Consider the following 72089-nt stretch of genomic DNA (forward strand, 5'->3'; position numbering starts at 1 on the left):
GTAAACAAAATTTTATTATGTAATTTGTTTATGAATAAATGTGAGTAAAAAAATTTAATATACAAGATTATTTTAATAAAATATATTTTAATTAAAATATAATTATATAATGTATAAATATCCAAACTGTATCACAATCAATCAAAACAATAATTAATAGAATGAACTTGAAGGGGTTATATCGCAAATAAAACAATTATTTGGTTTTACAAACAGCCTGGGTACGTTTTCAGTTATCAACTGCAGCTACTGTCTATGCTATAATGCCACTTGATTCAGCACACTTGACCACAAAAAAACCAAATTGTTTGACCTTGTGTGCGCACTGGCAAACTCCGCCTAAAAGAATGTGGGTTTCACATCGCCACTAAACGTCAAACAGTTCATATCGAGTACAGACGAGTACAAAAGTTGTAAATCTTTATAATGGAATTTTTTTAAATAAAAAAGTATGCTAATCCATTCGACCAATTATTGGAAGTTAACCCTAGATTAGTCACGCGCGGAATTCTTTTCCACGTTATCACTATCTTCTTAAATATATGGATTTCCAGTAATCAAAGACGCTTCTGCTTCTGAGTAGCTGAGATTTTAAAGTAGCGGAGAATATTAAAAATTTATTCGTGGCCGCATAAACTCATTACACGGCCGGATCCGGCCTGCGGGCCGGATGTTGGCCATGCCTGTGACCTAGGGTGTGAGGATGTATACAGAGAATGTTGGATTTGGCAGGACCTCCAGGTGGCGCTGTCCAGCCAGAAGTTGAAAATGTAGGACTGAGCTTGGAGGGCTCAGATATTTTTTATCTATTCAACAACTATTTACTGATGGCCTATGATGTGTCTGCCACTGTTCTGAGTCGGTTAAACAGGCAAAAATGCCTGCTCTTGTTGAGCTGAAGCCTCAGTGGAGGGCAGTTAGATACTAACATAATAAGTAAAATATATATGTTAGATAAAGATAAGTTCGATAGAGGAATATCAAAGACAAGAAGAAGGATTTGGAGAGCCAAGGATGGGTACACATTTACTTAAGGTGCTCAAGGAAGGCCTCAGTCAGGGGGCATTTTTGTAAAACCTGGAGTTAGGTGAGACAGTAGGCCGTGCAGCTATGTGGGGGGAAGAGCATTCTGGATGGAGGCAAGAGCGCTGCAAAAGCCTTATTTGAGGGGGTGATTGACATGTCTAAGGAGCAACAGGAGGCCAGTGTGGCTGCACCAGAGTGGATGAGAACAGGCACATCAGAGACAAAGCTGACAAAAAGTGGCAGGAAGTGCCGACCAAATAGGGCCTTTTATGAGGGAGATGGGGAAGGTTCTGAGCAGACCAGTTGCATGGCCTGGTTTATATTTAAAGAGAACCACCCTGGCCACTTCATGGACAATGAAGGGGAGAAGCAGGGAGATCACTTAAGGTGCCAACTGCAGTAATTCAGATAAGACATGGTGGTGGGTGGGAACAGCGGGGTAACGACATGAGAAGAAGCGGTTAGATTCTGGATGCATTTTGAGGGTAAAGCCACTTGGGATCTGGGAGTCTTCAGAAACCTTGGAGACTGTCCTTTAAGGACTATTCCAACGTGGGCCCCAATCCTAATTTTTCTTGGAAAGCCCTCTCTTGATGTCTCCAAAATAATAGAACCCATCATCCATGAAACGAAGCCTTAGCCGAGTGTCAGGGCCCTGTGCCAGCTTTCCCTCAGTCCCCGTGCATTCTGGGCCCCTCTCCACGATGTGGAGAGCAGCAGGTAATGAGCATCACAGCTTCTCTATCTCCCCTCAACACTTCCCTCAGGATGGAGGCCAATGCCACCAGAAGCAATGCTGCAGTTCCTATTGTTTTGTTGAAAACCACCCCAAAACTGAGTGACAAAAAACAATATTATGCTCTTGCACTATGCGGGTCAGTAACTGTGACAGGGCAACAGGAGGATGGCTTGTCTCTCCCCCATTATGTCTGGGCCTTCAGCTGGGAAAACTCAACAGCAAGGGGAGCTGGAGCCATCTGGAGGTATCCTCCTCACATTCTGGCTTTGGGGGCTGGTTGTTGGCTGAGACTTCAACTGGCTGGTGGCCAGATCATCTGCACAGAGCCACTGCCTGTAGTGTGTCTGTGGGCCACATCGTGGTGGCGGCTTACAGTGGTGTGTATGTACACACACAAGACCTACACCTGCAGCAGCCGCCTTGTGAAGAAGGGAGATCTCTGAAAACAAGGTCAGCACACAAGATGGCAAAGTTGAGAGACAGAAAGGACTGGAACCGATGAATTGACCTGGAGTACTCTGCCTCCCACCTCCTGTTCGGCAAAATAAAATCAATTTTCTGTATGACTTAAACCTCTTTGGACTAGGGTTTTCTGTTATTGCTGTTAAAGGTGGTATAGCTGATGCCGGTATCCTAATCCACTTTTCCACTGGACTGTGCACTCCTGGGAAGGGGCCAAGGGCTGGAGTCACCACTGGTGACAACTGGAATTCTGCTGCCCTGAGTAGCTGCTGCCTCAGGAGTACCTCCATCTGTAAGGCAAGGGATCCATGTGTGGCCGTCATAAAGAACTCCTGCCCAGGTAACTTGATGGTGGCATACAAAAAAATAAAAAGTACCCTAGAGAGAAGAAACCCTTTCAGAGGTGGCTCTATCCCTGACTCCAACTCTAAAGGAGAAGCCTTCCTTAAGTCTGTGTGTGATGAGGTCAGACACTGTCAGCACCCCAGACACGTCCCTGGGACCTTCCAGGGCATGCTAGCCAACCTCAAACTGCAATCCATTCTCCTGTACCTGGAGCTCTTTTCCAGAACTGTGGAAAGCCCCTGAGCTCATACAAGGAAGTTCTTGAGGATTCCCAGGGCGCAGGTCTCAACACGTGCTCTGGTGGAAGCATTCTGGGGTGTGTGTCTAACACTGCTTTCCAGAGCTCCCCACAGGACCAAGCTCTGTCTGCCGGCTGTGACGGCTGGTGCAGTAGCGTATAACCTTGTTGACGGCATTCTTGACCTGTGCCTCTTTCTTACTGGTGACCTCGGCCCCTCCCAAACCAATTACCTGAGCTCAAATCTCTGGTTCTGGGGAGACCCATGCTAAGGCAGTGACCCTAGAGGGCTGGTCGGGGGACATAGGAAAAGAGGTAAACAGTGAAGTCCCTGAGGGATGCAGTGACAATCTAGCCACTACTGGGGAGTGCTGGAGGCAGGAAGCCAAGGTTTCTGATGAAGGCCAACCAAGAGATGAACCTCCCGAGTTCTCAAGGCCCACTGGTTGATCACAAGTGCCCAGCGGGTAAGGGCACGATTAATGTGGTTCTGACTAGATTCCAATCCCCGCGACACCCTTGGGTTGTGTTTCATATGGATGATCCACTCATCTACTCAACCCCCTTCTCCCCGCAGCTGAGGGAACCTCTCAGCAGTGATCAGCATGGAGAATGGGTCCTCTTTTATTCTTATCCATTCATTGTGTTTATTTTCAAGATTTGCACTTGTGGAAAGCATTTAAACAGCGCCATTTAGAAGAAAACAAAAGTCACCAGATGGAAAAATAGAATAAAAAGCATGCGCACTGCAAAAAAATCCCCCAAGCAGTCTAGGCAGGGCAGCGGGAGTTATTGCTGTCTTGCTGTTGTGGAACAATGCAGCTAGCTGTGTTGGAAAAGCAATCTGCTTTTGACAGCCTGGAATTTTCAAGACGGAGCTGAAATGCAGGTCAACAGAATTCAGTGCTGCAATTCACTTCTTGAGAAGTTCGACAAACCTTCTTCTTGTCTCTAGTAAGGACAGAGGATCAGTTACTAGGATTACCATATATAGATTGAATTATAAAGGGCACACAACTTTTTCTAGAAATAATGGCTTCTAGTTGGTCTATGTCTTATTTGGACAGGCCTTATTCTCAAGAGCCCAAGAAACAGCCGTAGCCATAGGCTGGCTGCTAAGCCAGACAGATGTGAGAGCGAGAGGTGGCAGCTGCTTCCGAGGCTGAGGCCAAGCCCACCTCCTGCCCCTTCAAGGGATCACGAGAACCAAACTGCATTCCCCATCTCCTCTAGCCCAACACAAACAACACAATTTTTGCCTACATGAGGGCTTGAAAAACTTCAGCAATACCCCAAGAGTGGCAGAAAGGCCAACTTTCTTTCTTTTTTTTTTTTTTTTTTTCCCCAGGAGATGGTGAGTTTTATTTTGTCTTGTCTGGATAGAGGTTTGATTTGCTCTCGAATGTTTCAGGATAGAGAGACTCAGAGAAAGCATAGGATGTAGAAGTCTATTCGGTGTAATCTTCTCCCTCATTTTCATCTTCACCATCAATGGAGAGAGCACCATACTTGCTTGCAGAACTGAACTTAGAGGCTGGATTTTCTTCAGGTTTCTTTGGCTCAGGTGCAGATCGAGAGTCTTGATCCTTTCTGCCATCTATCTGACTCTTTCCAGTGGTCTTTGTTCCCTCCATCTCCTGGACCACGGCTGGAGTTCCCACTTTGGCCTTTTGGAATACTCACCCCAGGAAAGCAGATGAAAGTAAAGTGGATGGGGTGAGGCCAACTTTCATTCACAAGTGAGCCCTGGCCATCGCTTCTTCGTTGTTTTGCACTCTCGCTACGGCCATCAGGGAGAAGAAGGACGGCGGTGTGAAAAGATGCTGAGTCAGAACTGGTGTTCTGGGTCCTGTGAGGAGGAGTCTTAACGTCAATTTCCTCTGGACTGATCTTACCCAGACTCCAGCCCTCACAGACAGCCATGCTGGCTGTAATGTGTCTGGGGCGTTCCCCCACCTGCCCAGAAGGGGAGTCTGGTCGCAGACCACAGCAACAGGACATCGTGCAGCAAGAGGGGGACATTGGCCCCGTAGTCAGGCAGTCCCCACCCTGCCACTTATCAACTCTGGCCCTCACTTTCTCCATCCATAAATAGTAGCTCCTAAATCTTGAGGATTTAAAGGCTATAAAACACTAGAGCCCAATGTGTCACGAGCTCTGTGTAAGCGGCAGCACCCACAGCTGCCGTGGGAGTACGGTGGCTGTGGTTTCTCACACTGTGAGCAAGTATGGGCTAGTAGCCGCTGTTTCCACAATTGTCCCTTGTAGGGGTGTTTATATGATTGTAGCTGTGGGTGTCAGCACAATGATGACTATTAGAAATCCAACTGGGATTTCACATTAAGAAACCAAGCCTGTTAAGGAAAGCATGGCATGTTAGGCCCTGGGTGGATGGTTCAGAGCGCAGGGGAGTGTGTGGAAAGTTCCTAGAAGGCCCGGCTGAGTCAGGAGGGCTTCCCAGGGAAACAGCCCGGTCAGCCTGACGCGCATCAGGAGCCAGAGGGAAAGGAAGGTTCCAAGGACTGAACTGAGTCCTGAAGCAAAACTGGCACACGCAATTTTCATTAACAGTAAGGTTACAAGAAAGAGATTTTACAGAGGTCAACAGTCTCTGAGAAGAAGAGAGGCTGAAGACGACAGGCAAAGACTACAGCCACCTCCGCTTCATACAGGTGTACTCCGCTGGCCAAGCCTCCCTGAAATCGGCTCCGAGAGCGAGAGCGGGGACAGAGCCCCCAGGCACTGGTCCCAAGCACTCCTCCCTTACAATTCGTATTTTCATTGTTGGGCAAATAAGTTTGTTACAAATGTTTTTAAATTTGCTTGCTTGTAATGGGGCAGCGCCACGTGTGCACAGTCTATGGAAGGCTGCTTGCCCTCAGGGCGGCAGATTGCAAATGTGGATTGCCTTCCTGCTTGGGAGGAGCCATTGTATTGCTGTTGTTTGCTGGAGAAGGATTTTTTCCCCCAGCTGGTTTTGCTGGAGAGAGAGAGAGAGAGAGAGAGAGAGAGAGAGAGAGAGAGAGATGAGGCTGGTGGGGGCCTGTGAGTCCAGGTTATGAGTCAGAGGGGGCCAGGCCTTTGGGGAGCCCTGAGTGAAAGGAAAGCGGTCTTCCTGCCCAAATCCAATGGGAACCTGCATCTGTATGGCCATAGCAGCAGCAGCAGCCACTGGCCTTACTTACACCCATGATCTGAATCTTAGTCAGACCAAGCACTTTCCTTCCACCCTTTTCAGACAACAAGATGGCCACACACAGCCAACAGTTGCCTTAGTGAGAACCTTTGAGGAAGACAGGTAAAATAGACAGAGATTTTGGTGGGGCTGTAGACAATGTGTGAAGAGGGGCATAGATACCATGGCATGATACTGTAATTTATCATAAGAAATATAAATTTACTCTTCAACCCCATTTTTGGCACAGGGCTCCTAAAAACCATTGGAATTGCCTAAGTGATAAATACAATAAAGGTGGATTAATATTTATTAAAAAAACTCCTTTCAGTCACACCTGAGTTTGTGTTAGTGAGCTGACTTTGAGAAAGCACCCAAGGCTGGGTGCTGGTTGCCAGGAGAACCAACCATGTGATTAGAGGGTTTTAGTTCCATCCCAAGCTTGTGCTGACAATTGAGCTCAATCACCAATGGCCAATGATTTAATCAGTTATGCTTGTGTAACCTACAAGATATCAAGGAAATTGTGGTAATATTTGAGGCCAGGTCATAAAAGATACAGTGAATTCTGCCTTGCTTTCTCTTGGATCACTCACTTGGAGGTAAGGCAACTGCTATGTCAGGAAGGCATTCAAACAGCCCTGTGAAAAGACCACGTGACAAAGAACTGAGCCCACCCCCCGAACAGCCAGCAGCAACTTGCCATGTGAATCAGTCATAGAAACAGGTTCTCTAGCTCATCAGACCTGCAGACAATTGAAGTCCCAGTCAACATCTTGACTGTAATCTCAACGGAGACCTGAGGTCAGAACCCTCAGTTGAGAGGCTCCTGAATTTTTTTTTTTTTTTTTTGTATTTTTCTGAAGCTGGAAACAGGGAGAGACAGACAGACTCCCGCATGCGCCCGACCAGGATCCACCCGGCATGCCCACCAGGGGTGACACTCTGCCCATCAGGGGGCGATGCTCTGCCCCTCTGGGGCATCACTCTGCCGCGACCAGAGCCACTATAGCGCCTGGGGCAGAGGCCAAGGAGAGGCTCCTGAATTTTTGACCCGTATAAATTGTGAGATAATAAATGTTTGTTGTTTTAAGACACTGAATTTGTTATACAACAATAGTACTTTGAGATACTCAATTCCTAACTGATACAGAACCTAAGGGGTCAATGTGGCATGACCACGTGTGACACCTGGATGATCTGTACTTTCCAACCTGTCAAACTCCCACTCTCAGAGGCACAGTGTCCCTCCTCCTCCTGGACTTTTCTGAAACATTCAGTACCCTTCCTGTGAATTAGACACTGATGCTCGCTGTAATTGAAGAAGCAAGTCTACCTCGTTCCACTTGAGTGATCTCTGCCAGACCTTTCTTCTCCCAACTTGCCCAGGTTTAGTTCCAACTTTCCCACCACCTTGCCCCTAGGCATTCACAGCCCTGCCATCTAGTATATTGAGGTCTTACCAGTATTTTGGGCCATGGAAACTAAGATGCACATGTGAATCAGCTGGGAGCTGAGACAGGGAGTCCCTTAGCTAACTGCCTCTGGTGGGCTATCCTCACTGGCCTCATTCACTAGACAACTACACTTGCTCATTATAGCTGGTTCCCTCAGGACTCATGGAACAGAGAGATTGAGCTGGAAAAGATAAAACTCCCCAGGTCTCTTCCTGGTGTTTCTGTTACAGCTGTCCTCCCCAAAGCTATAGAAGTTGTGTCCAATATGAGGGGTTGGAAAATGTGCTCACACGATGCTTGAAAACTCTTGTTCTGGCACTGAGACCTTTGAAAGCGATAACTGGGGATGTGCTGCTGCTCTTTCTCTGATTCTGCAATGTATTCTGTCCCTTCAAAGAAGGAGCTAACTCTTCTAAGTGCCATTTGAGCAGGAAAGAAAGATTTGTAGGATAGAAGTAGGAAAAAGTGATGAGCACAGGATGAGGTGAAGAAGATCAATTAAAATTTTGAACATAAATTGTATGAAATGATTTTCCAGAGAAACAGAATGAGATTTAATACCAGGAATTGGTTCACACAATTATGGAGGCTAAGAAGCCCCATGATCTGCCATCTGCAAGCTGGAGGGAAATGTCACTCAAAATCTAAAGGCCTGAGAACCAGGAATACAAAGGGTGTAAGCCCCAGTCCATCTACAGGGGAAAATCTATGTCTTACTCAAACAGTCAGACAGAGAGAATCCAACCTTCCTCCACCCTCTTGTCCTATTTGGGCTCTCAACAGGTTGGATGATGCCCCCTTACATTGGGGAGGGCAATCCGTTTTACCTCGTCCACCAATTCAAATGCTAATCTCTTCTGAAAACACCCCCATAGACACACCCAGAAATAATATTTAACCAGGTACCTGGGCATCCTGTGACACAGTCAAGTGGACATGCAAAATTAACCATCACATAAACAAAAGCTCCTTTATGGAGCACATGATACTCCCTGCCTTACACCCAGTGATCTGGGGACAAGGACCTCTATGCACATTCTATGCTGTTTTCTTCCTGTTTCTGTGCTCCACTGCACAGAATAATCTTTTCCCATCTTCATATCTGGCTAAGTCCTATTCATACTTTAAGACTCAGTCTAAGTCATGGCCGGTTGGCTCAGTGGTAGATTGTTGGCCCAGTGCATGGATGTTCCAGGTTTGATTCCCAGTCAGGGCCCACAGGAGAGGCAACCATCTGCTTTTCCACCCCTTCCCCTCTTGCTTCTCTCTCTTTCCCTTTCTTTCACTCCTGCAGCCATGCTGATTAGAGTGATTTGGCCCTGGGGGGGGGGGGGGCGCTGAAGTCGCCTTGTAGCCTCTCTGCATCAGGTGCTGAAAATAGCCTGAGTCACTCTGAGTTACATTTGGGGCTGTCAAAGTATAATTTTCAAAATGCTAAAAAATGTAATTTTTATATAAATATATAAGGAATACGTGAAGAAAGATTTACATAACTTATTAGTGAGGAAAGGCAGGACATAAAAGCTGGTTAAAGATGACACAAAAGCCTGACCTGTGGTGGAGCAGTGGGTAAAGTGTTGACCTGGAATGCGGAGGTCACTGATTTGAAACCTGGACTAGCCTGGTCAAGTCACATACAGGCAGCAACCAATGAACAACTAAAGTGAAGCAACTATATATATGTTGATACTTTTTGCTCCCTCCCCCCTCCTCTCTTTTTAAAATCAATAAATAAAATCTTTTTAAAAAATAAAAAAAAATGACACAAAAATAATATATAGAGTCAGTGATAAAAAAAAGGGGGGGGGGGAATAAGGATGTTAAATTAGATTTTAAAATTGGTTAATGCCATACACAGCAATAAAACTGTCACTCTTGGGGTTACCTTCTCTACCAAACAGAAACATTTACATTTCAACCAGGCAGAAAGTATTCCTCTCTTTTCAGTTTCTACAAGCTAACAGGTAACTTTATAGAGACCAGACCTCAAAGACTTTAAAGAGCATGATCAACAGAGTTAACGCCCCACAGAGAAAGCAGGTGAAGTCAATTCTGGAAATAATTCTACCAATAAAAATGTTAAAATGAGAGAGCATTAAGGTTAAAGTCAGGGATTTATACATTTAAAGCAAATGTGAAAATGAGACTAAACTCGGTTTAGGCACAATGAGTCCATTCCACAGGAGAGCGGTCCGTGGCAGTGTGACCTGGTGAATGAAGGACACAGTACCGAGAGACAGTAACAGTGTCGACAGTGCTAATGTGTGTGCAGAAAGGAGAAGAAACAAAAGGCCTGGTGTTTTCAGACAGTGGTCTGATGAACAGACTAACAAATCATATTGGGAAAGTTCCTAAAATGTGCCTTGATAAGGTATTAGCTAAGGAGTTTGTGGGGAGTTTAGGATATGTGTCCAGATCCTCCTTTTGGGATGCTCTGCTAGGACTGTGTACATGAGAGGGAACTCTGAGTGTGAAGTAACACAAAGCCTTGTAGTCCTTCCCCCACAGCCACTCCCCCAAACCTGAAAAGCAAGGCCCACCACACAGACTCACGTGGGCCAGCAGCCACTGGGACCTCAGGGGTCCTGCCTCTTGAAGAAAGCTCTTTCCACGCAAAAGTGGGAAATGCAAGACCTCTCAAAAAGATGTGGTGACAAAACTAGACTTGAATGGATGGGAACTGAGTTGAACTGAGTGGCTTAAACAACATGTTCTCATAGTTCTGGAGACTGGGAAGTCCCTAGTCATGGTGCCAGCAGGTTGGATTGTTGGTGAGGACCCTTTTCCTGAGGCTCCAGACTTACTGTGTCCTCATATGGTGGAGAGAGGAAGCTCTAATGTCTCTTCCTCTTCTTAGAAGGGCACTAACCCCATCCCGGTGACCCCACTCTCCTGACTTCATAGAAACCTATTATCTCCCAAAGGCCCAGCTCCACCTGGGCTTTAACATACAAATTTTGAGGGACATAAATATTCAATCCATAACAGCATCAGACCCCAAAGTTTTTAAATTGGGATTGTGATCTTATCCTATACCCAGAAATGACCAATGTTAATATTTGATATCTAATCTGACCTTTTAAATTTCCTTGTCATTGGATAGTTAAGAAGAGGTTTTTCAATTTTCCTTATTAAAAACAACAACAACAAAAACTCTGTAGTGATTATTTCCACATGATAAATTCCTAAAAGCAGAGCCAGAGTAAAGGGGCATGCATGTTTGAAGGATCTTGAAACTTGTTGCCAAATTACTTTCCAGCCTTGATAGCTAGTATTTAAGAAAGGCTATCTTGGCATCACTCACTGACACTGAATCTTACTGCTGAGGCATTAGTTTTTATTTCTAGAAAACCAGCAATGTGTGAATTATAAAGTATTCAAGTAGTACAGAAATGATACACTTTTGCTGCCAACTGTCAATCCCTTTCCCCAGAGGGAATGCCCACCATGTGTGACTTATTTCCCATAAATCTCTCTCAGCCTTTGTCACTGCGTCCTAACACTCTCCGACCCTGCGCTTTCAGAGGCCAGGTAAGGATAATGGTTCTCATTACATCCCAGACTCACTCTTCCATCAGCTGTTTAATTGTTGGACTTTGCTATTATTCTAAGGCCGTTTAAAAATTCCCTTTCTATCATCCATTTTCTTATTTGAACAGGATTTGACATCCCCTGGGTATCAGCCCTGGCTGAGAAACTAGAGAAAAGGAAGATTAAAATGCATAAACCCCATTAAATCTCTGACTACTGATGCAATCTGCTAGATCTTATCCAAACCAAATGGCTAGGGCCACATTTAACAAGACACCTGCTGCGAAGCAAGTCTCCCCTGGCTTCAGCAAAGTCTTTGCCCTCTAAAGTCTTTATCCCAGAAAAGGTAGTCTGTCTCCACTCTAGACTAGACCTTCTGGGGCTGGGGAACAGGACAGAGATAGGTCCTCTGTTGGTGCCTTATAAGTGCCACATGGTTGAAGTAAGGGCTGTGGGTGGGGGTAGGGGTGTTCTAAATAGACGAGGACAAGAGTTGTCCACCATAACAGCCACTGGTTCTGCCTGCTAGGGTCCTCACCTTCTGACATACCCACCTTCCCGAACCCTCAGAAGGTTGTTGTGGAAAGAAGAGGAAAACAAACAACCCACAAGTGGGTTTGTTATAATCCTGCTAGGTAGGTTGGATCTATTCATTTTGAACAGTGCATTTCTCAGTAACCACTTTGGGGTCACAGAGATGAATGCAACTCAGATACTGCCCAGCAGAGGACAAACCCTATGATAGGGTTCTTTTTAAAGCTCTTTCCCTTTAAATCGTAGTTGCCATTGTTACAAAGTCATGGTCTATGGTAAGAAATAGGTTCCATGTAATGGAGCAGTTTCTGTAAGTTGTAGCCCTTGCAGGGAGAACCAATCAGGCTGTGCAAACTTACCTGTGACGCTCAAACAACCAGCTCCACAGGAGAAAGAAAGTGAGAAATGGACAGTAAGGGGCCTCGGGCATCCTCTCTCAGCCTCCTACTCCTGGCTTTCTTCTGTGGCTCCTTAGCCCGAGGGTCCCCATGCTGTGCTGTGGTGCTGCCCCCCGGCCTGTCCCATGCAGAATGCAGTCATCCACAACAGCTCTATTCCTGGGGTTTTGATGACTGAGACTGCTTTACTCTGTCTTCTAGATTTCTCAGGTCCAAAGCCCTTATTTCTATCTCATCTCTAAGACCATTAACTTCCACTGTCTGAGACCCCCTACTGCATTTACCAAAGATATTAGAAAGACTATTGGCTCCATTACACTAATCAGGCTCAACACATTATTCAGATAGATGGAAGAAAGTCAGGACCTCCTTGAGCCCCCACCCTGCACTGTTTCTGCCAGGAGAGGCAGAGAGGCTCTATTTACACTGCTGCTTCCATCAATGCTCAGCTGAAGATATGTCTCCCTCTATGGAAAACCGACAGAGACATCTGCCCCTTCCTGGTAGTTCTGGGGTCTACCAGTCCTGCCCCTAACTAGATATAAGCATTCCCCATCCTGGCTGGATCCAGCCTTCTTGGCTGTTCCATGGTGTTTTTTAAATGAAGCAAGTTGTTTCTAGGGCCAGGCAACACATTGGGACATTGGGCTCACTGGGAGGCCCTGGCAACTCCTGGTGGAATCAGCATGGGCCATAAGACAGACTCGTTAGTTTTAATTCCCAATCTGCTACCAACTGCAAGGCCATAGGCAAGTCGCTAAACCTCTGTGAGAAGCCCATCTCTCCACCTGTAGAATGCAGATAATACCATGTGGGGACACGTGGGCATACTGAATACATGCACCAAAGAAAGTATTATGAAAACACCAGCACAATCATTGGTCTAGCAATATGTTGATGCTAGCCTTGAACAGTTTGTATTACTTTCTAAATATAAAAAAAGTTGCTAAGAAAACCTTATGAGAATTCATCTTCCACTTATATAATTTTCATAAAAACGCTGGAAGTGTTAGCATGTAAACAACGCCAGATACTCATTTTCTTTATAAATATCCATAATTGAAATCAGCTTTACAAAGCAGAACAAACACAACTAAATTATATGCACGTGATTAATTACAAAATTTTTGTCTTATTAACAAAAGCGTATGTAAATCTGAATTAGGAATGTAAAGAGCATCTTTGAACTTTTTGATCCATTTCTTCGAGCTTAATTGTGAAAATTTTAAGAAAAATACATACAACTACTCCCACTCCATGAACTAACTCCAACCCAAGAGAAAGAGAATTGGCCAAAACCTTGGAGATGCCCATGCTTAAAAGTGGAAGAGGGGGCTCAAAGTCATTGGCAATCCAAGAAATAGAAATTAAAAATATTAGGATGGCTAAAATTAAAAGTAATAAAAACACCAACTGTCGATGAGAATGAGAAGCAACTGGAACTCTCCTACGTTGCTGGCAGGAATGTAAAATCATAAAATTTTGGAAACAGTGGTGGGATTCAGCCAGTTCACACCAGTTCAGCAGAACCTGTGCCTATTTTTTTGTTGAGTTTGAAGAACCGGTTGTTAAAATGGCACTTGTAATCAGGGTTCTCTCTGAGGTGGGCGCCTGGGCAGCAGCCCAATGTGGAAATCACAAATTTACATTTCTTACTCTTTTTTTTAACATTCATCTGCACAACAGCAAGTTCTAAGCACCCGTAGTAATGTCCATTCTGTTCATAGGAGAAAAACTTACAAGTGAGCCAATCAATAAGCAATATGGAATCAATCAATAAGCAATATGGAAATATCTTAACAGTTTTATTGTTTTTGTCAGATATTATTTAATATTTTTCATTAATATTTTAAAACTCTTATAACAATCTACTTTTGTGTACCCCTTTTATTCTTATTTAAGTATTAAATGCATGAAATAATAAACAACCTTTGGGTATATCATTTTTTTTATATTTAAAACAGTTATTAGGGCAGAGAACCAGTTGTTAAATTATTTGAATCCCACCACTGTTTGGAAAGGATATCTCATTTTACTTGTAATTTCATTTCTACTATTATACATTGAAATTGAGCAACTTGTCATGTTTTAATCATTTTGTTTTGATCATTGTTCTTAGCATCTGTCCACTTCATATTTACTTGCAGGAGCCTTTTGATATGCAAATAACTAATTATGGAATAAATACATATATTATGGAAGATAGTGCTTTATAAGTTATACAAGTTGCAAGCACTTTCCCCAGTATTGTTTGTCCTTTTTCTTTCAATTTTGTTTGAATATCCTTTTTTATGCATAATTTTTTCATAGTAGAATTTACCAATGCGCGCATGCATACGTGTGTGTTTGTGTGATTTTTTTAGAGGAGACTTTCCTATTCTGGTATTATAAGTTAAATCATATTTTTTTTTAAGTGAGAGAGAGAGAGGGACGCACAGGGACAGACAGGAAAGGAGAGAAATAAGCATCAATTCTTCGTTGTGGCACCTTAGTTGTTCATTGATTGCTTTCTCATATGTGCCTTGACTGGGGGGGGGGGGGGGCTACAGCAAAACGAGTGACTACTTGCTCAAGCCAGCAACGTTGGGCTCAAACCAACGATGTTGGGCTTCAAGCCAACGACCTTTGGGCTCAAACCAGAGACCATGAGGTCATAGCTATGATCCCACACTCAAGACAGCAAACCTGCGCTCAAACTGGTGAGCCCACGCTCAAGCCAGATGAGCCCATGCTCAAGCAGGTGACCTTGGGGTTGCAAACTGTGGTCCTCTGCATCCCAGGCCTAAGCTCTATCTACTACGCTACCGCCTGGTCAGGCAAATCTCTCATGTTTTTACATACTACTTTTATGATTTCATTTTCTATGTTTGTATATTTGATCCATGTAGAATTTAATTTGGTGTAAGAAGTGAATTAGAAATCCAACTTCTTTATATAATGATCCAGTGTCTCAACACCATTAAATGAATAATTTCCCTTTTCCCTCCTGATGCACCTTTTATCACATACAAAACCCCCCTATGTATTTGATGTGACTTTCTAGCCTGTATTATTGACCTAGTTATGTGTTTTGACCATGTTGTTTTTATTATTGTTAATTTATAATATTTTATACCTGGTATGATCTGTATGTCTTCATTACTTTTTTTATTCCACATTTTTTCTGTCTAAGAATGTGCTTGTTTTTCATGTGATCATAGATTCAGTTTGTATGCTTAAAAATGTGATATTTATCAAAAAAGTAATATATTTCTGAGTTAATTTAGAGAGATCTCTATAATACTGAGTCTTCCCAACTATGGAAGCTCAACATCGCAGATCTTCCTGTTGTTTAAGGCTTCTTTTCATATTTCCTTTTTTGATGTGGCTTAAAATGGCATTTAAATGTGTTTTTTAAATAAATCTCTTTGTTTGATTAAATTTAATTGGGGGGAGTATTTCATCTATTTTGTCACTATTACAAATAGATTCTTTCCCCCCGTCATATCTTCTGATTGCTGCTTACATATAGTTAGATGTTAATACGTAGTCAAATAGTTCATAGATTCTCTATGCTTATATCACTTAATGGGAAGAAGAGAATTTTACTTCTTTCAATTGCCAACCCATAATAGTGGGAAGTGACTCTAGGGCCAAAACAACTTCAGGCAGTTCTTGCCCCACCTCCTTCTTTCTTTCCCTTGATGGAATGAAATACAATATTTAGCACACTGGCTTTTGGACAGTATGTATATATTTCCAATAAGTAAATATCTTTTTAAAAAATGCTTCAGCTGGTAAGTTAATATAAGCGACTGGATAGAGAGAAAGGAGAGACGGAGGGGTGAAATACGAAAGATTTTACAATGCTAGTCAAAGGTCATAACCAAAGGCTCTGCAGTTACCACACTGCCCTTAGGGAAAAAAAGAAAAGATTTTTAATGTGACTAGCATAATTCCAAGAACTTTTAATAGTCTAATTCAGAGGTTTAAAATTCACATGCCAGAAGAGGCCAGAGATGTCTCATAAATGAGTAATAAAACAGGAAACAGTGGGAACTGGGTCAAATCACCCACCTGGTGTTCCAGTGAAGGGCAGCACCCCTCAGCACCAATTAGTTGTTTTTCTGTGAGGCTTTAAGATCCATATTGCTGTATTTTCCAATTTTTAAAATGTTATTTATTTGTATGTGTGTGTGTGACAGAGACAGAGAGAGAGAGGCAGAGAGGGATAGACAGGAACAGACAGGCAGGAAGGGAGAGAGATGAGAAGCATCAGTTCTTCGTAGCAGCACCTCAGTTGTTCACTGATTGCTTTCTCATATGTGCCTTGACTGGGAGGCTCCAGCCAAACCAGTGACCACTTGCTCAAGCCAGCAACCATGGGCTTTAAGTCAGCAGCTTTTGCACTCAAGCCAGTGACCTTGGGCTCAAGCTAGTGACCATAGGGTCATGTCTATGATCCCACACTCAAGCCAGTGACCTTGGGCTCAAGCCAGTGACCCCATGCTGGTGAGCCCGTGCTCAAGTTGGCGACCTCGGGGTTTCAAACCTGGGTCCTCTGCATCCCAGTCTGACGCTCTGTCCACTGCACCACCACCTGGTCAGGCTATTTTCCAATTTTTTTTAAAGAAGCCAGAAATCCCAACTTAATATATGAAAGATCCCAGTTTTTAAATTCTGCCTCAAAGTTTTAAAAACAAAAAACACAGTGCAGACCAGATGTAACCCAGGCCCTCAGGCCAGCCAGTGTGAGCCCCTCCACGCTAAGAGGCAGACCCGCAGGGGACAGCGATCTGTGCACCACGGAGGTACTCAGCACAGGCTGCATCGGGCCCTACTGAGGCCAGCTGCGGACTTGACACTGAGCATCACCAACCCACTTTGACGGGATGATTAATAGTCTGCTTTGCACCAGAGACAGAATTAGAAAATTAGCATCTTCTTTTTCCTCTCAACCCCTTGGCTAAGATCAAGTTAAAATTAGCTTCTGAATTTTAACCTTACTGAACCACAGCAACAACCAAACCCAAGAACTGGCAAATTTCATGATGGTCTCCTCTCAATGAAGCCCAGGTGTGACATGCTATCCTGGGCAGACTGGACACAGGCAAGGTAGTGCCAAATAACATGAGGGCGGTCAAGTCCATGTTCTAGATCAGGGGTCGGGAATCTTTTTGGCTGAGAGAGCCATGAACGCCACATATTTTAAAATGTAATTCTGTGAGAGCCATACAATGACCTGTGTACGTTACGCATTATCCAATAAAAATTTGATGTTGTTCCGGAGGACAGCTGTGATTGGCTCCAGCCACCCGCAACCATGAACATGAGCGGTAGGAAATGAATGGATTGTAATACATGAGACTGTTTTATATTTTTAATGTTATTATTTTTCTTTATTAAAGATTTGTCTGCGAGCCAGATGCAGCCATCAAAAGAGCCACATCTGACTCGCGAGCCATAGGTTCCCGACTCCTGTTCTAGATGCCAAAGGAGGGTGGAGCACTGCTCTACACTCAGCACACATAGACGGTGCCACATTGTCATCTTGGTTGAAAGAATCCTCCAAAGGTAGCATTCTTTTAAAAATAGGCTACACTCGTGGATTGGAAGACTCAACCCTATTACCCAAAGCAATATACAGATTTAATGCAATCATCATTAAAATTCCAGTCATTTTAAAAATAAATAGTACCAAAAATCATTAAATCTTTATGAAACCGCCTGACCTGTGGTGGCGCAGTGGGATAAAGCGTCAACCTGGAACACTGAGGTTGCCGGTTTGAAACCTTGGGCTTTCCTGGTCAAGGCACATATGGGAGTTGATGCTTCCTGCTCCTCCCCCTTCTCTCTCTCTCTCTCTCTCTCTCACACACACACACACACACACACACACACACACACTCCTCTCTCTCTAAAAATCAATAAATAAAATATTAAAAAAAAATCTTTATGGAACCATAAAAGACCCAGAACTGCCAAAGCAATCCTGAGTAAAAAGAATGAAGCCAGAGGTATCACACTACCTGACTTCAAATAATATTACAGAGCCACAATAATCAAAACAGCATGCTATTGGCAGAAAAAAAGACATACAGACCAATGGAACAAAATAAAAAAACCAGAAATAAAACCACACATAAATGGGCAAATAATCTTCAGCAAAGGAGCCAAAAACACACAATGGGGAAAAGAAAGCCTCTTCAATAAACGGTGCTAAGAAAATTGAAAAGCCACATGCAAAGCAATGAAACTTGACTACACTTTTTCCCCTGTACAAAAATTAATTAAAAATGGATCAAAGACTTAAATATAAGATCTGAAACAATAAATTATGTATATAAAAGAAAACATAGGGCCCTGGCTGGTTGGCTCAGTGGTAAAGCGTCAGCCTGGCGTGCAGGAGTCCCAGGTTCTATAGGAGAAGCACCCATCTGCTTCTCCATCCCTCCCCCTCTCCTTCCTCTCTGTCTCTCTCTTCCCCTCCCGCAGCCCAGGCTCCATTGGAGCAAAGTTGGCCCGGGTGCTGAGGATAGTTCTATGGCCTCTGCCTCAGGCACTAGAATGGCTCTGGTTGCAACAGAGCAATGCCCCAGATGGGCAGAGCATCGCCCCCTGGTGGGCGTGCCAGGTGGATCCCGGTCAGGCGCATGCGGGAGTCTGTCTGACTGCCTCCCTGTTTCCAACTTCAGAAAAATAACAAAAAAAACCAAAAAGAAAACATAAGTACTAAACTTATGTTCTCTGTAGAGAACATTTTATGAATTTGACCCCAAAGAAAAAGGAAATAAAGGCAAAAATAAATTAATGGGACTGTATCAAACTAAAAAGCTTCTTTCTGCACAGCAAAAGAAACTGACAACAAAACCAACAGGCAGCCAACCAAATGGGAGTTGGTATTCACAAACAACAGCTTCAACAAGGGGTTAATATCCAAAAATACATGAACAACTCACCATGTTCAACAACAAACAAGCAAACAATCCAATTAAAAAATGGGGAGTGGACATAAGCAGACACTTCTCCCATGAAGACCTACAAACAACAAATAGATATATGAAAAGATGTTTATCTTCGCTAACTATTAGAGAAATGCAAATCAAAAGTACAGTGAGATACCACCTCATGCCTGTTAGATTGGCTGCTGTCATCAAGACAGATAATAACAAGTGTTGGAGAGGCTGTGGAGAAAAAGAAGCCCTCATTCACTGCTGGTGGGAATGGAAACTGGTACAGCCACTACGGAATACAGTATGATGGTTCCTCAAAAAATTAAAAATAGAACTACCATATAAAACTTGAAAACATTGGTATACAAAGACATATGCATCCCATGTTCATTGCAGTATTATTCACAGTGGCCAAGACATGGAAAGAACTCAAATGTCCCTCGATAGCTGATCAGATAAAGAAGATGTGGTACATATACAATGGAATACTACTCAACCATAAGAAGTGATGATATATCTTCATTTATAACAACATGGATGGACCTTGAGAACATTATGCTAAGTAAAACAAGAAAATCAGAAAAAGCTAAGAACTATATGATTTCACACATAGGTGGGATATAAAACTGAGACTCATGGACATAGACAAAAGTGAAGTGGTTACCAGGGGGTTGGAGGTGGGGGCTAAAAGAGTAAAGAGGGCTAAATATACGGTGACGAAAAATGATTTGACTTTGGGTGATGGGCACACAATACAATGAATAGTTCAAATGCTAAAGAGATGTTTACCTGAAACCTATGTGTTCTTACAAACCAATGTCACTCCATTAGATTTAATTTTGAAATAAATAAATAAATAACAAAACAAAATAAAAATAAGCTAAACTGCCTCTCTTCAAGAGCAGCATTTAAACAAAGAGAGATCTATGGATCTACACAGTGGTGCAGTGATTTGAAATTTTTGGAGTGTCTCCTGGCCTCTTCTTATCCAATCTTTAAATAACATCTTGTGGAAGGTGTTGTGATAGTCCTCGTTTTACAGGTGAGAAAGCTGAGACCACAGAGGTGCCATGGCTTGCCTGAGCTCCTCAAAATTAGTGCTTCTGTTCAGGCAACTAAAAAAGCCTTCTCTGGCCACCTTCAAAAGGTTGATCAAGTGACTGTACAGGGAGGCTTTGCCCTGGTTTTGTACAAAAATCTGTAAACAGAAGAGCCAAACAGTGAAGTTCAGTTTCTTTCAAACCACAGAGAATGGCAGAAATAAACTCTATAAAAAATCATAAGTCAGAAGCTGAGACCAATAAAAACTGAATGAAAAGTCAGACAATGCCTGGTCGGAGAAAAAAAAGGTCATTAGGTTTGTTTGTATACTTATTCTGAATCATTTCTTCCATGTACTTAAAGTTTCCACTATTTTAAATAATGAAGTTTTGAGTTGTTTTTTCACAAACAGGAATCTTTTTATAGAGCTGGATGGAATGTGTAGCTAATTTGATCAAAAATCACTGGCTCTGCAGGGAGGCAAGTGAGTCTCTGTCGCCACCTAGTGGTCATTTCTAAATGAGTGCCAGCGGAGAAGGCTCACGGAGGTGTCTGGAGTGCCCTACTTCTCACCAATGGCACTCATGAGACAGCCACTGAGAGGCCACAGCAGTCTTGGCAGTCCAGCCCACAATTAGGTGACATCTCTGATTAGAAGCACATTGCATTTAGAAGATCTTGAAAAATTGTCTGTAGCATTTGAAGTGAAGCATCACAAACTGATGTGTGTGTCATGTTCCTCGTCTGCTCTCAGTGTTATTTTCACATTCTTCTTTAGCCACAGTGTTACTTTGTTGACTTAATCTTTTTTTTTTTTTTTTTCATTTTTCTGAAGCTGGAAATGGGGAGAGACAGTCAGACAGACTCCCGCATGCGCCCGACCGGGATCCACCCGGCACGCCCACCAGGGGGCGATGCTCTGCCCACCAGGGGGCGATGCTCTGCCCATCCTGGGCGTCGCCATGTTGCGACCAGAGCCACTCTAGCGCCTGAGGCAGAGGCCACAGAGCCATCCCCAGCGCCCGGGCCATCTTTGCTCCAATGGAGCCTTGGCTGCTGGAGGGGAAGAGAGAGACAGAGAGGAAAGTGCGGCAGAGGGGTGGAGAAGCAAATGGGCGCTTCTCCTGTGTGCCCTGGCCGGGAATCGAACCCGGGTCCTCCGCACGCTAGGCCAACGCGACTTAATCTTCATATCCAGTATCTGGGCCGTTTGAGCTGACCACCCTCTGCCTCCCACCGTGACTGACTTGCCTCTTCCGCCATCGGACCTGCCGCCGCCGGTGCCTTCACCTGCCTCCTTGTTCTCAGCGGCTACCTCCTGCCACCCAAGCCTGGTGTGTCTACTTTCAAAATGTGTTTTAAACTAATCCTTTCCTTCTACTGCCACATCCCAATCCTGGTCTTTACCCCCCAATTCTGGATTCATTCATTTATTCAACATGTTTTGACTGGGCCCAGATAGAGAGGATGGCAGGCTGTGGGAGGACCGGGAGAGGGTCTACATACAGAAGGTTTCAGGTGACACTGGGCAGCTCAGGGCAAGGAGGAGGAGCAGCTTCCTGACACGAACTCTTTCTAATTCGGTCCACCATGCCTTCTCTTCAGCCTGACTTCGTTCCTCATTCAGAGGCCTACAAAGTTCCCGCCTCCATCCATTTACCTCATCCACAGAGTCTCCATCCATTTACCTCATTGCTCTGTGCTCAGGGGTACAGATGGGGTGAGATCTTGTCCAGGCCTTAAGTTGCTTATCAGAAGGAAGACAGACCAGCACACTCACAAGCACCAAGGGAGCTCCTTGAAGCAGGAATAACGGGTGCTCTGGGGGCCCAGAAAGGGGATGAGCAATTCCACTGGGCATGGGGGAGAGCTGGCCATGGGCTGTTTCCAAGAGCAAATGACATTCACACTGGACCTTGAAAGATAAGCAGAAGTTTACAGCTGGAGTTGGGGGAGGAGGAGGCAGAGAGCATCCAGGCAGAGGGAGCTGCAGGTGGAAAGCACAGAGACACGTGTAGAAGAGCACAGGGGTCAGGGACCGTGGCCCTTCTGCATAGAGGGAGAGCAGGTGCGTGACTAGTGTGACAAGGACCCAGATTCTGTCCGCATCACTGAATGTGATGGCCATATGTGAATGTATCACCGCTGAGGTTTCCTGAGGCAATAAGAACCAATAATAAGGTTTTAAATGAATGAAACCCCAGGCAGCCACTCCTGCCTCTCCTTTCTCACGGTGCTGCACTGAGCGGGCCGCGGTTGCATGGGGCCCTGTCGTCACTGTGAGTCCGACTCCGGGAGCAAGGCTCATACTCACAACCCACAGTGAGGGCTGGACTGGTGTGAGCTGCAGGACAGAGGTGCTGACTGCCTAGTTGCAGGAGTGTCAATAGACCATGGTTCACATGAGTTTTCCTCTAGGACTTGCTCCCGGGTGAAGGGAGTGGCCTCATCCAAAGCCACAAGCCTTTACCATAGAAAACCCACATCCAGTGATAAATAAATGGGGGAAAGCCAAGTGTAAGGGACTGCTTCAGCTCCAGGGCCTCCGAAGGGATTGGCTGAGACTTTGTCCTATCTGCATCGCAGTTCAACACCCTCTTCCCAATCCCGCTTCCTTGCTTTCCAGAGAACCTAGTCAGCAACAGCTAACTCGGGGGCCTGGGGCCTGTTCAAATAAGACCCCATGGCGTTCACATGGTTTGAGAAGGGCAGCGTCCATCCAGTCAGCCGTGGAAGCCCCGTGGAGGAAGTCACCGGTGGTGTTCACCCACGCCCCGTGCAGGGAAAAGCAGCCTTGCCAGGGCCTCACCGGCTCTGTTCCACCAGGCAGGACTCTTCCCTCCTGGGGAGGTGGGTGTGTGGGGCTGCTGGAATCCGGTGCTGTTAAGTGAAACTCCTCTTTCCTCCTGCTCATGCTCATCAACAGGCATTTTCTCGTTTGCCTGTCTGTGTACCTCATCTGCAAGGAGAGGGTGCCTCAATGGGCAGTCCCTCTGTCAGTTACAGTTTCTTATTTTTACCTAGCATGTTGACATTCGGGCTTGGAGTCAGTCTTGCAAACTGTCAGCCTGAGCAGACTGACCGGTGCTGAGACAGTGAGGAAGACATATGTCCAAGCCCACAAGGCAGAGTCCAAAACTTGGATGATGGCCAGTTCACCATGGCAATGACCTTCTCAGGGTTTTTTGTGGACAGTCCACTGCTTCTTATGATATCTCAGCCTTAACTTTCAAATATCTATAGACTTAGCTCAGAGGGACCTGAGAAACAGCTCTGCTTCCCCCACTAGAGCCGCTTCTCAGTCCAAATCCTCCAGGAAACAGATCTCTCTTCCCCCAGAGATGACGTCAGGGGAGATGACCGTCTGGGAAGCTGGGAGAGTTTTCTCACAAGCAAAGGAAACTAAAGGAATTGGGAGCCCTACCCCACCACCACTTGAGGGAAGCATGACCAAGACCCTATTGTGAGGAGACATTGTTGAGATACTTAAAAGCCACAATTTTTATAAATAATCCCTTTGGAATAAAGGAGATGATTTTGCTAGTAACGGCTTTCTGACTTCACTTTAAAATGTTAACAGTAAAGTAATTGATATCCTATGCAAACGATTCATCGAAACCATGTCTGTGCAGCTGGCTCAGTGCCACTGAGGAGCATCCACTCAACTTCCAGTCCCTGCGAGCAGGACGCCAGGCTGTTCCTTCCAGGCTCCATCAGGGCGGACTGGAAAGGTAGGAACTTGTTCCTATCTCCACGCCGCCTTCACAGCCTCCCGCATCCCCCTCCTCAAGCCCTACGTTATATCCCCACTGCTCTGCAGTGTGGGTCCCCAGAGGTCCACCACAGAACACGTCACCTCACTTGGTCAGTTGAGGTGACTTTCTCCAGGACAGGTCTGTGGTCAGCTGGACCTGGTGGCATTACTTTGGAGGTCCCAGCTAGGCCTGTCTCAGGATCGCAATGCTGGCAGAGAGCTCAGTGATCGCTCCAGGTCCCTCTCTTGCTCCTGAGGAAGAGGAGGGTCAGGGAAGTGACGTGGACAGAGCCCAGGGCTGATTCCAAGACCTGTGCCCCTTCCACTGGGGCACTGGGCAGGCTGCCTTCACTCATGCACCTGTCAATCACATATTTGCTCAACCACTTAGTCAACAAATGTTCCCTAAGCCCCCGCCGTAGGTAAGTACAGAGCTGGTTCACTAAAAGGAGCAGGAGCAAGCATTGGTGCTGGGTTAGGTGAGGCCATAGACAGGCCCACACAGGGGACGGGATGGTAGCCCTGGAGAAGCAGCGGTGGCTGCAGGAGGCCTTAGCTCCAAGATGACAGAAGATAAAAAGGAAAAATATGCCTCCTTGAAACATAAAACAAGGCCCTAAACGCCTGAAGGCAGAGCCCTGTGTCTCCCCTGCTCTCCAGACAGCACTGCTGGCTTCCTCCTTCCAGAGAAGCAGCCCAGGTCCCCCCAGGAAGCCTCTCTGGCGTCCAGCTGCACATGCATGGCACACGGCACTCCAGGCTGTCAGTGGCATCTTTCTAGGGTCTCCCAACCTTGAGGAGGGTGACAGGATGACCAGCCACAAATCAGATCATGTCATCAGTGGAAGGACCTCAGAAGAAAACAGAGCAACCCCTCCCCCATTTTATAGACAACAGGGGTCCCGAGAAAGGATGTGTAGAGTTGGAAGGAGAACCAGGATTGCCTGAGAGTTCCCCAAATGCCAGTCTCAGCTCAGAAACTAAATGTAACCACATTCCTGGCGGTGCTGCCTTCTTTACACCAAGGGGAGGTGGGCAGAGAAGAAGGTGTGATGGAAGGGGCCTCTGAGCCAGACAGACCTAGCCTGCTCCACTGCCAGGTCCCACTTGTGCAGACTGTGCTCTGTCATGGAAACCTCTGCGCTTCTGTTTCCCCATCTAAGCAGTGAGGATAGTAACATGTACCCCGAGGGTCAGGTTAAATGAGGTGGGTTGCCCAAGACGTGCACCTGCCATTGTAGCAGGTGCTCTACAGACGTGTCCTGCCCAGCTTCCCTCCCTTCCTTCCTCTGTCAGGAGCTCCAGCAGGGGCAACACTTGGGTTTGGACCCCTCTCAGGTGTGGTGTTGGGTGAAGTGGCTAAGCGTCTAGTTTATCTCCCAATATACATGGAACTGAGGAGCTTTAGAAAAGGTTTTAACTGTGCACACCACCGGGGTCCTAACATGTAGGGCAAACTGGGACTAGTGGGGAGAGAGGGGAAAGGCAGGACCCTCACTGTGAGCCAGCAGAGGCTTGGGGTCACATCAGACACCCCAGAATGTCCATAAATTCTTGAAGGAAGAAGGAAGCTTAAAAGAGTTGCTAAAAGCCTGTGGGCAACAGTGAAGGGCTAATAAGAGAGTAAAAGGTCAAGGGTTCCCCTGATGGGGTGTCCTGGGCCTCCCAGGTCTTGAGCCCTGCAGTGGGCCCCCTACACACACACCATCGTGAGGAAGTCTGCGAAGGCCCCTGAGAGATGGCACTTGAAAGAGAGGCAGTTGGGCCCTGGCCGGTTGGCTCAGTGGTGCAGCGTCGGCCTGGCGTGGGGAAGTCCCGGGTTCAATTACCGGCCAGGGCACACAGGAGAAGCACCCATCTGCCTCTCCACCCCTCCCCCTCTCCTTCCTCTCTGTCTCTCTCTTCCCCTCCCGCAGCCAAGGCTCCATTGGAGCAAAGATGGCCCGGGCGCTGGGGATGGCTCTGTGGCCTCTGCCTCAGGCGCTAGAGTGGCTCTGGTCGCAACATGGCGACGCCCCGGAGGGGCAGAGCATCGCCCCTGGTGGGCGTGCCGGGTGGATCACTTCCGGTCGGGCACATGCGGGAGTCTGTCTCTCCCCGTTTCCAGCTTCAGAAAAATACAAAAAAAAAAGAGGCAGTTGGTCATCCCTGTCAGCAAAGCTGCTCCCTCCTGGCTCTGACACCTGGCAGGTTCCCCTGAATGTGGCCAAAGCGTCCCCACTCCTGCCTTCTCACCTGCTCGTGGGACCGTTCAATGACAAAGCACAGCGGCTGGGGGCTCCCAAGCACAGGGCAACCGCTGGGGAGTCGGCCAGGCCCCCTCCCCGAGCCCTTCCGCTGGCTGCTTCCCAGGACTGTCCCCCACAAGGCCCGCGCTGCCCCTCACCCAGCCGTCCCGGCCCCGCCTACGCCTCCGCCTCCCACTTTGTCCCAGACACGCAGATCATTTGTTTTGTAATTATGACAAAGGGCATTGTGATTTGAGAGAATATACAGGGCGGGGCAAAAGTAAGTTTACCGTTATGCGTATGGAAAATAAACAATAATAAATAGGAATACAAGAATGTCCTCTGTGTTTCTCGTACTCACAACTGCAAACCTACTTTTGCCCCACCCTTATACCCACACAGATGTCTAATGGTGAGTGAGCATCATGACTTTGCTGACCCTTTAGGAGACGCGGTAGTGCTCCTTCCTCAGTGAGCGACAGCTGGACTCTCGGGAGGTCTGAACTCGGCATGGATCAGAGTGGCAGAGTAGTTCAGGGGAGAACATAAGACATACCTACCTCCTAACTCTGATTCTTCTGTATACCTGTTCAGTCCCCTAGGCAGGTGACTACTACACATCTCCAAGCCTCAGTGTCCTCATCTCCAAAATGGCTAGAATAGCAATCCCTTGTACAGAGGAACGAATGGGGGACATGAGTGAAGAACTCAGCATCATCCCTGATACACAAGGAGCACACAGTAGACATGCAAAGTGGCTGCCGCTGCTCAGATAATCCCCCATGGCCTCCTATCCAGTCCCTCATTGCAACTGCCCAGGAAGCTAGCCGTGCTTCTGCACTCGACACCCTCCACTCCTGGTTATCTGCTTACGCTTGACGGATTCACATCACTTCGGAAATCCTCAGTGCCTCCCCACTGTCCACGGGGAATAGCCATGCTTCCTAGCAAGCCCTCTGTGTGTCCCTTTCCGTGTCCTCTCCCTACACCCTCTTTCACGAGCATTTCATTTCTTCCTGTTCTCACACCTGCTAATCCTCAGCTTAAAGGGCCCCTTTGCACCCAGAGACGCCCTCTCAGTATCTGTCCTTTGGGAAGCTCTTCCTGCACCATCCACGGGAACATCGTATTCTTCTGTGGTCTTTCAGCACTAGGCCAGACCTCTCTTCCATAGCAGGCTTCTCACTGGGACTGCAACACAGGCCCACGTCCCCAGAGACTGAGCCTCTTGGAGTGAGGACTGTCAAGCTGGCCATCTCTGTACACTCTCAGTGCCTGACACAGTGTTAGCTGAGTGTTGTTGTGCCAGTGAAATGGAATAATTAGGTAGCTGTCTAACCATCCCATGTACATGCAGGTCTCCGCTCTCCACATTTTAGTCCCAGCATTTTAGAAAAACAGAAGAGGTAGAGAGGCCCAGATGCATACACACATTCCTGTGCTTAGACCAGCATTTTGGAAGCAACCCGAAGCAGGTGGCGCCCTTCCCTGCCCCCGACAGCACTCACACCGACCAGCACATGCACACTGCAGAGCCTCCACTGGGTCCTGTGCATTTCACTGTCTTTGCAGTTTTTCTGATGACTTACGGGGTCACAGGGAGCGGTCACACTGCAGGGCTCACAGCACTTCCCTGGGAATATCCGCCCTTGCAGATCCCAGCCCTTGCAGAACTGCCCTTTGCTTTCTCACTTCCCCAGGCACCTGGGAGCTTCCACGGAACTTCCCACAGCTTCCTTGTCCTGAGCAACCCATGCTTTTTGGAAACTCCTGCCACTGAACCTGTGTATCCAAACCTTCAGTCCCTGTGCAAGGCCAAGGTCTCTGATGATAGGCACACCTATTGGAGTCCTGGCAGAGGACGGTGAGATGTTTGAAACCACACACAGCCAGAATGAGCACTGAGTTCTGGAGAGTGGGCACTTCTGGGGAGGGAGGAGGGGGTGGCCGGGCTCTGACTTAGTCGTACTGTTTCATTCCTCTGAAGTGAGAGGCAGGCAATTCGGAAGCCAATACGGCAAATAGGAAGAGGGTCTTTGGTTTGTTATAACATCATATATGTATGTGTGTATATGTGTGTATTTCATAATTTAAAAAACATTTTTTTATTTATTCATTTTAGAGAGTGGGGGGGGAGAGAGAGAGAGAGAGAGAGAGAGAGAGAGAGAACAACTCCCATATCTGCCTTGACCAGTGTAGGGTCTTGAACCGGTGACTTCAGCATTACAGGTCAACGCTTTATCCACTGCGCCACCACAGGTCAGGCTTTAAAAGTATTTTTAAAAGAAGAAAAGCACTTGGGGGTATAAGCACAAAATACTGTAGGACCCTAAGCCAGCAGTAGTCTTTCCTGGGTCCTCTCCCTCATTCTTAGAGGTGGGGACCAGCCGTCCAGGACATGTCCCTTCCCTGGTGCACCCTGCACTCCCTGCTCATTCATTCTTCTAACCTCCAGCTTGTGTTAACCTCCAGCGCTCCTTGCCTCCTGGAGCCCAAACATCTTTCCTTTCAAGACCATGCCTGGCCCAACCAGCCCCAACTTCTTCCTAATTTCACACACCCTTGGCTTCTTCAGAGTGGCCCTCAGGCTGCTTAGCGCTGCCAAAGCACAGAGCCCATAGTGACAGTACCTAACAAAGGCAACACCTACACATTCCTTCACATCTCATAAGAAAATCACCCCCGAGGTTCCCTGGAATCAAACATGGGCCAAACCTGCCGCGCCACAAGAATTTCACTTGTGTTTCTGGTTTCTGAATCCTACCTTGTCGCCTTTTTACTTCCTGGGCTGGATCTCAGACTCACCTGGGAAAGGTAGACTGGAGGGACAAGGAAGAGCCTGTCTGTTTCCTGGCACCAGCTCCGCAAAGGCCAGTCGGGCTCACTTCTCTTGGGGACCCTCACTATCTGCCTCATCAGGAAGGAAGCCTTCCTTGAGAGCAGGGCCAAGTGAGAGGTGGTGTATGGCCAGTAGCCACGGCCACCATCACAGCCGCCTGGCCCATGCAGGTTCGCATTAGATTTGGACAGATGGTAATGAAACAATGGAGCCACGAACTGGTGGGCCATCATCTTTAATTCTAGCTTGCACCCGGTGGGCAAGTAAAAACATACACTGGGCTCCAAAACCCACTCATTCAGTGCTCACAAAGCTACTGACTTATCAGAGTTTCCTAGAATCAAAGGTTTTTTAGCTCACCAGACTTATTCACCTCTGTTCCCCATCTCCTTCTCTCTGCACAAACTGGCTTCTCCTTCAGCACTCCACCATCTTAGCTGCTTCTCCTGGCCTCCTCCACATGGCCTTTTTCTGCTCTCCTATAGCATGGGCTCCTCCTAGAACATAATCACTCTTCCCCCAGAACAATATGATCTCTCTTCCTTTTAAAACCTTTTGGCACAAAAGCCCTCCCCCAACACATATTAACATAATCACACCCATCCCAAGCAAGAAGGGCAACTAATATCATCACCTGGGCGACGGCTTCCACGTGGGCAGCGCCATCTTTAACAAAGTGAGCATAATATATTTTATCTGCCCAACAGGTGGGCTTTAGCTTCCTCCTCTAGGCCCTGCTTTTTCACATTCCCATCTTCTGATTCATCCTCTTCTCCCTCTTTTTATGAATTAAGATAAATTTTGCTGGCATCAAAAAGGAACTGTGGCCACCTAGTAGCAGAAAGGGATTTTATTATCTTTAAAAATAATTTTCTTTTTAGATTGGATGGGTGGTAACGCAGTGGATAGAGCATCAGCCTAGTATGCTGAGGACCCAGGTTCAAAACCCCAAGGTTGCCAGTGTGAGCACGGGGTCATTGGCTTGAGCGTGGTGTGAAATTGCAGAATTGCAAAAATTGTTAACATTAGTATTTTAAAAGGAAGAGTCAGGCCCCCTTACCCCTCTTTTCTGAGAAGATAAAAGCCCAGAGAAAGAGATTAAAAGGGCAAAAGTTAGTAACATAGTTTAACTATATTTCTCTGGAAAGACTAAGGCCACTTGCTAGACAGCAAAGAAGATAAAAGTTATCTGAAAACTTCCTCTTCCCCTTCAATAAGATCCTTTAAAAGACAATGTTTATATATCCTACACTGATTCTAACTCTTCCTCCCCTCCCTGGAGTCCTGAGAGTGACGTATAGCTCTAGACAAAGGGATCATGAGCCCCCTCCCTTTGCTTGAAAAACCTGCATTCTGTAACATTTTATATGCTAATAATCATTCCTTCTGAAATTCTTTATATTTATAAAACTTGTAAACTAAAGCAAGCAGGGACTAGCTTATTAGGTTTTCCAACATTTTTAGTAAAGGTAATTTCATCATTTAACTTCTCTCCTTATCCTAAGCTAAAACTTTTCACTGTGTGGCAACAAGGATAAATGTAAACCCTAGAAGATTTGGGAATGTTTTTGATATGTAAAACAACATTTACCACTCCTGTGTTGGGTATGTAAAACATTTATCACTACTGTACTATCTTGTAGTCAATGTGTAGGAATGTTTTTCCTTTTAATAGATCCTATAGATAAATGTTGTAAGCTTATCAGTAAATGACTTTTGTAACATGCTACCCCTCCATTTCCCCCCAACCAGTATGTGATCATGTCTATATAACCAACCTCAGGACTATAATCAAGGCTGCATGATTTGGGTTAGCTATACCCCGTGTCAGTCATATGTAGCCAGCTTATTAATAAATCTCCTCCTAAAATTTCTTCTGTGTCCTGCCTTGGTGTCTCTATGTAACCTATGATTTAAAGTAACACAGTTTATCACAGTGGGGTCACCGGCTTGAGCTTGGGATCATAGACATGACTTCTGGTCTCTGGCTTGAAGCCCAAGGTCACTGGCTTAGGCCCAAGGTCACTGGCTTGAGCAAGGGTCACTTACTTGACTGGAGCCCCTGGTCAAGGCACATATAAGAAAGCAATCAATGAACAATTAAAGTGACGCAACTACGAGTTGATCTCATCTCTCTCCTTTCCATCTTTGTCTGTCAGTCGGTCTGTCTCTCTTTCTCTAAAAATAATAAATAAGTAAGTAAATAAATAAATAAATTGTAACTTCTCAATGGAGAATAATTGACATGGGAAAAAGTGCACAAATCACACATGTTCAGTTCAGTAAGTTTTTACAAAGTGAGCACACTGTGAATGAAACCAGCTACCAGGACAAGAAACAACTCTAGCAAACCAAGGAGCCACCCCATGACCTCTTCCAGGCACTGTCCCGAACCCAAGGGTGAGTACCATCCTGACATAACAGCACAGATGAGTTATGCCTGTTTTCATACTTTGCTGAAGTAGAGTCACACAGAGAGAAATCTCTGGTCTCTGGCGTCTTTCACTCAACATTGTGCTTATGGGTATCGCTATTTTTTGTGGTTGTGGCTCTTCCTTCTCGTTGTTGTGTAGTATTCTATTGTCCACAATAGAATAGGACACAGTTGTCCACCGTCCCGTTAATGGACATGTGGATAGTTTCAGTTTGGGCTATGATGAATAACGCTATTATGCAAGAAGGGCTTTATTACTATTACTATTATTATTATTATTGTAAAAATATCACAACATAAATTTACTCTCTTAATAATTTTACGTGTATAGTATTGGTAAATGTATGCCCATTGTTGTACCACAGATCCCTAGAACTTTTCATCCTGTATGACTGAAACCTTGCGCTCATTGAACAAGACTTCCTTATTGCCCCCTCCCTCCAGTCCCTGGCAACCATCATTCTACTTCCGGTTTCCAAGAGCTTGACTACTTAGATGCCTCATATAAGTGGAATCAGGCAGTATTTTTTTTGTGACTGGCTTCTTTTATTTAGTGTAATATCCTCCAGTTTCATTCACATTGTATCATATGACAGGATTTCCATTTTAAGGTTTAATAATATTCCAGTGTGTGTTTGTATCACATTTTCTTTATCCAATCATCAGTCAATGGACATTTAGGTTGCTTCCACATCTTGGCTATTGTGACTAGCTCTCTGATGGACATGAGTGTGCAAATATCTCTGCGATTCTGTTTTCAATTCTTTGAGATATATACACAGAAATGGGGTTACTAGACCATATGATAGATTTAGTTTTTTGAGAAATTTTCCCACTGTTTTCCATAACAGCTACACCATCTTACAATCCTACCAACAGTGCACTAGGGTTCCAATTTCTCCACATCTTCACCAACTCTTGTATTTTTGATAGTGGCATCCTACTGATGTGAAATAATATCTTCCTGTGGTTTTGATTTGCATCTCCCCAATGATTAGTGATATTGAGCATCCTTTCATGTGCTTGTTGGCCATTTGTATATCTTTTTTAAAGAAATATCTATTCAAGTCTTTTGCCCATTTGAGGAATTTTATTGTTGTTACATTAAAGAAGTTTCTTTTTTTAAAAACATTAACCCCTTACTAGCTATATGATTCACAAATATTTTCTCTCATTCCCTAGTTTGCCTTTTCACTCTGTTGATTGTGTCCTTTGTTATGTGTAACTTCTTGTGTTTGAGGTAGTCCCATTCATCTATTTTACTTTTTTTTTTTACTTGTGTTTTTGGTGTTACAGCCAAGAAATCACTGTCAATTCCAATGTCAGGATGGTTTCCATGTTTTCTTCCCAGAGTTTTATGGTTTCAGGTCTTACACTTAGGTCTTAATCCACTTTGGGTTATGGTGTGAAAATAAGAGTTCATTTTTATTCTTCTGCATGTGGAAATCCAGTTTCTCAAAATCATTTGTTAAGAAGACCATCCTTTCACCCTAGTCAAAGATCATTTGACCCTATTTGTGAGGGCTTATTTCTGGGCTCTCTATTCTATTCCATGGGTTGATATATCTGTCTTTCTGTCAGCATCATACTGTTTTGATTACTGTAGCTTTGTAATATGTTTTAAAATTAGGAGTGTGAGGCCTTCAGCTTTATTATTCTTTCTCAAGATTGATTGTTTTGGCTGTTCAAGGTCCTTTGAAATTCCATATGAAATTTGGAATTGTTTTTCTGTTTTTGTAAAAACATGTTGTGATTTTGATAGAAATTGTACTGAAGCTGTAGCTTACTTTAGATAATTACAGACATTTTAATACTATTAAGTCTCCCATTCCATAAACACAAGATATACTTCTATTTATTTTCTCATTTTAATTAATTTATTTCAGCTACGTTTTATAGTTTATTCCTAAGTATTTTATTCTTTTTGATATAAATAGAATTGTTTTCTTAATTTCTTTTTCTAATTGTTCGTTGCTAGTGTGTAGAAATGCAACAAGTTCTTAAGTGCTAATTTTGTATCCTGCAACTTTGCTGAATTTGTTTATTAGTTCTTACAGTTCTTTTGTGTGAAATTTTTAGGGTTTTCTACATAGAAGTTGATGTCATCTATGAACAGAGATTACTTTATATCTTACTTTATATCTGGATGCATTTTATTTCTTTTTTCTTGCATAATTGCTTTAGTTAGGACTAGGGGGGGCTTTTTAAGGCTCTATGTCCCCTAAAAAGGCTGTCTTTCTTCCTTCCCCAAATTTCCAGTGTGCTAAATTTACTCTTTTGAGTTCACTGACTTGCCCAAGGTCACAGTTAATATTTGATGAAGGCAGACATTAGACTGAGATCCACCTGACTTCAGAACTCACAGGTCCTCCTCACTTTCCCTCTTAAACTAAGAGAGCTATCATTATTTAAATGACATTATTAAATGAACTGATCACACCCACTAACACCCCAACATAGATTACTTTAGAAAAAGGAGCCCTAAGATTGGGTCAATACTGATGTGATTTGGGAAGCAAAAAGAGAAGGGGGGGGTAGAATTGGGGCAAGGAAAAAAAGGGGCCTTTTGCAGAAAAAAAAAAAAAAGTAGCGAGGCCCCTAGTTAAGAGGTGGAGTAAAGGGGAGTATAGGTGATGGAGTCTGTGTAAACTCTGATTGACGTGGCTACCTGCTTCTCAAACTCCCATCCATGGCATATCACCAGCATGATTTTTTTTTGAAAATAGTTTTTTTTACTTATCTATTCATTTTAGAGAGAAGGAGGAGAGAGAGAGAGAGAGAGAAGGGGGAGGAGCAGGAAGCATCAATTCCCATATGTGCCTTGACCAGGCAAGCCAGGATTTTGAACCGGCAACCTCAGTGTTTCCAGGTTGACGCTTTATCCACTGCACCACCACAGGTCAGGCTCACCAGCATGATTTTTATTGTATTCTAGTACCATATGCACAATTACTTACACTGTTTTTCTAAAAATAAATATATTTTAAAGGAGACTTTACATGTCTACTTTAAATCACTACCAGAATCATTAGCCACAAATAGAATATAATTGTAGAAAATAAATACAATGAAAACAATAGCATGTTGTTAAATTCTAACTAAATGGTTGTCTGCCAAAGGATGCCAGTCTGAGGCCTATCTTCTCTGTTAAAGAGAGAGATTAGCATGAGTTAGGGAGGTGTGGAAAACATTACCACTGGGCTAAATTTATCCTTGATGCAATTAGAAAGATTCTAAAACAGATTAAAAGGGAATAACTTTCTCACTCCGTGATTCAAAGTTATTTTATGCTGGGTTGATGTACCACCTAAGAGTACCTCCCACACCTCCAGTGGGACATGTCCTTAAGTAAAGAACATCAGGTTTTGCTTTGTTTTTATCAAGAGCCCAAAGTCCCACCCCAGAGGAGCCACGGAATTGGGGGTTGTGGCTGAGAAGGGAATCTGAGGCCTTTCTAGAAGGGAGCAGGTAGGAGACTGAGAAATGCAAATATCCCTGCCCCCCAATCAGCTTTCCTAGGAGGATCTGTGGGGAAGCAAGAGCCATTTAAAGTTTAGAGATAAGAAAGGAAGCTGGGAGGTCTGCTGTGAATTCCTAGCTTCAGTTCTCTCTTCACTCTTCCCTCTTTCCTCTTCATTCTTCTCCCTTCTTCTCCTCCTCTTCCTCCTCTCTCTCTCTCCATCCTCCCCACTACCTATTAATGTACATAAAGTAGTTAAATAGGAAGCACTTAAGCAACTACAAAGAAAGAAAATGGTTAATGGTTAATCTTGGGAAAAACAGAACCTAGAAGCCAGAAATAAACAGACTGAAATCTTGACTCCTTAACATGAAAAGACTTCTTTCTGTATAGCAAAAAGCATGGTTAAATAACATTTGAACTTCCTCCAAAAAAACCCCACAAAACCCCAAAACTGAAAAATTTATAATACAGGTAACAATCCAGAGGTTAATATCTCTACTATGCAAAAAGAACTCCTACAAGTCAATACAAACAAACAGTTCAATAGAAAAATGGACAAGGCCTGACCTGTGGTGGCGCAGTGGATAAAGCGTCGACCTGGAAATGCTGAGGTCGCCGGTTCGAAACCCTGGGCTTGCCTGGTCAAGGCACATATGGGAGTTGATGCTTCCAGCTCCTCCCCCACTTCTCTCTCTCTCTCTCTCTCTCTCTCTGTCTCTCTCCTCTCTAAAAATGAATAAATAAAATAAAATTTAAAAAAAGAAAAATGGACAAAAGGAATGGACAGGAAACTTTTAGAGGAAAAAATGCAAATAGCTAATATATACATTAAAAAATGATCAGCGCCCCCTAGTTATCAGAGAAATTCAAATGAAAACAAGATGCTATGTTAGACCTATCATCCATGTACATATATAAATTATATATGAAATATGAACCTGGTCATATTTTTTTAAAAAGGGCACTTCCACAGATTGTGCTTTGTTTTTGTTGTTGTTGTTGGTTTTTGATTTTGTTTTTTACAGAGACAGAGAGTCAGAGAGAGGGATAGATAGGGACAGACAGACAGGAACGGAGAGAGATAAGAAGCATCAATCATTAGTTTTTCAATGCAACACCTTAGTTGTTCATTGATTGCTTTCTCATTTTTGCCTTGACCGTAGGTCTTTGGCAGACCGAGTAACCCCTTGCTCAAGCCAGCGACCTTGGGTCCAAGCTGGTGAGCTTTTGCGCAAACCAGATGAGCCTGCGCTCAAGCTGGCGACCTCGGGGTCTCGAACCTTGGTCTTCTGCATCCCAGTCCGACGCTCTATCCATTGCGCCATTGCCTGGTCAGGCTGTGCTTTGTTTTAATACCTTTGAAAGACAATCTGATAAAATCTACCAATATTTCAAATATCCATATGCTTTGGCTCAGAGACACACTTTTAATGAATCTACCTTATTCAAGGACAATTGTACAAAAATATTTGTTGCAACTTTATTGGTAATAGTACACCACCAGAGGTGACCTTAATGTCTACCAATAGAGAAATGGTTATATATAGTACAAATCATTCATTCTATGGGATAGTACGCATTCTATCAAAAGAATGAAATAAAACTGTTATGTACTATGGATATTGCTTAGTGAAAATAGCAAGTTCCAGAGTATTATGTAGATATCCATATATATTCCTAAAATGAGATCAAAACCATTTAGAAATGGTGAACTAAATGCTTTTTACTTAATAATCAGTGCTTACATGGTTAATATTTTTTCACGTATTTACCTTTGCATATCCACACTGTTCCAGCAGGTGTAGTGCCTGCTGAAATATTATTTGAACATCCCTTTTGAAAATTCCTTCAAATGGCTTGTTATGTTACATTTGATGACTCAGTTTGTGTCAAATCCTCTCCTTTCATGCATGGTGTGTTTCAGTCTGGAAAAATAGTCAAAAGTTCTACAGTGCCAAGCTGGTCATACACACAATTTGTTATGTTTTTATTTTCAGAATTTGCCAAGTGACAAGTGATGTGCTAAGCTGTATCCAGCTCAAAAGGCAAACTTCTCAGGGGCCTGTAAACACATAGGCCAATGCAAGGGATGCTTACCACGCCCTGGAGAGTGATGACCACCGAAAACTCTGGATGCTCATGAGAGAGGATTCTTGTAATAAGCTTGGCCTATGGACACTCTCCATCCCATACACCTGTTGGCTCCACTCTCCAATCCATTTTAGCTTACCTCATACACATAGGAAGAGATGGAGGGAGGTACCCCAGAATGCCATTGGGGTTATACTTGATGATTGATAGTGGAAAGAGTGGGCTTGATAGGGACTTTATTTCATGTTCAAACTTTTGTATCACTTAAATTTTTCAATGATTACATACCAACTCAATTAAAATATTTGTATGAATTGGACAACAACCAAAAATTGTATGGCTCAACTCTGGCCAGATAGTACAGTTGGTTGGAGCATAGTCCCAATGCACAGAGGTTGTCAGTTCAATTCCCAGTCAGGGCACATACAGAAACAGATCGATGTCTCTCTCTCTCTCTCTCTCTCTCATTTTCTCTTTCTCTAAAAGCAATACAATAAATTGAAAAATGAAAGTATGTCTCAACAAGCTTTAGGATAACTGCACTTTTACTTAATGAGAGATATGTTTTCTGTTTAGGTTCAATATGGAAGTTACTCTTTTCACCAAAGAAACCAAGTTCCATGTATCACCATTACCACCACATTGGCTGCAGAGCATGCAGTGTTCAAATTAAAGAGGTGCAGGAGCAAAACTGTAGCATCACAAATGAAAAAAAGGGAAGCTGTTGGAGAGTAATAAATTGTAAGTAGCACACAGTTAGCAAAAAAACATACTGGAAGATGCAGGCTCTTTTAAATGCCAATGTAGAGGATGCATTTAAAAAGAAATTTCAGCAAGTAAAAGCAAATCATTTTTTAAGTGCTTTTGAAAGTAGTTTTCACCATTATTTTCTAGATTCATTCCTTACTGCTTTTTCATGTATTTATCACAATTTGAAATTGTTTTAATTACTTGTCCTTTTACTTTTTGTTTGTCTCTCCCCTCCACAGACTATAAGTCCACAGGAGTAGGGACCATTATCTGCCAATCACAGTCTCTGGCAAATTATAGGTGCTCAACTAATTTCTTGGATGAATGAATGAATAAATGAAAATAATAATAAAGATCCTTACATAAGGAAATAACAATCTCAGAACAGTCTATTTTGGGACAAAAAATAGAATAGAATAGAAAACTTAGAGATCAAAATGCCTGCAGGACATAGGAAGAGAAATTTGGCAGAATATAAAGAGAATACTTGGCTAAGGGTTTTCACCAGTTCCTTAGTAAAGAGAAATTGATTAATACCTTAAATTTACTTTCCAAATAAATACCTAAAACTTATAAATTGTTGTATATCCATATGCTCAAGTGAACTGTTATATAAAGAGTATAGATTTTTTCAATTCATAATGTGAGTTTAAGGCAGACCAATCTGGGTATGAATTCCAACCCCAGCAATGTGGGGGACTGTGTATGCTCCTGACTCCAATAAATGGGAAATATTTATGAGACAATTGGGGAGATTTGAACACTAGTAGAAAGTAGGCAGTGTTAGAGAATTGTTCACTTGGATGAATGGTTCCAACTATTGTGTTTACATTTAGAAAGGTTCATCATCTACGAAGACATGCATTGTGGATGAAATGGCAGGATGTCTGGGATTTACCTTAGAATAACGAGTGAGAGCTGGCTCGGAAAATGGGTAAAACAAGATTGTGAAGTGATGGTTGTTGAAGCTGGGAATTGGCTGCACAGGACTTCACCATTCCATTCCCTTTACTTTTGTATAAATTTGAATATTTTTCAGTCATTTTTTGATTTAGAAATTAAATTAATGGGGTGAGATTGCTCAATTAGAGTACATAGGTTTCAGGTAAACATTTTTATAGCATTTGAACTGTTGATTGAGTTGTGTGCCCATCACCCAAAGTCAAATCATTTTCCATCACTGTATATTTGTCCCTCTTTATTCTCTCTTGACATTTTCATAGTCAAAGTTTAAAAACAAACCAATATGTAGGTGTAGGCTAGAATAACACACCAGTTCAATGATCTGGGTAAATTTCAAACCTTTTCTATGCTTCCGTTTTCTTACTTGCAAAGTTGGGATAATAATAATAACTATGTTATAGATTGCTATGGGGTTTAAGTAACATAATACATATATAAAACAGAACAGTGACTGGCACGAAGTAAGGGCTCATAAATATTAGCCGATGTTGATATAAATTTTATTAGGAAAGGAGAGAGCATAGATAAAGTCAAAACATATATGTACCAAAATGTTAATGTAGGCAGAGGGATTATGGGTAATTTTAATATTCTTTCATTTGTTTAACTATATTTTCTGATATTTTTCTAAGTGAATGTGGATTCTAGCCCTGACCAGATAGCTCAGTTGGTTAAAGCACTGCCCTAAAACACAGAGGTTGCCAGTTTGACCCCTGGTCAGGGAACATACAGGCATAGATCTATGTTCCTGTCTTTCTTTCTCTCTCTCTCCTTTCCTCTCTTGCTAAAATCAATCAATAAATTTTTTTAAAAAAATAAAAAGTGAATGTGGATTGTTTGTGTAATAATAATTTAGCCGAATATTACCTCAAATCTTTTTATTAATAAAATGAAATTGTCTAATAAAAATATAATAAATGCAAAATTGAATTAATCATTAATTGGAAGCTAGCAAGGATCAAGGAGAGAACAAGTCAGAGAAAGGGAGGCGGGGCCAGGCCCAGGGAGGTAGACAAGGCTGCATGTGTCAGAGAGCCCTCTCCAGAGGAGAGAGGCCTCTGAAGGCTCTCCAGAGACAGCCTGCCCACACAGCAGTCCTTTCTGCTCGCTTGTCCTTCCCCTCCATTACAAAGATTCAGTTCTTGCCTGGCCTTTCCACTCAACATATTTTCTTCTTAGAAGAAAGTACTCTATAACAACCACAATGATCATTCTCCCAAGGTCGGCTCCAAAACCTACACCTCCAGCCCCCACTGTCTCCCAGCAGCCTACTGAGCAATTTCAACTTGGTGTGCTTGTTTTCACCTTTAGTCTCAAGATAGATATAATAGCATGAATCCTCTCCCACCCCCACAATAACACTCACTAATATCTGTCCATTTCACTAGGCCTCCACTCTCCGGAGAAAAAACCTGCCTCTCTTTCTGCTCTCGCAATTGATTCCATTTGACATTATCTACATAGTAGCCTATTCAGGGCTGGGCACTGAAGTTAGAAAGATGAAATATGGGCTTTTCTCTCAGGAGTCAATGCTTATGACAATGCCTCTGCTTGGCGTGCTCTTTGATCATTTTTCATTCAATGTACTCTAATTCATCCTTCAATATTAAGTCAAATATTACTTCTTTTGTGACATCTTTTCTAACTTCTTTCTCTGAGGCTTCAGCTTGATATATGCTGCCCTGTATTGTGCTTACATGGTGTGGAAGAGTCTGCTAATTGTTCCCCAACGTTTAGCATACCCCTTTGCTTCCCAGCAACAGACTTCCTAAATGTTAGCCCACAAAGTGACCTTCCAGAGGAAAGACTACATTTCCCACCACCCTTTGCAGTTAGTTGAAGCCACATGACCAAATTTCAGGCAATGGGATGTAAAAGAAAGTGAGATAGGTAACTTCAAGAGAGAAACTTTGGAGGGAGGGGTTATGGTGTTCTTTCCCACTTCTTCCATCCTTCTGATTGGAGTATAGATATACTATAAGCCATCTTGGTTCCAGAAGATGAGGGTATCACCCAATGGAACATAGCCACCATACCAAACCTTAGATACCTACCATCATTCTGTCATGTAAAAGAGAAATAAACCAACTTATTTAAGCCACTGTTATCCTGCATCTCTGAGAGAGGCAGCTAAACCTATTTCTTAAATAATATACTTGCTTACCTCCAACTGCCCCTCTGCCCACCTGAGCTGTGAATCAGAGGAGGAAAAGCATGAGGCAGAAGGAATATTTGAAGATGTATGAACCCCAAGCAGAGTAAATTCAAAACAACAACGAATATACCTACACACATCATAATGAAACTGCTGAAAACCAAGACAAAGAGAAAATCTTGAAAGCAGTTAGGAAAAAAACCCAAACAGAAAACACATTTATTTGCCCAGTGCTTGACACTGAACATGTCCTTGAAAAACATCCATTGAATGAATGAATGATGGCTTGTGCGAGTGTTTGATAGACTCAGATGACTTTGTTACTAAGCATGTTGTGATAGAAATAACACTGGGATGGGCGTCAAGTGGTGGGAGTTCTAATTCCAGCTCTGCCTTCATTAGCAGCATGAAACCAGACAGCCATTTCCTCCTCCAGACCTTGTTTCCTCACTATAAAATGAGAGAGCCAGGTTTCTGCCCCTGATAATGGCAAAGTAGTTTTTTACAGATCAACCCTCCTACTGAGAACATCTCAGACAGCTAGACAAAAATATGAAAGGAAAAAAAAATGTTGGTTTAAGGTATTAGAGAGAGACCTTGGCAGCCAGGACTTGAGGAGACTGGATTCAGTGAGAAGGGATCAAACTGAAGTGAGTTCAACAATCTGCTGACACCTTGCCCCACAGTGTTCTTGCTGATTCATAAGTAGTTCAGAATGAGTGGATAAGAAGTCAGCAGACCAGGAAACCTAAGAGTTTAGCACGCTACCCTCAGCTCTCACTGGCTGTACAGACTTGAAAACACAAAAATGGAGTGCGTCTAAAACATTTCCATTGGCCTGGAAACAATAAAAGTACTAACTTAAAGTAAAATCTAGTAATTTGTGAATATAGATTATAACCTCTGAGGTAACTATTTAAAGAAGAGTAGAAATATATATATAAAACAGACTACTGCAGGAGGAAGTAGAGAGATAAATATATTTGATATGTCCACAATCCGTGGAGGCAGAATGCACATTTATGGTTACCAAGGACAAGGGGAGGAGGAAGTGGAGAGTAACCGCCTAATGGCTCTGGGCTTTCTTGGGCTGATGAGGTCTTAGAACTAGATAGATATGGTATGGTGGTTGCACAACAGTGTGAATGTACTAAATGTCACAAAGTTGTTCACTTTAAAATGGTTAATTTTATGTTATATGATTCACCTTAATAAAAATTTTAAAATACCAAAATATTGAAAATACTACATTTATCCTACAGAAGGCAAGAAAAAAAAAGGGAAAAAGGAATACTGAACAGGTAGGATAAAAGCAAAAAGTAAGATGGTAAAATTAAACCCAGTGAATAGTTACATTAACTATAAATGATCCTAATATATCCATGAAAAGACAGAAAGTATCATAAAACTCAACTATGTGCTGTTTATAAAAGACACACTTTAAATATCAAGATATATGAAGGTCATGTGAAGGAAGAAAAAGGATATACCATATAACCATAAGTCTACAGAAAACAGTAGAGCTGAAACTAATACCAAAGTAGACTTTGAGGCAAGAAGTATTACTACAGACAAAGAGAAACAACTCATACTAACAAAAATTCAACCCCCAGGAAGCTATAGCAATTCTAAATTTAATTGTACGACTCAAAAATATGAAGCAAGCCCTAGCCGGGTAGTAGTTCAGTTGGTTAGAGCATTGTCTCATTATCCTAAGGTTGGGGGTTGGATCCCGTCAGGGCACATACAAGAATCAACCAATGAGTGCATGAATAAGTGACACAATGAATCGATGTTTCTCTCTCTCTAAAGTCAGAAAATTAAAATTTTAAAAATATATACGAAGCAAAACTTGACAGAATTAAAGAGAAACCAGCACTCTAGAGTAATGGTAGAAGATTTAATATACCTCTCTTTGTAACTGATAGAACAAACAGGAAAAAAAAATCACAAAAATATCCAAGATTTGAGCACCACAATAAACACACTTGATCTAATCAACTTATAAAGGATGTTGCACCCAGCTACTGTAGGATGCACACTTTTCTCCAAGTTTATCGAACTCTTACCTTTACTAACATTGATCGTTCTTGGGGCCATAAAGCAAATCTCAACACAATTCAAAGGATTGAAATTCTACAGAGTATGGTCTCTGACCACAGCAGAATTAAGCTAGAATCAGTAACAAAATGATAACAAGAAATTTCTAACAGTTTGGAAATTAAGCAACATACTTCTAAAATGAGGAGGCCAGACAGATGCTCTCAAGGGTCCCATCAAGGTCTGATTGTCTCTGAGTCTGAGCGCCTCATTTGCCAAGTTTCCACTTCATGCTGAGCAGTGCAGACCCAATGGCAATCTTTCCTCGTGTCTTTGGAGGCTAATGGGATTATCAGCCTCTGCCTCATTCTTTCTGAGAGAGAGAAAGAGTAATTCCCTGGGCAGATCAGGACAAGCTCCTACTTGCTCTTCTCCCTCCCTCTGCCTCCTGGAGTTCTGCAGGCAACAGTCATGCATCTCAAAAATTCCCAACTTGAGGACTATGTCACATTCCAGATTCCCTTGAGGCTCTACCAGCCCAATGCCACTCCATTTCCAAGGCTGCTCACAGGAGGGGCTGCAGCAGTGACCTAGAAAATCATGCCTGAACTATGTGCAGACTGCTCAGACAGAACCCAGGGAGAGTGAGACACCAACAGCTTGGGGGCATCCTCCTGTCCTGAACTCTCAGCCTGGGCCACTTGTGGTCACCTCGTATGGGCTCCTGAAGATGGCTCTAAGCAAGTTTTATTAAACTGGCATCCCCTGATTGGAGGCGTAAGTAAGACCTAGTATAGACTGACTCCCAAACTGCCAAGAGCTCTCTTCAGTGACCCTGCCCAGCCTCTCCACACGCTTATTTACTGGGAAACATTGTATGCTCCGTTATGCTAGAGTAACATAACTGTTATCATTTAACAGGCATCCAAAACTCATTCATTCAACATTAAGCTACTACTAAGTGCCAGGTACTCTGCTAGACATTAGTGTTACAAAGAAGAATCATAGAGATTTGTAACTAAGAGAATTAAGCTTCAAAGTGTTAGCAGGAGTATTTTCAGAGGTATCCACTGGGACTATCCCATGGAAGGTCTGAAGGCCAGTATCTTCCTGAAATCAGCCTGGGCTATGGCCAGTCCTGGAGCATAGAAGGGTCCAGGTCTTATAGCTCCACAGTCAAAACCAGTAAGTGGCCTTCCCCCAGCGCCACCCCCAGCATCAGGGCCCCTGCATCCTAAATTATAGGACACAGACATTTCTGAAGTCCCTCTCAAAGCAGACAGATGGTTATCGGGCACATGCACTTGGTAACAATAGGCAAAGCCACTATTACCCACAGAGGCAAGTTACTAGTGTTGTAACAGAGCCTCCTGGTCCCAGGGATGAGGCCTAGAGAGGGCTCTCACAGTCTCACGTAGCACTGTACTTGCATATTCACAAACAGACAAAATGAACAGAAGACATGTTCCTGTGGGAGAATGAGTAGGAGAGCTGGTGCTTAAAGTGATGACTAACTATAAGGACCAGTGTGAGGAGCGGGGCCAGCAGCATAGATGTGGCTGAGATAGGTGCTAAGGGACTAGCAGTACTCCATGGAGGTCTGCTGGCTCAGCTCTGGGCTTCCATGCAAACAGCTGTGATGTCTGGGGCACCTTACCCAAGTGCTGCACAAGAGATGTCTGTCCGAACCGCTGCACCGCCAGCTCCTTGTGGCTTTGCACTCAGAGACAGGAGCATGCACAGATCACTAGCAGGCTGACCACCTCAGCTCTGATCCAGGCCAGCCTCCAGGTCTCCAAGCTGACCTGCAACCCTGCTGCCCAAACGAGGTGACTGACAGCCAGCTGAGCGCAAGTCCCACGGGCATCACAGAATCAAAGTAGAAGAGGTCATTCGGCTAATCCCCCATGGCTGGGAAAGGAGGCAGAGGTCTGCTGGCTCCCCAGACCTGCACGAAATCCTTCTTCTTTGCCTTCCCGGTCCTCCATCTGGCTGGATCCTGGAGCACTGAGAAAACACACACATGCACACACATGCTCGCATACATAGGTAGGTCCACACATTCGTGTGCTTACACACACAGGTGCACACAGCAGATGCAGAGCGGAGCCCTGAGCCCTGGCTGGTGGTTCTGGGTGTTGCTGACGTGACAGTGTTCACTTCCGGTTTGGCTTCCATGAGGCCTGGGATAAAGAACACAGGGTATTGGGGTCCAGAGAAGGTCCACAGTCATGGCCTCCTGCTGGGTGAGGCAAAGGTGCCCTCAGAGAACAGCAACCTGTCCCCACATGCAGAGGCAATTGGTCAACTTCTTCCCAGGGCCCCCCAGTCTCTGCGGAGTCCCTCAACACTATTCCTCATGCTGAGAAGAGGGCCAGACCCAGCTTCTCAGTGCCAACTCCCGATCCTGGCATAAAGGGTGAGGGACAACATTCTAAAACAGAAAAAGGAAGATGGCTGCTCCCTTCTATGCGAAGAGCTCCTTTCCGAACAGCTAACAGGGAAGAAAATGAACATTTACTACATACATGCCACATGTTTTCACATGTGGTCTCAACAACCAGGGAGATGGGTAACAGTTTTCAGTTTTACAGAAAGAGAAACGGAGGCCTACAAATGCTAGTTATGTCGCTTGCTCAGTCACAGACTCACTGAAGGGTGGGGCAGGAATTCAAACGCAGGTCTCATTAATGGGTGGAAAATAAAGGCTTGAAGGGCAAGGTGGTGATTTGGGAAAGAAACATGTGGACAGGGTAGAACTGAGTAGAAGCACAAGACACGAGGAATCTGAGTTTACTTTTTAAAACCTGACTTTCTAAAGAGAGGAATGTATATATATATATGGACTATATGTCATTTGTGGTAAGTTTTCAAAAAGTAATAGATTGCTTTCCCTCTGAGTTAATCCATTTCCAGTCTAATCTAAAGACTTGAGCCCGTGGCAGAATTGCCGAGTAACCTTGGACAAGCCACTTAATCCTCTGGAAAGAGGCAGACTGGAGATAGCCCAGAAAGAGGCTGGCAGAGGGAGAAAACTGGAAGCTGCCACTGTGACTGACAAAGGCTAGGAACGTGGATGTGGAAGCTCAGCGGGAATAAGCAGATATCTGGAAGAGGGGGCGAGCAGAGAACATGGGGGGCCAGAGGACAGAGGAGGGCACTCAGTTATGATCTCCATGTTGCCAAGACCTCATCTGATTCTTCCATCACCCCTAACAGGGCCTGGGGCTTAGGAAGTATTCAATGATGAGCTAAGAAAAGAGCCAAGAAAATGGAATCTTCTGCTCAAATAGAGAAGATAGGATTCTCAGAGGGCCCTGCAGGGCTTGTGTCTGGGCGCCCAGAACAGTGCTGGCACAAAGTAAATGCCCAATATCCATTTATTGGACAAATTAATAAATCAGGATATCTAGTGTCTGACCCAATTCTGCTTCTCTGTGAATCCAAACAAATCAATTTAGCCTCTCAGAATCTCACTTTCATCATCTGTAAATTGAAGAGCCTGGACTGCACAAGCCCCCGCTCAGGGGCATAGCCCCAAGGCTAAGGGTCCCACCAGCCAGAGCCCACCCCCTTAAAGAGGTGAGTGGGATCAACACCAATAGACCAAGGGGTCTATAAATGGCAGCCTGGGGTCAAGAATCCTCTGGAGGAAGAGGCGGAGTAGCCCCTTTGGCTGGAACATAGGAGACAGTGTAGAAATTTATTCTCTCTCTCTCTCTCTCTCTCTCTCTCTCTCACACACACACACACACACACACACACACACACACACCACTCTTTCTCATCTCCCAAGCCACCCTTATCAGCTTAGTAAACATTTTGGTTTGATATGTCAGTCAGGAAAATTGAATCTCTGGCCCCCAACAACTTCTCACAGACCCCACCACCACCACCACCACGTAGCCCTGTGTTATATCAAATGTGAGCTCCATTTCCATCTCTTTCCTCTGCATCCCATCCCTCATCTGTGCCCACCACTCATGAGGCCCCCCACAGTACCAGAGGGACCTGGTCATGGGTTCTAGCCTCCCCCACCCCCCGGCACTTATGAGCTGATTGACTTTGGGAAGTCATTTAGCCATTCTGCCTCCAGCTTCTCATCTCTGAAATTAGGTAATAGTGCTTAGCCGCAGGCTTTTGGCAAAAATTAAATGAGAGTGAACAGAAAGAACCCTGTATACTGCAATAGGGTATACAGAGGAGGGCACTCAGTTATGATCTCCATGTTGCCAAGACCTCATCTGATTCTTCCATCACCCCTAACAGGGCCTGGGGCTTAGGTATCTGATCATCCTAGCCTGCACTTCAGCAAGAATCCTATTAAGTCAATTTAGCTGCCATGATGGTCCAGCTCACAGTTATCAAGCCAGGCACTGGGCCTTAGTGTTCTAAGTCTTCAAAGTAGCCCCAGAAGGCAGGGATCAGAATCATCATCCCCTTTCCACTGATAAGAAAATGAAGGCACCAACTGGTTGAGTGTCTTGTCCAAAGTCAGGCAGCTAGTCAATGACAGAGCTGGGACTTGAACTCAGAAAGTCTGGCTCCAAAGCCCATAGCCTTAACCACCAGATGACATGACTTCTCATCCTGTTCATTCTCTGATGGATTTCATGCTTAATTACTCTCTCCATCACCAATTTGGGGGTACAGAGAACCAAAGAGACAAGGCTCACATACAATCCTGCTTTTCAAGGGAGCATCCCTTTGCATCCTAATAGTCACTTTGGGGCTTACAAAGATAAGCCATTGTAATGGGTGCTCCGTAATGTGATTTGACCAACAAAAACATTGGTACACAAAAGAAGTAACTGGCGCAGATTTCTGCATTAGCATCTATTTTTGTTGTGTTCTGCTTTTGTTTAATAATAAGGGGGAGGAGACCAAGCTTGAGCACTCATCTGCAGCAAGAATTGCCAGGGCCTAGAAAACAAAATGAGTTTTAATTTCTTCCAATTTTATTGCAACTTTGCCAGTGGACATCTGTGCTCATGCATTTGGAAGCCATCATACACGGCTAACACTTTCCCATAATTGTCTTTTGAAAATTCCTCTGACAGTGTGAAGGAAAGGGCCCAAACACGGATTAAACATCACATGACAATACTTTCCCAATTCTATGTGGCAAACTGATACTTTTCTTTTTCTGTCAAGATAATAGGAGGGGGGAAAATGACTTATCAGAGTGGAATAGCAGTACACTAGGGCTCAGGGAACTTAGGCTTTCATTGGGCTCTGCTACCTACTCTCTAGCTGTGTGGCCTGAGGCAGGTGACTTCACCTCTCTGGGATTCTGCTTCCAAATTAGAAAATGAGATGTTTAGACCACCTGATAGCCAAAGACCCCCTTCCGAAATTTTCTGTGTCTCTGATACAATGTAGTGCCAGGTGACCTTCATAGCATCAGCATTTTGGCTTTGGATGAAATTTAAGGTTAACAGGGTGAGTGAGGGGAGAATCTGCAATTAATTGTACATATTCATAAGCATAAAAAAGCCATTTTATGTCAGCAATCCCACATACACGATGTAAGTGGGGACATCAGGCTGAGCAAGTAGACAACGTGGAGCAGCGGACAGTGATGAACAGTGTCTCTGAAGGTGTGGACGTGCAGGTCGCATGTGACCAGAGTTGTGTTTTTCAAGAGAAGATGGAAGTTTATATTTTTACATATGATTTCCTAATATTGAATACCTACTGGGGCCAAAGAAAACATACTCAGGGCCCCTGGTGGCCACCCCTGCCTCGCAGCCACGGGCTCTTCAGCCCTTCCCTCTGCTCCCCCAGCACCTGTTCTTCCTCTGGCAGGCAGAGCAGCCACTCTGCTTTCTCATCTGTCTCCTCTGCGGGCCCAGAACGTTCTGAGAGTCATCAGTTTAAGTCAGTCTTGAGTCACACATCATCAATAATCCATAGACTAAAGCAGGGGTAGTCAACCTTTTTATACCTACCACCCACTTTTGTATCTCTGTTAGTAGTAACATTTTCTAACCGCCCACCGGTTCCACAGTAATGGTGATTTAGAAAGTAGGGAAGTAACTTTATTTTATAAAATTTATAAAGCAGAGTTACAGCAAGTTAAAGCATATAATAATAATTACTTACCAAGTACTTTATGTCAGATTTTCGCTAAGTTTGGCAGAATAAATCTTTATAAAACAACTTATTGTAGTTAAATCTATCTTTTTATTTGTACTTTGGTTGCTCTGCTACCGCCCACCATGAAAGCTGGAACGCCCACTAGTGGGCGGTAGGGACCAGGTTGACTACCACTGGACTAAAGGAACCTTATTACTTACAACTAACATGGCTTGAACAACAGAAATACATTTTTTCACAATTCTAGAGGATGGAAAGGCCAAGAGCAAGGTTCCAGCATGGTTCAGTTTATGGAGAAGCCTCCCTTTCTGGCTTGGAGATAGCTTCCTACCACAATGGAAGTGATTCTGAAGGGTAATCGCTGGCCTTATTGTCCATTGATGCCTCTGTGGATAAGCTTACCTGTCTTTAAAAAGTACATTCCTAGAGGCAACTGGAGAGAGCCTTACCCAATGCTATCTATGTATTAGCCCATCATTGCAGGGAGGTCCTGAGTTCAAATCCTGACTCCTCCACTTACTAGTGTGTGCCTTTGGACATCTAAGTTCTCTGGGCTTCCTTTCTCCTTCCCTACAAAATGGGGCGTTTATTATTCCTACTTTGTGATATAAATACCAACTTAACTTTCAGTATCAAAGCAAAGAGACCCATAAAAACACTTGATCTTAAACCTCACAGATAGGGGTAGCCAAAGAAAGTGTTGCTATTAACTCTAGGTTAGAGAGATTCTTTGCCTCATTTATACATAATTTGCCTGTGGATAGTTCTGTCGGACATCTTTAGACACTAAGTCTTTTCAGTTAAAGAAATGCACATTAGAAACATCATATATATTAAAATTAAAGAGCAGTTAGCTTTATAAATATAGAAATGTTCCAGAAATTCTCTGAACCTCTCAAATCTTGCTTGGTTCTATGTGCTTTACTATCTTATTCATATATGTGTGTATAAGTCTGTGAGGTATGGTGTGTTGGTGTATCTGTGTGTATTTGTGCAAAAAGCAGTAGGTTAAATGCAAAGACTGCAAGCTTTCAGAAAAAACGAATGGATGCTGTGATAGTGATTCATGAATAACTGCTCAGGATGATTCCTGACTAAATCTACATAAAAACAGCTGCCAACATTAATTTAGGGAACTGGAATATATTAAGGGCCTACGCTGTGCCAGACCAGATGCCAAAAGTGTTATTTGGTATCTCATTCATCCCTTAAATAAGCCCATGAAACTGTGTGTCACCGTTCTCACCTATAAGATGAGAAAACTTGGGCTCTGAGAGGTGAAGTAAATTGCCCAGTTACACAGGTATGAAAGGCTGAAGTCAGGATGGGCGCCCAGGCACAAGGTTTCTTTGCAGGATGATGAAAATGTTCTAAAATTGGGTGGGGGTGATGCTTGCACAATTCTTTGAGTATATGAAATATTGCTGAATTATAATACACTTCAAAAGGATAAACTTTATGATATACAAATGATATCACAATAGAGCTATTACCAGTTTTAAAAAGTGCATCCAGGTCTGCCTGACTCCAAAACCCAACTTGTGTAAGGGTTATTTTGAGCTAAAAACAACTGAGGAGCAGATAGAAGAAAAACTCCCCACCCTCCCATTATTTGCCTAAAACCAGAACAGAATAAAAGTTATCTTTTTTTATGAAGGACTAAAGTAAATCACTAGAGACAACTTTAGACTGTTATCAGCTGGAAGACAACACCCAAGGCATCTGCAGAACAAGCTTTACTAACTAGCCCTTACTTTCCATTAGTCTCCTCACATGTTTGCCTTCCCACAATTTGCTGCCCCAGAAACTTAAAGTCCTTTTCTTTTGCCTTGTCTTGTTACTTCTCTAAAATTTATTATTCTTTGTTAAGATGCTATATAAACCCAAATTCTAAACACCCCTTTGAGTTATTCATCTCTGGGTACCCCCATGTGTATACACACTGCACAAGTCAATAAACTTTTTTTCTCTTGCTAATCTGTCTTTTGTCAGTCTAACTGACAGGGCCCCAGCCAATGGACCTAAAATGGGTGGAAGGAAAGAAGTTGTTTTTTTTTTCTTCCCACCCCTATAAAGGCCAGATCTGATTACATGATCTTGTCCTCCAAACTGGACTCTCACTGCTTTTAGCACACCTGCCATTCTATTACATCTGCCAGAAATCCACAAGCAGCACAGGCAGCTTCTTGTCCCTCAGCTCCATTTCCAACTCATCACGGAGTCTTGTTGATCTCTTTTCTACAGGTCTCTGGAGGCTGCCTCCTTCTCCTCAGCTCTGCCACACCATCTAGCTTATCATGTCTAACCTGGACAACTGGTTTTCCCACATGAGACACCTCTCTGCAATGACTGTGGTATCAGGTACAAGAAATACGGCACCCGGTGCTCCAGCTGTTGGCTGGTGCCTAGGATAGGTGCCCAGCCCACGAGGTTATGTGGCAGATGGGGGTTGTCCCTCGGCCCCTAGCGAGGCCCAGCCCAGGAAGGGGACCTGAGACAGACCTAGGCCTCAGGTCCCAGAGGTCCTCCTCCTTGGTCCTTGCTCCAGTCAGGCTTGGCTGAGCTCCCACTCAGAAGGTGTTCTCAGTAGTGACAGTCATACTGTTTGTTAATAGCAGGGCCAAATAAAGAGAACTACCCAAAGAATTATAAAAAACAACAACAAAAAGCTTTCCCCCTGCAAGCTTTCTCCACACAGCAGCCACAGTGGAATTACTGGCGGGGAAAGCTCTGCTCATGGATACTCACTCCTACTTAAAATTTCCACTGCTCTTAGGAGGAAGACAAAACTCCTTACATCGCCAACCACAGTGGATACCAACCACCCTTTCTCTCTCTCTCTGAGACCAGCTACTACTAACCTTTGGCAGTGGTGGGTTTCAACCGGTTTGCACCAGTTTGGCAGAACCAATACCTAATTTTCTGTTGAGTTTGGTGAACCAGTTGTTAAAATGGCACTTGTAATCAGGGTTCTCTCTAAGGTGGACACCTGGGCAGCCACCCTACATGGAAATCATAAATTTACATTCCTTACTCTTTTTTAATGTTCATCTGTGCAACAGCGTATTCTAAGCACCCGTAGTAATGTTCATTCTGTTCATAGGTGAAAAAATTGCAAGTGAGGACGCCAATCAAAAAGCAATATAGAAATATCTTAAATAACAGTTTTATTGTTTTTTGTCAGGTATTATTGAATATTTTTTCATCAATATTTTAAAACTCTTTCTTATAACATAATCTAGTTTTATGTACCTCTTTAATTGCTATTAAGTATTAAATGCATACAATAATACACTACCTTTTGGCATATCCTTTTTTTATACTTAAAATGGTCATTAGGGCAGAGAACCAGTTGTTAAATTACTTGAATCCCACCACTGCCTTCTGGGTTTCTTTTAATAAGCCACACTCCCTCCTACCACAGAACCTTGCACAAACTACTCTTTTGCCAAGGGCTTTTTACATCCTCCTGAGTTTCCACTCAAATAGTTACCTTTTGCCTTTCTTTGAGATCTAGCTTGGTCATAGCTTCTTTAAGAAAGCCTTCCCAGCCATGGCCTGCCTCTCTTGTTAGGTCACTTCTCCCTGACCAGGGCTCTCTAGCACCATGTCCCTCCTCTATGATGTCAGTGAAGGGCACTTGGTGAGGATTAAGTTTAGTTGTATATAACAGAAACCCACTTACAGTGGCTTAAACAAGATAGACGTTTCTATTTCTTTCACAAAATGGAAGTCCAGATGTAGAAAACTCGGGCCTGGTATGGGAGCTCTACTTTGTCACCAGGAACCCAGGCTCCTTCTTACTCCCCACTCCACCATCCTAACAAGAAGCTTCCAAAATCACCTTATGGTTTGATATCTGCTGGAGTTCCAACTATCATATTAGCAGTCTAAGCACCAGGATAAACTGAAAACAATGAATTTGACCGCAAAGGCAAGGGAAGTAAAAAAAAAAAAATGAATAGGACTATATCAAACTAAAAAGCTTCTGCACAGCAAAAGAAACTGACAACAAAACTAACAGTCAGCCAACCAAATGGAAGTTGGTATTCACAAACAATAGCTTTGATAAGGGGTTAATATTCAAATTATATAAAGAACTCATAAAGCTCACCAACAAACAAACAACCCAACTGAAAAATGGGGAGAGGACCTGAAAACACATTTCTCCCATGAAGACATACAAACAACAGATAGATACATATATGAAGAGATGCTTCATTAGCTATTAGAGAAATGCAAATCAAAACTACTATGAGATACCACCTCACACCTGTTAGATTGGCTGTTATCAATAAGACAGGTAATAACAAGTGTTGCAGAGGCTGTGGAGAAAAGGGAACTCTCATTCACTGCTGGTGGGAATGTAAACTGGTACAGTCACTATGGGAGACAATATGGTGGTTCCTCAAAAAATTAAGAATAGATGATCATATAACCCAGCAATCCCTCCACTGGGTATCTACCCCAAAACTCAAAAGCACTGGTGCACAAAGACATAAGCACCTCCATGTTCATTGCAGTATTATTAATGGTGGCCAAGACATGTAAATGACCAAAGTGTCCCTCAATAAAGGATTGGATAAAGAAGATGTTGTACAATGGAATACCACTCAGCCATAAGAAATGATGACATATTGCCATTTACGACAACATGGATGGACCTTGAGAACATTATAGTAAGTGAAATAAGTAAATCAGAAAAAGCTAAGAACTATATGATTTCACACAGAGGTGGGATATAAAACTGAGACTCATGGACATAGGTAAAAGTAAAGTGGTTACCAAGGGGAGGGGGTCAAAGGGAGGGGAGTAAAGAGGGCCAATTATATGGTGACAGAAAATGACTTGACTTTGGTTGATGGGTACACAACTCAATCAACAGTTCAAATGCTATAGAAATTTTTACCTGAGACCTATTTACTATTATTGATCAATGTCACCCACTGAATTTAATTTCTAAATAAAAAAAAAAGAGCCCTGGCCGGTTGGCTCAGTGGTAGAGCATCGGCCTGGTGTTCAGGGGTCCCGGGTTTGATTCCTGGCCAGGGCACACAGGAGAAGCGGGTCCCGGGTTTGATTCCTGGCCAGGGCACACAGGAGAAGCACCCATCTGCTTCTCCACCCCTCCCCCTCTCCTTCCTCTCTCTCTCTCTCTCTTCCCCTCCTGCAGCCAAGGCTCCATTGGAGCAGAGTTGGCCCGGGCGCTGAGGATGGCTCTATGGCCTCTGCCTCAGGCGCTAGAGTGGCTCTGGTTGCAACGGAGCAAAGCCCCAGATGGGCAGAGCATTGCCCCCTGGTGGGCATGCCGGGTGGATCCCGGTCGGGCACATGTGGGAGTCTGTCTGACTGCCTCCCCGTTTCCAACTTCAGAAAAATACAAAAAAAAAAAAAAAAACCCGAAATAAAAAAAAAAGAAAATGAGACCTAAAAAAGAAAGGTATTGCAGTCTTTAATTAAGAAAGATGCCAGAAGAAAATAAGCGCAACAAAGCATCTATTATAACCAAAGAAATAATTAGAGAAAGTTTTCCAAATCTGAAGATGTTCTCAACAAGGCTATGGAAAGGAGCTATTAGCAGCTATACAAGAGTAGTCCTTAGAGAAAATGGTTTTTAGAAGGCTTTTGGACAAAGAAAGCTGAGCACTTAAACCATTGCCAAGACGTCACTCAGGGCAACCTCAGCTTGAGCCAGGAAAGGCTTTGGTTCCTGATAGAGAGGAGACATCCTCCCAGTGTAGCCGGTCACCCTGTGAGTCAGAGGACCTGCGTTCCCATTTTAACTCAGTCACTGACTCCCTGTGTGACTTGGGATGAGTCAACTAAACTCAGTGTCTCTATTAGAAAAATGGGGAGGGAGTGTTGAATGAGGTAATCTAGACTCCCCTCCAGCTCTGCTGTCATATAATTTTAGGATTCTAAAGCAGGATCTCCCAGAGAGTGGCCTGTATTAGACCACCTGGATTAGAATCACTGGTATTAAAAAGGCAGATACCTTGGCCCCACCCCAGACCCAAAGAGTCAGACCCTCTGGGGATGGGACCCTGGAATCTGATTTTTTAAGGACCCCCATGTGTTTCTAATACACACTAGTTCCAAGGCCATTGTTCTAAGGTATTATGTAGGTAGAAAGTGGGTGGGAAGGACCTCCCACCTATTAAACCCCTCCTATATACCAAGCACCATGCTAGAGCCCTTTAATATTATATATACATGTAAAATAATACATCATAATTTTGTATTATAACTCATTTAATTATCAGAGCTATCATGCAAAGAAGGTGCTATCCCTGTTCTACAGATGAGAAAAAGGAGTCTCAGAGAGTTTCAGCTACAGAGCTAGTAGGAGACATCTGTGTGAAGGGAGGGGTCTAAAAAATTAGAGAAAGAGGGAGGAAACTAAATCCACTGAGAAAGCAGGTGGCCCTGTTATGTTTCCAGTACAGGTACACACTATACAAAACTTTCTTTCTTTTTTTCAAGTGAGAGGAGGGGAGATAGTGAGGCAGACTCCAGGATGCACCTTAACCAGGATCCTCTCAGCAACTCCATCTTGGGACGATGCTTGAGTACTGAGCTATTTTTAGCACCTGAGGCTGATGTGCTCAGATCAACCCAGCTATCCTCAGCACCCAACACTAATGCTTAAACCAACTGAGCCACAGGCTGTGGGATGAGAAGAGAGAGAGAAGGGGGAGAGGGTGAGGGAGAGAAGCAAATAGTCACTTCTCTTATGTGCCCTGACTGGGGATCAAACCCAGGATGTCCATAAGCCAGGTTGACTCTCTGTCCAGTGAGCCAACCATCTGGGGCCTATATACAACTTTCTATCTTTCGGCCCTGGCCGGTTGGCTCAGTGGTAGAATGTCGGCCTGGCGTGCGGAGGTCCCCGGTTCAATTCCCCGCCAGGGCACACAGGAGAAGCGCCCATCTGCTTCTCCACCCCTCCCCCTCTCCTTCCTCGCTGTCTCTCTCTTCCCCTCCCGCAGCCGAGGCTCCGTTGGAGCAAAGATGGCCCGGGCGCTGGGGATGGCTCCTTGGCCTCTGCCCCAGGCGCTAGAGTGGCTCTGGTCGTGGCAGAGCCACGCCCCAGAGGGGCAGAGCATCGCCCCCTGGTGGGCAGAGCGTTGCCCCCTGGTGGGCGTGCCGGGTGGATCCCGGTCGGGCGCATGCGCGAGCTTGTCTGACTCTCTCTCCCGGTTTCCGGCTTCGGAAAAATACAGAGAAAACAAACAAACAAAAAAAAAACAACAAAAAAAATCCTTTCTATCTTTCCTTTGATATGCTAACAAGAAGGGAGGGGATGTAACAGGAGGAGGGGTGATGTGGAGAGAGAAGGGTAAAGTGAAAGATCTTCCCTTTTGAGTAACTTGGAAGCCATCAGAAGACATTTCAACACTTGAAGTTTCTGGTGTAGAATGAGCTTAACCCTTTGAGTAGTACAAACATTCACATACATTCTCACTCAAAGGGTTAACAAAAAACTCACTACTCAAAGGGTTAAAGCCAAGTGGCCTAACCATGGGGAACAAAACAGCCAGGAATAACTTGATTCCTGGAGTTGAAATGGAAACTTACAATAAAATATACCAACATTGATTTCTTTAAAAGTTGCTGTAAAATATGGTCTTATATACAGCAGATCCACAAATTAAGTCTTTCATGCAATGTTGTTTCATTAGAACATTTATGAGATGCTATAAGAACTTATCCCTTGTTTATATCAATTAGCCTATTGTAAAATTAGTTATAAAGTTTGTAATAAAAAGTCATTACACGTTGTTTCTTTGCAGTTCCTATCAACGGCTTTGAGTGAGGACTTACTGTATAAGGATTATTTAATATATTTTAAATGTCTTAATAAAGAAAAATTGTTATAAAACAAGGACTAAAGATGTCATGACCAGAAGCAAATCTCATACAGACTTTGCCTTTGAGTACAGATCATGTGTTTGAGGCACTACTGCCTGAGGACAGCATACCCAGTACAGGGAGAGAAGATGACGATCTTCTTAAAGGTACAAGCACAAAATGAGCCAAGTCCTAGCCAATGGCACAACCATGAGGAAGGGGAGAGGAATCTGCTTCCGAATATCTGTTCAAATTTTAAAGTAAATCAAAGGATGGAAGGGGCTGCAGTGCAGGTGGTAGTGCCCCGCTCTCTGAACAGGGGAAGCTATAGAGCTCAGAAAGCCAAAGTCAGGGTGAGGAGAGTGGGACACATGGGACAGCCCCTAAGCTGGTGGGAAGGTCTGTAGACTACTAGTGCCAGAAGCACTTCCAGGAAAGGGAGTTTTCAAGAAGAGAGGCTTGTAAGCCAGACTCCACATGCTGGGGAAGATGAGCAAGGGTGCAGTGTGCACACCATGTGGCAGAGTTGTAGGACGGCAAGTGGGCCAGTTTAGTTGGAGAGAAGGTTCCCACGAGGGATGTAAATTTGCAAAGCCAGATGGGGTGGAGTCGGGGGATCAAATGACATGATTAGAGAGCTTGTAAGTTATCTTACAGAGAAAGAGTGGAGAGGGGGAATAGGGAGCAAACAGGGAGCAAACGTAGCAGCATAAAGGCTGCATTTTCCTTATCAAAAAGAAATAAGCCAATCCTCAAGTCTAAATGGATTTTCTCCCATCACTGCAAGACGGGGTGACGAGGAAAATGTGGAGTTGTAGGGAAATGTCTGCAATTGTTGATCTGACACTGAAATGTTACAGATACACACAGGATCATGGTCAGGTAGATAGGATATGACAGCGATTTGATGTTCGGGAGCCAGTGAATGAGAGGAGGATAAGCGTGGGAGAGAGTGGTGAGCAGAGAGATTGTGTGTCATCAGGACCAGGCATAAAAGATGGTGAGTGATCAGCAACACTGACAAAGAAAGCAAAATTTCTGTGATTTTTCTGAAGGTTAATGAGTCATGAGTCAACCATTTCCAAGGAAACATTTCAAGCTGCGTATCTAGGTCTTCTGGCAATAATAAAAATGAAAGACTTTACATTCAAATTTTCATCCAAATTTATTTTGTTTTATTTTATTTTATTTTATTTTAGGCACAATTCCAGACTCACAGAAAAGTTGTAAGAACAAATAGTTGTTTTGTAGAATGTCTTCAATTTAGGTGTTTTGGCTATTTTGTCATCATTACACTCAGATTATGCCCTTTTGGTGGGAATGACACATAAGTGATGCTAAGTTTTTCCCAATGTCTCTTATCAGGAGGCAGTATTTTTTATTTGAAAATAAAATATAACATGCTCCATGGAGGGACTGCACTGAGAACGATTCTGCAGAAATTATGAATAACTATAAACACAAGAACAAACAGCTCCTCAAGGAGCCATCGTAGGAATGCAGAAATGGAGTTGTTTTCCGAGATGACACCCCATCCTGTGACCGTCTTATTTCTGTCTTCAGAAATGTTTCTGTGTCTAGTCCTTAGTGCAAAGAACCCCATTTGGCTTTTAAAACTTTTAAAATCATGTAATTTAAGGAACAGAAGTCTTTCTGATACATCCAGAAAATGAAAGGCTATGTTGTCATTAAAATGATGAAACCATAGGAATCACATGAATAGAGCAGAAAAAAATGTCCAAGGTGCAAAGCAGTAGGCACAATCCTGTTCTTGTTAAAAACAAAACAAAACAAAAAACCAACCCACAAGAGAATGAGATTATTTCTGGGATGTGGGATTATGGGCAATTTCAATATCACTATCATCTGTCTTATATTTCTGAATATTTGGAATTTTTATAAGTATTATTATTGTTATGGTCAACACAAGCCATAAAGATGTTTCCATCTTGGAAAATATTTTTTGCTTATAAAACAAGCCGTGGCAGCTCGTGGCATCTCCTCAGAAGCACTTCTCTTACACACACCCCTGCCCCCCTGCCTCCTCACCAGTGCTGCTGTCTGCATCCTTCAGAAGACAAAGGACTCCCTCCATTGTCCTGCCTGTATCTCACAGTTTATCTGCACTACTCTCAACACTGCCTGTTGCCCTCCTGTCCGAGGAAGGGGCCTCCTGTCCCCTCTTTCAGGTCACCTTTCTCTGGTGTCTTCTATCTCCCTTAGCTCTGACTCCCTTCCTTACAGAAAGATTCAGAACTCTCTCCCATAAAATCCTTCCCCCATATCCTCCCACCTAGCCAGACTTCTGGGACATGCCTCTCTAAGCCTGCAGGTCAGCTTCCACTCCTCCATCCTATAACACTGTGCCCTTAAGTCCAGGTCAAATCCAGTGCTTTTTCCTTTCCTTTCCTGGAAGACTCTTCCACATCACTTGTTACCTGTGACAGCCTTCTTCCTCCCTCCCTCCTCCTTTTCTTCTCCTCCTCCTCCTCCTCCTCCTCCTCCTCCTCCTCCTTCCTCTTCTTCTTCTCCTCCTCCTCCTCCTCCCTCCTCCTCCTCCCTCCTCCTCCTCCCTCCTCCTCCTCCTCCTTCTTTTCTTCTTCTTCTTCTTCTTCCTCTTCTTCTTCTCCTTCTTCTTCTTCTTCTTCTTCTTCTTCTTCTTCTTCTTCTTCTTCTTCTTCTTCTTCTTCTTCTTCTTCTTCCTCTTCTTCTTCTTCTTCTTCTTCCTCTTCTTCTTCTCTTTCTTCTTCTTCTTCTTCTTCTTCTTCTTCTTCTTCTTCTTCTTCTTCTTCTTCTCCTCCTCCTCCTCCTCCTCCTCCTTTTTTTTTTAAGTGAGAGGAGGAGATATAGTGAGACACACTTCTACATGTGCCTCAACCAGGATCCACCCAACAACCTGTCTGAAGCCGATGCTCGAATCAATTGAGCTATCCTCAGAGCTCGGGGCCAATGCTCAAACCAATTGAACCACTGGCTGTGATAGGTGAAGAGAGAGAGAAGGGGAAAGAGAAGCAGATGGTCACTTTTCTTTTATGTTCTGACCGGGGATCGAACCTAGGATTTCCATATACCAAGCCAAGATCTGTCCACTGAGCCCACTGGCCAGGGCCTATGACAGCCTTCTTGAACTGAGTTCTTCCATGGTTCTTCTACAACATGCTTCAGCCCCAGCCCTCTTCTCTCCTCTATGACTGATCATCTCCAAACCCTCCCAAATAGGTGGTTCTTCAAGAGTCTGCCCTGAGCTTTCTGCTCTGCAGTGTTGATGCCCTCCCCCTGGATGATCTTAGCCATCAGTTTCCCTCCAAACCTCCAAGACCCAGGCTTCTCTTTCACACGGTATAGACACGCTGACATTTCCAGTTCCACAGTCACTTACATGCTAAGTCCAAGTAATTCTACTGCTGAAACGCCTTGTTATGGACTAAATCAGGGGTCCCCAAACTACGGCCCGCGGGCCGCATGCGGCCCCCTGAGGCCATTTATTCAGCCCCCGCCCCACTTCCGGAAGGGGCACCTCTTTCATTGGTGGTCAGTGAGAGGAGCATAGTTCCCATTGAAATACTGGTCAGTTTGTTGATTTAAATTTACTTGTTCTTTATTTTAAATATTGTATCTGTTCCCATTTTGGTTTTTTACTTTAAAATAAGATATGTGCAGTGTGCATAGGGATTTGTTCATAATTTTTTTTATAGTCCGGCCCTCCAACGGTCTGAGGGACAGTGAACTGGCCCCCTGTGTAAAAAGTTTGGGGACCCCTGGACTAAATGCTTGGTAAATCCATATTTTGAAACCCTAACTCTCATCATGATGTTATTTGGAGGTAGAGTCTTAGGGAGGTGATTAGGATCAGACCAGGATAGGAAGAGCCAACAGAGATTTCTCTCTCTCTGCCATGTGAGGATGTATCAAGAAGGTGGCTATCTGCAAGCCCCCAGACAGTCCCCCAGAACCACACCTGCCAGCATCTTTATCTTGGACTTCCCAGCCCCCAGAATTGTGAGTAATAACTCTCTGTGGTTCGAGCCATCCGGCCCATGTTGCTTTGCTATGGCAGCCCTAATGGACTAAGACATGTCCCTTAAGTCTCCCTCTTGTCCCACTCCACTGCCACTGCCCTAGTGCAGGCCTTTGTCATTGTCTACATTGTGACAAAAAGCCTTCTCCTTGAGTCTAATCTTTCACTTTTACAAACTATACCTTAAGCTGAGACTGGAATTCTCTTCCTAAAACATAGGCCTAACCATGTCATTCCTCCGCTCAGAACCAAAATTCAGAATTCCCAAACACCACTCCTCAGGACACCACTCCTCAGAACCTATACATAGGTTAGGGTACATTTTTTAAAAAGGGGAGGAAAATGCCCAAATAAGTGTGACTAAGACTTGTTTGACTTATTGAGAAACAAAGTTCAACTGGTTTCTTTTTTTTTTTCTGAAATGAGAAGCAGGGAGGCAGAGAGACAGACTCCCACATGTGCCCAACTGGGATCCACCCGGCATGCCCACGAGGGGGCAATGCTCTGTTCATCTGGGGCATTGCTATGTTGCAACTGGAGCTATTCTAGCACCTGGGGCGGAGGCCATGGAGCCATCCTCAGCGCTCCGGCCAACTTTTTGCTCCAATGGAGCCTTGGCTGCAGAAGGAGGAGGGAAATAGAGAGAAAGGAGAGGGGGAAAGGTGGAGAAGCAGATGTGTACTTCTCCTATGTGCCCTGACTGGGAACTAAACCTGGGACTTCCAAACACTGGGCCAACACTGTACCACTGAGCCAATGGGCCAGGTCCTCAACTGGTTTCTTTACTGTAGAACTCATTAGAGTCTTTCATATGCTAATGGTATATTAATTTTCCAAGAAAGAAGTTATAAGTGAATTATTTCTCAAATGTATATTTAAGCCCAGAAGTCTTTCTTTCTTTTTTTTTTACAGAACATTTATATTCAGGAAAGATCCTTGTGGAGGGGCCACAAGATGGAAGGAACATAGGTCCCTAACTCATGGCTTGGAGCAAACTTCAGGGTTGTTTGTTATGGCAGTAGCCTGTGCCATTTACTAATGCAGCTATTTTAGTTATGTCAAAGAATAGATGATCTTCTTCATCATGGAAAATTATTGTCACAATAACAGGCAATGTGGGTTGTAGTCTTATTAAGTACAGGGGGTCCTTGGTTTATGACAGTCTCCACATACAATGTTTCAAGCTTATGACAGCGAGTGTTTTGGCTTACACCATTAGTGTCGTACTTAAAGACTACATGGGAGAACTAGTTACAGACTGGCCTGGAACAATTCTTTAAGAAGGTAGAGGGGCCTGCAACAGATCCTATACCCCCTATATCAGCTGCTTGAGATGAAACACCTGTAGTACAGGTAGAATCATCTCCAGCATGTTTTTTAGGCAATCCTGATTCACCTGACCCAGTATCTCCAGCACCTTCTGCAGGTTCTCCTGCCTCTCCAGCTTCCTCCTCCCAATAGGTCACTCTCTCCCACCTTGCAATGCCCCTTCCAGTGTGCAAGCCAACCACAGGAATAAAGGTAAGGAATTTTTTTTTACACGCATTTTTTCTTTTACTACAGTACAGTGTACAGTACAGTATATTTATGTCCTTTTCCTTTTTCTGTGGCTTAGCTGTGTTTTTATGTTCTAGATTATGATTTTACAACTGTGCTAGGACAGGTAAATGACTTAGACTAAGGTGTGTTTCTACTCACACCAAAATTTGGGTTACATCACTGTCGTAGGAATAGAACTGTGCCATAACCCGAGGACCCTCTGTAATTTGTTTTCTGTTACTGTTTCATTCAGGTCTCCGGGGAGAGGGTCGGCCTTCCCCCAGAGGGCACTGCGGAGAGATCCTCCCTTCAGGTGGCAGCTGTGAGGCACCAGGAAGGAGCCAGCTGCCAGCAGGAGTGTGATTTTGAAGGTGCCAAAAGGTCCCCTCTGCCTCCAAGTGTAGCCCCTGTAACCTACTTATGGTGCCTACAGTTCCAGCATTGGAGGTTTAGTCCCTTTGACGACGTTGTTTTCAGACTTCTTCTGAAGGGACAATGGGAATGCAATGGAGCTCTTTCTCACATGAACTCTCTGTACCAAGTTCCAGATGCACATAACTTCGTGTGAATGAGGGATCTCTCTTTACATTTTTGGTGAAATTCCCAAGACATCTCCCTCTCCTTGCCATCTTACCTATTCCCACAGCCTGATGAAGCCCTGGGGCGTGACAGTCCTGTGGTCCCCTCAGCTTTTGGCTCGTGTGACCCGTTTTCCCCGGCATCCACCCTGACGCAGAGCTCAGCCACACTCCAGTTTCCCCGCGACCTCCATTATGGCAAGTGTTCTGTGAGTTTCAAAAATGTCCCTGAAAATTTTGTAAAGATCAAATGAGACTTTCCTCTACCAGCAGGCTGACCCTTCGTCCTCTGTCTTCTTGCACACCCCGATTCTCCTGCAGCTCCAAATTCTTCTCCTAGCACGTAGATTACCAGTTGGTAGCCCAAGCTCTACCTGGACTCACTGAATTCCCCTCCTCTCCACTGAACATGCTCCTTCTACTGGCTCCTGAAAGACTCCATCATCTTCCTGCTGCTCCAACCAGAGATCAGAGTTATCCTTGCTTCCCCTCCCTCTCTGTGTCCCAAGTCCAAATATCCAGATCTGCCTACTATAAATATACCCATTTCTCCAGGGCAGATAGAATTCACTAGGCAGGGGATGGGAGGGGGTGGTGGTAACTGGGTGTCAGAGAATAATCTGCTGGTGGAAGAGAGGTGGGACTGGGGGCTTATTTCCTAGTTACAGGGGCATAGCCAATGCTCTGTTTTAAATTGAGTATCTGTTTACTTGGGGTAATTTTTGGAGATGTATTGATAGAAATTATAGGCAATGGCTGAGGTCCCCCAGCCCCTTCACCACCACAGTTACTTTTCTCAATACCCATGGGAACCATCCCCTCTGAGGGACACAGAATGACAGAATGACAGCATGACTTTCCACCCAGACTCCCTGGCACTCTGCTCCTTCTGACCCATTCTCCACACAGACTTCTAGGTGGGCTTTCTGAAAGCTAAATCTGGTCCTGTTGTTCCCTGGTCTCAGTGGTCTTTACTGCCCTACAGCTAGAGACCCAGATTCTGTACGTGTCCTGCGCGGCCCCCCAGTCTAGCCTCGCTTCTCCAGCATCTCTCTCGCCTCCCCCAAATCCTTGCTGTCCATGCCAGCCAGATGGACCTGTTTGCAGGACCCTGAGTGCATCCGGGGTACTCTCAAGGCTATTCCATCTGCCTGTGACACTCCGTTTTTCATCACCTGGGTAGGCTCTCTATGTCTCAGCTTAACCTCCCAGGTAGACATCACTTCAGGGATCGGTCCCTGATGTCACAGGCTACCTTATAGGGTGCTGGCCTGGGAATTTTTTCCTAGAGATGATAATAATAATAGCCACTCAGATTAAGGGCTTCCCTTGCCGACAGTTGGTGGTAGTACTGCTGTCCTAAGAGGAAAACCTGCCCACAGTTGTATCCCCAATATCGGGCACAAGCCTGACATATCAAAAGTGATCATGGACTACAATCTGAGTGAATGAATGAATGAATGAATGAATAATGAACATGGTGCCAAAGGGATGTTTTTTGTGTGAAAATAGATCTCACGATACTTCATCTGGAAAAGAGAGAACAGGCAGGGCGGGAGGCTGTGCGTGATCGTCAACCCCAGGCTGCTGTGAGATCAGAAAGCATATGCCTAAAGTGCTGAGCACAGCACCTGGGACCCAGTAAGATCTCACTGACGGACCCTTTGCATCCCTGCTTGTCTTCTGCACACCCATTGTGCCCAACCCCAACCTTCAACAAAGGACTGAATTACAGGCAACAAGCGGAGAGTTCAGCGAATCACGTTTCTGCCCCGGAGAAGGAGAACTATCTAACAGAATATTCTGGAAAAGAATGGGATCCTTTCCAAAGTAACATGGTGGTGAAATCCCTGGCATGTAATCATAGGATGTGGAAACAAGGGCAGCATACATCAGAGAAGGGGCAGGCGGGGGGGACCATGTGTCTTTTGGGTGTCCCTCCCTCCCCAAGAAGCTCTGATTCTACTTATCATCTCTTTACATTTATTTTCATTTGTTTCCCTGATTCAAAATAGGTGTGGAGATGCTGCAAATTCAAATATTAGAGACATCCCAGGAAAATTCCATCACTAAGAAACAAAAATGTTTTGGCATTTGTTCAAGAGAATTTCTATTCTGTCACCATATCTAGTTTTATAGGTCTTGTCAAACCAAACTCTTCATCTGCGGTCAGTCTTCTTTGGGCTGCACTCCTTCCCACAACGAACCTCGACTACCGAGCACCAAAAGCCACTTGCTGGCTCCCTGTCTTGTCCTTTTAGGTATTAAAGCAGAAAGCAGAGTTTGGAAGCATGTGGATTTATTTTGGATATTTTGGACTTATTCAAAATGTGGATTGTGGATTTATTTTGGACATTTTGGACTTATTCAATAAAATATATAAGACATCTAGGTCAGAGTTTCTCAATCTTGACACTTTGGGCCAGACATTATTTGTTGTGGAGGGCAGTCCTGTGCATTTTATGATGTTTTAGCAGCATCCTTGCCCTTTACCAAGTAGATTCCAATAGCACCTCCCTAGTAGTGACAACCAAAAATGTCTGCAGGTATTGCCAAATGTCCCCTGGGGGAGCAAAATCACACCTGGTGGAAAACCACTGCTCTAAATAAAATTTGGAAATAAGTCCATCATTTAGATGTTCTGTTGGCCTAGGGCAGTGGTCGGCAAACTCATTAGTCAACAGAGCCAAATATCATCAGTACAATGATTGAAATTTCTTTTGAAAGCCAAATTTTTTAAGCTTAAACTTTATAGGTAAGTACATTCCTTATCGAGGTAGCGCCCACACGTGGTATTTTGTGGAAGAGCCACACTCAAGGGGCCAAAGAGCGGCAGTGGCTCGCGAGCTGCAGTTTGCCGACCAGGTGCCTAGGTAACTTACACACCGAACTTGAAACCCAGCTTTCCTAACCTCAAAACCTGGGTTTAGGAGCAGGACCTCAGTGTAATCCAGGATCTACAAGCCAAATGGCCTGGATTCAAATCCTGAACCTCCTAGGTCTAAGTTGTTAAGCTCTGTAAGCTGTAGTTTCTTCATCTATGAAGTGGGGCAATGATGGTACTTACCCTTGATGTGTATTTATATAACTTGATGTGAATCAGGGATCTCTCTCTCCTTGCATTATGAATGGTCAAGAGGATTAAATGAGATAATATCATTTAATTGCAAGGTATTTATCACAATACCTGATACAGGAGGTCCTCAGGTTACGACACAGTTCCATTCCTACGACAGTGACGTAACCCAAATTTTGGTGTAAGTCGAAACACACCCTAGCCTAAGTCACTTACCTATCCTAACACAGTTGTAAAATCATAGTCTAGAACATAAAAACACAACTAAGCCACAGAAAAAGGAAAAGGACATAAATATGCTGCACTGTACACTGTACTGTAGTAACAGAAAACGTGACAAAAAAAATGAATGTAAAAATACTCCTTACCTTTATTCCTGTGGTTGGCTTGCACACTGGAAGGGGCATTACAAGGTGGGAGAGAGTGACCTATTGGGAGGAGGAAGCTGGAGAGGCAGGAGAACCTGCAGAAGGTGCTGGAGATACTGGGTCAGGTGAATCAGGATTGCCAAGGAACATGCAGGAGACGCTGGAGATGATTCTACCTGTACAACAGGTATTTCATCTTCAGAAGATCTGTCACAGGCCTCTCTGCCTTCTTAAAGAATTGTTCCAGGCTAGTCTGGAAGGTTGATGACTTCTTCTCATCCAAAATCTGCCTATAGCACTGCAAAGCATCCATAAGAGCTCTGTAGACCTTACTGAATCTGTCATCGCTGGGGTCCTCAGCCTGAAATTTCACCAACCCTTCCTCTACCATAGAAAAATCTTCTGCCAAACCCTTGGTAGTAAATCTCTCAGGTTCTGGGGTTTCTATCTCTTCCTCATTAATGAGCTGCTTCTCCAGCTGAATGAGGTCCTCAGCAGACAGCTCTCCAGGTGATGCCAGTAGCTCTGTGACACCCATCATGATGGCTTTTCTCTTCTTCGAAGCACTACCATCTGAAGACTCTGACTTAAGTTTAGGAGCCTTGATAAGGGCCCAAAAGTCACTAAACAAAGCAACACAAACAGAACACTTGGACTTTTCACAGTCCAACATGGCGTAGGTAAGTGTGCTGGGGGACGCCAACTCCCTCACTCATATGCCGTGTTACTGCGTGTTCTTCCGCTGCGCACATCCAAACTAGTTCACTCACGTAGTCCAAAAGTACGACGCTAAAAGCATAAGCCAAAAACACACGTCTTAATTTTTTAAAGTTTTTATGTGTGTGAGCATCGTAAACTGGAAACGTTGTATGTTGAGACTGTTGTCACACGAGGACCCCCTGTATACTGAGACATCTGACAGTGAACCCAGGGACATTGTGAATAATTCTATGCTTTTGTCATTACTCCTGGAAATGGGAGTCTGCCTTCCCTCTGAGTTTTATATCTGGGCTGTAGGAAGCGGACCTAATGGCACGGGAACAACATTCTCCCGGAAATCTCTTGGAAAACTACGTGAGGTAAACGTGGAAAAATTTTTAAAGTTTACTGAAAAATAATTTGCAGTTTGAATGTTCTATGAAAAAAATGTTTTGTATCCTCTCCATTCTCGTTACAGGCGCATCTTGTTGAAATAGCATTGCCCTTATTTAATTTTTGTTTTGTTTTGTTTTCAAGAGCATAGCTAAGCAACAAGGGGCCTCTGTTCTGCCTGCTAGTAGAGTTCTTTGGGTGCTTGTCTTGGACACACCCCGCTTCTCCACACCCCAGGCTAGCTGAGGCCTTAAGACTGAGAGGCTCACTTCTCACTCTATCCTCAGCAGGTCTGAGACCGCACCTCACAGGTAGTCAGTCGGTGCTCAGCAGGAACCTGCAGGTCTGAGGGCTCCTTGCATATTCTGGGGAAGGCAGCAGTATGGCCTTTTCCTCAGGAAAACAAGATCATGGTGCAGCCAGCTCAAGAGGTCACATGGCCTTCTGTTCTGGGTGCCCTATGACAGCAGGGACCAGGCCATAATGAGCTTTGTGTCTCCTGCCCCCGGTACCTGGAAGGCACTTGGCAAATGTCAGGTTTACAAAGCTAGGCATTAGGGCCAGGAAAAGAAACATTTATACATGGTGAGAAATACCAAAAATGCAGGCTTTTTCCCTTCGCCCGCTCCGGCCCCGAGGAGCAGCACTGCTGTGGATGCCGGCACAGCACAGCCATCACTGGGCATGTTTAGCAGGATTGCTTCCTGGACCTTCGTTCCCGGCGGGTAAACACCGTGAGCAAGATGCCCTGACCAGCTTCTCCCTGCCTGCAGCGACAGGGTGTCCCTCTGGCAACTCTCTCTTCAGAAGCTCTATCTGAGCAATTCAACTACAACCATTTTCCTGGGAGGGGCTCTGGGGAAAGACGGATTTGGGTTTCAACCAAAACTTGACCACTTAGCAGCTATGTGACCTTGGGCAAGTGACTTAACCTTTCTGAGTCTCCACTTGCTCATCTATAAAATACAGATAAAAAAATTTTTTTTATTTTTTATTTTTCTGAAGTTGGAAACAGGGAGGCAGTCAGACAGACTCCCGCATGCGCCTGACCAGGATCCAACCCGGCATGCCCACCAGGGGGCGATGCTCTGCCCATCTGGGACGTTGCTCTGTTGCAACCAGAGCCATTCCCGCGCCCAAGGCAGAGGCCATAGAGCCATCCTCAGCACCCGGGCCCAGTTTGCTCCAATGGAGCCTTGGCTGCGGGAGGGGAAGAGAGAGACAGAGAGGAAGGAGAGGGGGAGGGGTGGAGAAGCAGATGGGTGCTTCTCCTGTGTGCCCTGGCCGGGAATGGAACCCGGGACTCCTGCACGCCAGGCCGACGCTCTACCACTGAGCCAACTGGCCAGGGCCTAAAATACAGATAAAATTTAAGAACATCTAACTTGTTGGGGAATCTTGACACGTGGAAAGCACAACGCTTAGCAGATACCAAGCACTCAGTAAATCCCCAAGGGTAGGAGAGGCCTGTCCAGGGTTGGCACAGGCCAAAACTGCAAGGTGGGAGGTGCTGTCCACAGCCTCTCTTCCTGTGCATTGGGACCGTGCAGCCAGGACCAACCTCAGCAGTGGGTGGAGGACTGCCTGGGGGAGGAGGGGGTTGCACGGGAGCTGGGACAGGGCAGGGCTGAGGTTCAGGAGAACCAACCTGCAAGGTGGCCTGCTCCCACCCTGGTGTCAGGGTAGGGGGCAGGGGTGGCCGATTGAAGGCTGTAGGGCCACCCCAGGGAGAGTCTCCAGACAAGAGCATGTAGAGGGATGGTACTTGCTGATGCAGAGGGGAGGAATGGGTTACAGCCCCAGAGAATGGGCAGGGAGTTTCCAGGGCCTTGTCCAGGTAAGCTGGGGCCCTGGATGGAGCTCCTTGGCCCTCTGGAAAAGAAGCTGCTTCGTGTCAAGGGTTTGCTTCAAATCTTCCAGGCACTGAGACTAGGAATCAGCAATAATGACTCCTGCCCAGTCCCTCTCAGCCCCGTGTCCTCACCGACTGCCTTCCCCATGCCTCCTCCAGCACCCAGATCCCTTGCTGGTCCTGCAGCTCACCACACATGCTTCCTGCTCAGGCCCTTCACCCCAGCTGGGGCCTCTGCCTGGGACAGTGGAACTTCAGGCACCATGGGCAGCAGGAACTTCAGGCACCATGGGCAGCAGGCAGAAGGTGTTGAGCCATTTGGCTTACCCATTGAGTCACTTCGCACCTACTTATAAAGCTAACTCCTACAGCAACCAAAAGACCATTTATGCAGACAAGTCTTGAGAAAAATTTGAGAATTTAAGTCATAGTTTTAGTGGCATTACCCAGAAAAATGTGGCTAGAGCTCGGATGAAGTTCTTGCTCACAGGTTGGGGTTTCTTCTCCCTGGGGCTTCAAATCACTGCCTAGTAAAGGATGCAGCAAGCAGAATGTCATTGCCATGAACAACTCCCAGCATCAAATACAAGAGTGTCCAAGCCCCACCCAGAAACCCATGGTCATGATGCTCGCCCCATCTTCTCATGGCTGAACCCATTGAGAGGAATTATTTTGGTACCAAGAACACATTTCTCCAGTTCCTGTCCATATGTGGGGAGAAATGGCAAACGCCTCTGTATGTCACAGCATGCAGAAGCAAGCAGACTCTCACCGGTAAGTGTGACAGAAACCTCACCCACAACCATGGCCAACATCTGAGAGGTTTTCTGGGGAGTTTCCTTAAAGAAGCAAGATATTATCCAGAGGAGGGTGGGGCACGGTGGCAATAATGTGAAAGGGGAAAAAAAAAAACTAAGCATCCCGTTCTGAAAGCGCAGCAAGTGGTGGTTGTGTAAGAGGCTGTCTCTTGCAGGCGAGTCACTGTTCCCTGTCCTGGGGCTCAGCCTTCCTGCCTGCTGCACCACAGGGCACAGACTCCCTCCTCAGCCATGAATGGTTACAACAAAGTCCAGTTCCCATGAAAGAGATGCATCTGCACAGCATTCACTTGAAAAGGATTTGGCATACCTGGGGAAGTATTCTAACTTATGTGGGCCTCAAAGGTGTCATTGTCACCCACCATAAGTGGAAAGGAAATAGGGTTTGAATCTCAGCTCTCTCACTTAGCTCTGTGACCCTGGACAAGCTTGTTAACTTCTCTGAGCCTCTTCATTTGCAAAATAAAATACCCATCGGGTGGTTTTATCAGAATAACTATGATTAAATAAAATCATGTACATAAAGGATGTAGAAAACGCCTGAGAGTTCTCTATCAATATTACTTTCCCTGTCTGAGTGCCTCACTGTGCTGCTTACTAAATGATGTTACAGTCTCTGTGATGGATATTTTTTATTTTTAACTTCTGATCTAGGCTGCTCTTTTTAGCTTCTTCCATTTTGTTTTAGAGAATGTAGATTATGTTTGATGGTTAGTTGTAATAAAATTGTATGTCGCAACTAACTTAGTCTAATAATACTCTCAGATACTAGAACGACTGGTGGCACATTCATCCTCCCATTAATTCATTTATATCCCACCTTATTCTAAAAGCATTTTGAGGGAGTTTACAAAAACAAATACAAAGAGATATAAAGAAATAAAATTACTTGTTACAAGTTAGTCACAAAGTTGGTCCTGAGCTTCCCAGAAACCAAAGAAAAGAGGGAAAGTTGAGCAAAGGTAAGATTCAAAGTGCAGCCCTGGCTGGTTGGCTCAGCAATAGAGCATCAACCCAGCCCGGTTTGATTTCTGGTCAGGGCACACAGGAGAGGTGACCATCTGCTTTTCCCCTCCCCACTCCCCCTTTTTTCTCTCTCTTCCTCTCCCACAGCCATGGCTTGATTGATTCGAACACATTGGTTCCAGGAACTAAGAATGGCTCCATCCAGCCTCTGCCTCAGGTGCTAAAAATAGCTTGGTTATGAGTGGCCCCAGATGGGCAGAGCATCAGCCCCAGACAGGGGTTGCCAGGTGGATCCCAGATGGGGTGCATGCAGTAGTCTGTCTCTGTATCTCACCTACTCTCACTACAATAATAATAATAATAATAATAATACAAAAAATTCAAAGTGCAATATATCAATTGCTTCCAGGAAACACAATTTTTCCTGTATTAAGCTCTAAGTGAACCTTATCTGTCCTCAACAGTATCTCTGCAGAAGAGCTGCTTCTGATCCTGCCTGTTCCTATAAAACAGGGCACTACCCAAGGGCTGCTTAAGAAAGATCTAAGGAAGAAGGGTTTCTGTTGGCTTGACTTGACCCAGGAGTGGGATTTTAGTCACAGAGGAATCAATGAAATACACATCCATTCCAGTTACTATAGATGCGTAACAAATTATGCCCAAACGTACAATTACCATTTTATTTTGCTTCCAGTTTTGTGGGCCAAGAATTTGGAGAGGCTACAACATGGATGGCTTATTTCTGCTCCACAATGTTGGAAGCTTATGTAGGGGTCCACTCAAAAGCTGGAATATAAAGCCATCTTCACTGACATGTCCGGTGGTTGATCTGGCTGCTGGCTGGGGCAGGAGGGCTCACACATGGCCTTTCCACTTTACCATGGCTTCCTCACTGCATGCAGGCCTAAGCGCAGTAAGAATTCTTCTATGGCAACTCAGGACTCCACAGGGGAGTTCCCTAGATAACTAGCCGGAAGCTATATAATCTCTTCTGGCCAAGCCTCAGAAGTTATACAGAGTCCCTTTCACTAAATTTGGTTACAAGCAAGTCACAAACCCACTCAGATTGTGGAAAGAGGACACAGACCCCAGTTCTTAATAGGAAGCCTGTCAAACTCACATTGTAGACAAGTATGTGGGTAGGAGATATTGTTGCTGCCATCTATAAAAAATGCAATCTGCTACAACGACGTTTATGCAACCACAGGTAAATGACATATCTTGCAACCAACATTTT

The sequence above is a fragment of the Saccopteryx bilineata genome, chromosome 4, assembly GCF_036850765.1.
Source record: "Saccopteryx bilineata isolate mSacBil1 chromosome 4, mSacBil1_pri_phased_curated, whole genome shotgun sequence".
NCBI lineage: Eukaryota > Metazoa > Chordata > Mammalia > Chiroptera > Emballonuridae > Saccopteryx > Saccopteryx bilineata.